Raw genomic sequence first — 66,184 nt, forward strand, 5'->3', positions numbered from 1 at the left:
GGTAGAGTTGCTATATTTGACATAAAAGAAAATAATAATATTATTTCAAGTTCATCAGTTTCAGCTGTAAAAACTGTCACATACACTTCATAGTCTGGATTTAAAAGACTATGATATTAAACTGCTGCAGCGGTCAACTAAAAGTATTTTAGAAAACATATCATAATCCAATACGTACTCTGATGAACTTTTAATGGACGAATATTAAAATTCTTGAGAACTTTCAACAATATTCTACAACCACAATCAACCTACCAATTGGACAGACAGACGGTTACTTAACGATGTATCCAATTTTCGAATTTCTTCTTAAAAAGTTAATTGAAATGTTGATTTTCATCAACAGGACATCAAAAATCTCTGAACTTTAACTAAAAAGCTCCGTTACTCTGTAAGCCAGAATTTAATTTATAAGACGCTGCTCTGATTTTACCTCTAATATGTAAATAAATTGTAATGCCAGTTTGCTTCAAAACAGCATTTTTGCATTCTTTCACAATAATTAAATCCCAAAGGATTTAATTTAAAATTTTTAATAAATTTCTTTAATTTATTTAAATTTATTTAATTTCTAATAAATTTCAAATCATTATAAACACACGATTATAATAAAACATTACAATTGTCTTTTGAAATGCGGAGAATGTGGCAACGCATCAGCTAACTTATTCCTCAACAATTGTAACTGGTCGAATTTGTTTAAAGGGCGCTACCATATCCACATCCAACCTCTGAGATTTAATTATTTTCAGATCTGGGAAAATGGAAAGAAAATTCAATTGAATTCGAACTCTGTAACTGTCCAAAAACTGCAAGGTTTCATCAACAGATGTCTTCGGCTAATTCTAAGAGAGAGTTTGGTGGAAAGAGTGATCTCAAATGAGCGACTATGGCGTGAAACTATGCAGGAGCCCCTCGAGAAAGAAATTCGACAATGAAAACATAAGTGGATTGGACACACGTTACTCAAAAGCACAAATGACGTAGCACATGCGGTAATAACCTGAGGACGACCACGCAATTCTTGGCGTAAAACCATAAACAATGAAACAAATTTATCGATAGGTGAACTGAGATACACCGCTCGAAATAGGCAATATTGGGAAACTTTTATACACTCTTCGTACATGCCATAATAACAATAATAAAAATAATAGTACGTAACTGATAAGTATTTTGATGACGTCAATAAATCATACTTTTAGGATGATATAGAAAAATTAAAATAGTGTTGCAAAAAATTGTGAACTTCAAAAGGGAGTAAGTCAAAAAAAAATAACTGCAAGCCAAATGAAAGCTTAATTACTAATTTATTAAGTAGACATAGTATTTGTACCTTATTAGGAAGTAGGCATAATGTAACACAGCTGTGTGGTTTCAATAATGTCTATAGTGGATATTCTTACGGATATTATAGTGATTCACGAATCGTAAAGATAAGCTGTGTAAACCTTCACCAACTTTGTAAGGCAGTTTAGAGACATCTTTTCCCTTAAGAAAAATCTAATAACGTAAATCTGCCAGACATGTGAACTCCAATTCCGCTATAATTAATAATCCCATATAATTCTGTTTAACTTTCATCGCAACATTTGTAAGTTCCGAACCCGTGACGAATGTGTACATGTCCAAAATCGGGTTTGGAACTATGTAATGTTATATCTGCAAGTTAACTTCATCCAAGTTAATGACTGAGATAAATCTGTACTATTATATTAATCTTAATATTAATCTTAATTGATTTCATTAATATACTGAAACTCTACTTTCGGTAAACACATATTTCAGCCGTACCTTCACTGTGTATAGATATATTGCGTAGAGAAATGACCCACCAAAATCTAACAATACCTTTTAGAGTATTGCAATGAGGATAACAAGCAACATATTCTTTTAATATTAAGTTACTTTTAGAATTAATGTCATAAATCTGGAGCAAACATTTTTAAATCTAGCACTCCCCGAATCAATTTGTCACCGCTCCGATCACAACATGCAGAGCCATCACTTGCTGTTGAGCCTTGTGGAAATATTTGTCCATATTACACAATTATTTCGTAATACAAGCATCATGCCAATCTTGAGTAATGATATACTGTTGTAGTCTCCTTAATGTGGAGTACTACAATGTTGCAATTATAAGGGTGCGTCATTCTTGCTAATTTACCATCAACTATCTGAACAAAGGTCCCAGATATCTGGGACTTATTTTAAATTCTGTGTTCAACTGAAAAACATATGCGGCTGAAATGTCCGAAATGTAATATACGGTATCTATTACCATAAAAAATCCATGGGGTCAAATGAGGCCTCAGTACTTGTAAAGACATATGAATTTATTCGGCCGATCTTATGGTGATTGGTGCATACATAATCCAAACCAGTGCAGTGATTGCTCTGGAATACTTACGCATGATCTGGTCATTCACTACAATATTGACTAAGGTACTGTACCTGCCATTCTTGATCACAAATTCTCTACTCACATTTTTAAGTGAACTTCTTTAGGAAAGCTTAGTATCCTTAACGCCAACAAGACTTAATGAAATAATGATGTATCTCTGGACGCTCGCACAAACATAACACGACAATATTAATTTAACATATTTATGATTTAACATAAATACTAAAACTTAAAATAAAGTCCATTAATCCAGACATAGGGTGTACGTAATAATTTAAGTGCTTAGAAGAAGATTAAAAAATCGTAGTATAGATGGACGTCACTCTGAGTTTTTATAGTAATTTTGATTAAAATTACTTCCCGTTTAGTTTCTCTTTTTTTAATCTGTGAGTAAAGTTAATTATTTTATTAAATAATATTGATGTTATATACAATATAAAAATATATAAATTACACTTAACGACAAGAAATTTTTACAAAATTTAACACAACATTGATATACATACATGACCTTGAAAAAAATTACTTTTCTAAAGTGAACATCTGGACATTTATTTGTGAAACTCTGGGACTTCAATAACGGATTAATATAGCTAGACTTAAAACTTATAAAGATTCAATTAAATACACAATGTATTTTATAAGTAAAATTATTTTGAAAAAACAACTGCTTATTTAGAAATCTAATTAAATTTCCAAATGGTTAACATAGACTTTTGATCTATGAAGTAATTGCGATATAAAAATTATGGTGAAGCTATTTCAGCCAGCACACTTGATTACTTTTACTCTTTCTTAACTCGAGGTATTTCCAAATCCCTTTTTACGCCTTGGCTGGATTATTGTTTATTACTTCATCAGACTAAGCAATAATTGACCTCAGATCTGCAGTGATATATCTTTTTAAGTAATATTTTCTATGGTAAGAGCCGGTAAGGTGTCGGGCCGCAGCTTCACGATATAAAAAAAAGCTGGTTTATCTTCGATTGAGAACCTATCATTTTTTTGAAAATTGAATGTATTTTGTAAATAGTCTGGCTCTTTATATGGAAAGACTATAGATTGATTTCCTTCCATGGTATAATAATATTTATGTACCAGTAGACTCACATGAAAACTATTCGATCAGTTTTGACTTAATTTTTATGAAATATTATCAGACCAAAAGGGAAAATTATGTGTTCCATATATATATAGTTCATCCAAATTATCATGAATGTTTAATTTAAAATAATTTTTTACAAAATTCTCTATTTAAGGCCCAGTGCATACCTGCGGCAAAATGACGCACCTGCACTCAATATGCTCAGTATGATTAAATGCTTATTACAATCGCTTAGCGTGCACCCGCGATTGTTTTCTCAGCTAATTTTGTCGGGGATTTTGGAATGGAAAAGCAATCCCCTGTGAGCATTATTAGGGTTTCTTGGAGTGGCAGAATAAAAAAATTCAGAATGTCACTGTATTTTTTCAAAGACTACTCCTTATTTGTAAACCCAAAAATAATACTCCATATAATGACATATGACTTCACTTCAATGAAAAATGAATTACTGAAATTAAAACCTATTTTGTGGTCAAAAAAATGGGAGACATCGTTTTTGAATAAAGTTTAGTTTTAGCTAAAAGTTGTCGTTTTATTAGTCATACTTCGAACTTACTCAGTGATGTGGGAAGTTTTGTTAAAATTTTATAATCGATGTTAGAAATTTTACTATTCCAAGAAGTCTACTTCGATCACAGGGGAAGAAGCAAATTTTCGAAAAATACGAATATTATTGTACCCACACAGGCACAGACATAACACACGCTACTAATGTGGGGGGTCAAAAAATCATTTCAATCTTCAAGTAAAAAATTTCAATAACAAAAAAACTGTTGTTAAGGATGAACCAAGATGGATGTGATTAGAATTTCATGGATTAGAATTTCATGAATGCTATGAACAGAAAACGTTATTGTTTCTTTATTTTTGTTTGTGATAATTATGCTCTCATCTATTGTTCGCCGTTTAGAGAGAAGCTTTGCTGATAGGAAAGTGTGTGCGCCTTGATCTTGAAAGACCCTGGTTATCGAAGATTGTTTGGGTTTCGTCAATGCTTTGTTTTTGTTATTATGGCACGTTGTTTTATTTGGGTTTTTTAATGTTTTTTTTGCGATTTTGTCATAATTTAAATGATTTATTTTAAATGTTGTTGAAAAACAATATAAAGAAATTAGTTGAAAAAAGACATTAAAAATATATAAAATTTGTGAAAAAGACGCATTTCTAATATATATATTTATATATTTAGCTGTTATATATACATATACATATATGTATTTTTAAAAATTATGCACGCAAGTTAAAAAATTATTTTTCTAACAAACATTAAAGTAAAAGGAAGTGTGTTTTATAGAGATATCAAAAATCTTTATTCAGATAATCTAATATATTGTTTAAAACAGATTTATCTACTATGTATAATAAATTTCAATGACGGTTTTTTAATTAATTAAAGTAATATATTTGATAACATTTTTAATTTTAAGGCTCAAAGAAAGCCATTAAAAAATTTTAATTGCTTTCAACAATTTTTTTAATGAAAATGGCATATGTATAAAACATATGCACTCATATACATACTCAATAAATATTCTAATCGAAACTTATCTTTAAAGCTGTTGATAATTTAAAAATTCTGGTTTCTGAATTTTATAAATAAAACTGCAATTCGCCAGTAAAAACAGTTTTCACAAAACTTTTCTACGAGAAAGTAAGTTTAAATTTGCTGTGAAAGTGAAACCAAAAATATTGTTTAATAAATGTAAACAATTTTATAATAAAATCTGAAATTAACATAATTTTGGCACTGGAATTGAATTAATTGCTTATAAATTAGAATGTTCAGTGGATGCGCTGCGAATTAAAAAAGCATTAAAATGCCTTTGCATATTTCGGGATACATTTGAAAAGGACATTCGTATAGGACAATTTTAATTGTAAAAGTGCAAAAATTTTTAAATTAAAACATATTTTTAAATTGTCTTCCATAAAGAAACTCCTGATCAATATAGCTATCGCAGGAGTGTAAAAAAGTTAGCTAGTTGAAAATCACAACGTATACTCTACTCATTTTCAAACTCACGAACAGGAAAAGTTTTTTCCATTTATAACTTCTTTAAGCCATAAAATGAAAGTAGTGTAGTTACAGTAGTAATATTAATTAGTAGTATTATTAACTAGTACTACTACTATAACTAGTAATATTAATATTACTATTAATAAAAATAATAACCAGTAAAACTAGTTGATTTACTAATTGACCTTACTAATTAACTACCCGTTCAATAACAATAGTGATGGATGTTATGTAGTAGCATAAATAGTCATAATTATAATTATAATAACTATGTCAGTAATGTTATTAGAAAACTTATCCCGCAAACTCATAATTCACTAATGTAAAAATATTGGTAACACATGTTTGACTATAAATATAAGATTATTTGTCTAAAAAAATATAATTTCAGAATTATAAAACTATTTATATTTTTTCCCCTTAGTTATTTAAAAAAATAAATTCATATAATATTCGTTACTCACAAAACAAAAATAAAGTTTTAATAATATTCTTTCATTTCTTTTTCAACAATTTATTTATTATTTAACTTAAAGCATTAAACATGTAAGTGTTTCATTAACTTATACTATACTAATCGTTTTAATAGCAAAAAAATCTATACTCTATACGATATTTTTTAGAATATCTTGATTATTTACATTTATCTCTTGAATTTTTTGACTTGATTTTTTTTTTCTCTCTAAAATATGTATTTACATATGAAATTTTGTTGAAAAAATTATATACAATATTGTATCATGTTACGTATTCTTAGCATATCTTAGCATAACCAAGAGTTTGTATGAATAAAACAAATTACTTTGACTTTGAAAACTATATGAGCATTTAAATAAACATTAACTGTTTTAAACTATAAGCATATAGCCATTATGTAATGAAAAATGCTTTTACTTTTATTATTCTAAATCTTTTTTCAAATTCTGTAGATCTGACTAATTATAATTATGTTGTCTATTTTTTAAATTCCTTTCACTACTAATCAGAAATATCAAATTGTTAATTAAGTACATTAATGAAACTTTATACTGATTACATTATACAACGTAATTAACAACTAAATGAAACGCGTTATTTGCTTGGGTAGCTTATTAATATACGTAGACATATACATATTTAATACTATTAAATCTACATAAAAATATTTTTTTCAAATTCATAAAAAATATTTTATTTCCAATTTGAACTTCTTAATACCATTCAAATGGTCAAGTTCACACAATTTGCGATAAGAATATATAAATTAATTGGATTTCGTGTATATATATATATATATATATACGATATGTATGTAAGTGTATCAATATGAATTCAAATATTTGCAACGTTCTAATGTATGGAATATTAATTTATACGATTCCATTAAAGACCTGTATAAAACCCAAAGCGTATGTTTTGGAAATAAATGAAACATAATAGATTATGTGGTCTGATTCTAGAACTTTTAAAAATAGTTGAGAATTTGTTACAAACGCTTACTATCCATATCGGTATATATTTTATTTATTGTTTTCTTGTAGTGGAATTAATTCATTACATGATGAAAGTAAAACTTAAATAATTACTTAAACATTTTCGATTTTCTCTTCGCTATTATATATTTTTGTAAATTGATGTAAATTAAATTTTAGTTAAAAAATACAACTCTGTGATTATACGCAACATACCCAACAGCCGGTTGTCAATTGATCAAAATTTCAAGAGGGGGAAACAGAGAAAGGAATTTACATATGACAAACGTTGGCTGCACTGCTGAAAGCATACAATTTGCCACAATAACATAGCATGCAAATAGAATGAAGAGCAAACGAAAATAGAATAGAAAAACACCACCAGACAAGTTGGTGTATGAGCGAGTTATAAATTCTCAATGTGCTAAATGTGCTCGATTCTTTTTCCACAAAAACCTCGAAGAGTGAGGACACATTTTGGTTTGATCGCATTATCTGTCGCATTTAACAGTGTTCAAGCAAAAATAAAATAAATTTTTTTGAATAAAACAAAACATATTTAAATAAAATAGTTCAACTAAATATATATTTTAACAAAGGTGTGTGTTTGTGTGTAGGAGTTTTCGCAGCGAATTCACGCAGAATATAATTGTTATATAAATAAATAAGATATACAAAAGTCAATTAAAATTTCCTTAAAATTAATTTGAAAATATTAAAGAAAAGTGCATTTTGTGCTAACAATTCTCCAAAGCAGCATAAAAAATTGTTTTGGGGAAAAATCAATTCAAGGCATTTTAATTAAAAGAAATTTAATATTTTTATTAGTACTCTTTTGCCAAAACTACTACAACTTACAAACCAAATAAAAATGCCGCAAACTTCTACTTTGGCCAATGGACACTCGAATGGATGCAATGGCAAGACCACATCCTATGACATGGAAGACGGACAAATGTTCCTGTTTACTTCTGAGTCTGTGGGCGAAGGACACCCAGGTAAATGCAATAAAATTCATACTATAAATATATGCATATATAAACAATTTTTGGCTCACACTTTTAAAAATTTCTCATTCACTCATTTCAAATCTGTGAAGACTTCAATGGCAAACTAAAAATGTAGATATAGATATGTTAATTATAAAATTTTGAATTATTTAAGTTGCTAGTACATTTTTGACACAGCTACTACTAGTTCCTACTAGTACATCCGCTAGTAAAGCATCCCTCCGCTACGGACATTTTTACATTTTTAGAAAAATGGGAAAATGTGGTTTCAAATTCCAACTTTTAGTCAGTCACTCACGCCAATGTCGACGCCAAATTTATTGCATCACAACTACACGTTGTTTGGCTTTTCCTTTGTTCCTATTCAAATTTTTCACTCTTCGCACATAAGCGCAAAAAAAAACTTTTACGATAAAGCTGCGAAATTCATTAACAAGTGATTGTAAATAATATACGCAAATGTTTCAAACAAAACATTTTGATTGGGTTTTTTTTAATGCCGCAATCACACTTGTGCCAGGTTAAAGCACCATAGAAACATTACAACAAAATGGCGTCTATACCTGTATCACCTTAATAGACTGACGGCGCCGCTGCTTGCGTCCGGTTCAGGTGTCAAAATAAAAACTGATAAAGTATGAAATAACAACAAGAACAGTAAAAATTCTACAGACATACCCACCAGCGACAACAACAACAACAACAGGAAGAAGAAGAATAACACGACTGACAGTCTGCATAGCGACCGACCATATGATTTGGGTTTCTGCTGTTATGGTTTTCGGTTTTCCTGGCCTGTAATTACAATATTTTCAAGAATTTCATTCCTAAACTGCAAATTTCATAGAATGAAATATATTTTTGCACACATGCAATTAAGGTGACCAGTTGCAAATGATTTTGTTGCCGCTCTATTTTAGTTATTTTAGTTGCAAATAATATGCACGCATATCTGAATTAAATAAAAATATTTTTGTTTGTTTACTTACTCATATGTATATCGTTTCAACAAAATATTTTACATATTTTCGGTTTTTATAATTATTTTTTAATTCTTAGAATTTCGAATTAAATACCACCCCTAACTTGTATATACGGGTAGACAGTGCAAATAATTTTTATTATAAAACTATTAATACTATATTATAATTATAACGAAAAAGAAACTTTTTGAATATAACAAGAAACGGTGTAAATAGAGAGGTTTTTTAATAGTAGTGGATTATAATAAAATATTCGTTTACTTACGGTGTTATGGATTGGTAAATCTGGATTCAATATAGATTTAATCTCGATTAGTAAACTTTTGTTGCTCAATCAAACATTTTTAGAGTAATCTAACATTTTTGTAGTAGAGTTAATAGATATTTATATTTTTTATAAATATCAGCTTTTATCTAGAGTGTTGTAAATAAATCTCGAGTGTTTCGCTAGAGATTTACCAATTAAAAATGCATCTCGTAGGACCTCTCATCGAACTATACTTTCGAGTATACTTCGTTTCTGTTAAGAAAATTGTTTACTTTTTTATAATTGACTTTAAAATCAAATTTAAAATGATTTAAATAAGAAAATAATTTAAAATATGGGACTTCCAAATTGTACAATATTACAGAATAGTTTTTTATATCCATCAATGCCGTAGAGAGGTGTGCACCAAATTAATGAATGGTATTAAAAATTTCATTTACTTTGTTTTTGTTTTTTAACCCATTGTAATATTCTTATGCAGTTATTCTATATAATAGGTGCTACCTACAGTTTCAGCTTTATAACTTCTGATTGCTGTTTAAGCATGATATAGACGGTGCTACATGTATGCACTCTTGGTGTGCACTTTGAAACAAGGTGTGATTTTACCGCATACATGTCTGCAGACCAAAATTTGTATGCATACTAAGTTCATATCTCATAAACATATTCATATTAATACTCAACAACAACAATAACAACTTACAATTGCTTAATGACTTTATTTTTCTTTAGAAAGTCTTGTGCTGGTAACTTTAATAAAAATAATGGAACATCGCATCCTATAAAACCTATTGTATTATCTCTGGTATTAATTTCCTAAACTAATCTTTATAAACAAAAGTTACTGATATAAATCTATTAATATCTTTTAGTCAAGATCTCTCGTATGTGACTTAGTTCAATGAAAGTAATAAACAATCGCAAAGACATGTGCAAATAAAATAGGTAGACGTTTTCCAATATCTGCTGGTATCAGCATCCGTGAATTCTTAAAGCTTCATCATAATTATTTTAAACTAATTTGCTGCAAAATAGCAATCAACAATTAAAATAATTACATATCAATTACTTGATATGTAATTTCAAATATAATTTCTATATATATATATATAGATATTTGTCAATTATAGTTTAGCATATGATAATTTATATATGTGTATAGATATATGTCAATAAGTGTATATGTATATTTATACATAAATGTACTTATATATATATATATATATATATATTTGTAATACTTATTATAGCGAATTAATTTTAGGCGCAAGCAATGAAAAACCATACTTAGAAATCAATTAAAATATTGTTTACGCAAATACATTTCAAAACAATAACAAATAATTATTAATAAAAATTATAAACAAATCCTGTAATTGTTATTAAAAGAATTTTTTATGTCAAGAATGACGTATTAAGCTTGTTGTTGTTAGATGAATTCATAAAATAAAAAACAATGGAAAATTCTAATAATTTTAACCTCCACTAATGATAATAATTTGTTTATTTCAAGTTAAAAATGAATACTACTTGAAGTGCAAATTTCCTCATTTATTATTGTGTAATATTACTAATTTCTATATACTATAGCAATAGAAATTTTAGACGTCATACATTTATTTTAATCATTTTTATATACAAAAACGTTCAATTAATACGTTCTTAGCAAAATCTGCTGATTACTTCCTATTTTCAATAGATATATTAATTTAACATTAATTTACATATACATATATATAGTTGAAATAATGCTTCAGTTTCATCTCAATTGTTTAAAACTATATTAAAGTATTTAAAGTTGTGGCATATATTTAAGAATTTTAAATTAGAACTGTCGGCCAGGATTTAAAATCAAAGAAAAGAATGCAAATAAAACTGACTTATATTAAAGTCACAAAGTCTGTAAGTCTGGAAACTACATCTGGTTTTTAAATACAGGCTTTAACACCCACACCGTCTGTCAGTCCAGGAGCTGGTATTAGTGGTAACCTCTAACCAGGTCTTATAAATTCAAGATATATCTAAGAAAGTACGAACCAAACAACAGTTCAAAATCATCTTACTTTATAAAATCTAGCCACATTTCTGAAGCTCATCTCATTTCTATAGATGAGAAACGCCTGTAACTTAAAAGTCAGTTGAAAAACTAATACTTAAAAAAAATATATTTGTTATATAGAAATGATTTCCTTTTATTGAAAAATATTGACTCATAACGTATGGTTTTTAACCTAGAACCTCATATGAAAACTTTCAAACTTATCGCTATTGAAACTTCCGGTATCTAAAAAATGATTTGTTGTAAATTACCGTGTAATTGAAAAATAAAACATTTTGTCATTAATCAATAATTTAATTAAAATGTAAGAAAAAACTTTAGACTGACTAATGCACTTTACAACTAATTTCTAAGAATAAACATATTTCTCATACTTGCGAAATTTTAATATTCAATAGAATTACTTTCAATAGAGTGATATGTTTTTGTATTATATCTTTAGTTTCTTCAAATAACTCATTTTTGTTTACATATCTGGTCACTTTAATAATTCATAAATCTTCAATATATTGGACGGAACCTGAATCATCATCAGCTGTATTGTGTTGCTATTCTTCACATGCCTGCCATGTGCTTTGGGTTTTATTATTTGCCGCTCACATTTCCACGGATCTCATTAAATAATATTTTTAGCTCTCTCTCTCTCTCGCTCTCTTCTTTGCCGTCTTGGTGAGAGTTCAACAAGACATGAATGATTAATATGCCATGTGTTTATTGTAGCGCTACACTGCGCTGTTAGCATGGTTTGTGCTTCACACAAACATGAATGAGACGAAGATATGAATGAAATATTATGTAGTAGATTGTGAGTACTATAGTTTGCCAACACTTGTAACTACTTATTATATGACGATTTATTGACGTATTACCTAAAATTTATAATCAAATAAAAATATGTATAAGATTGGAGGTACAGAGATATATATAAGTATATACTCCATTGCAGCGAGCAGTTCAGTATTTCTTCTGGTAGAACCTTGATCAAGAATTTGAATAATTTCGACGATAGACATTAATTTTTAAGCTATGTGAATATCATATTGCCGGAAATCGAATCCAATTTTAAGTCATTATCTAAAATTCATATATATTTTCTCTTGAAAATTGAAACTAATTTTTTACGAGATATGTAAAAAACAATATTGATAATATCTTCTCTTAACATGTGATGCTGCACTATCACCAATTTTCTTAACTATGCGCTTCCTGGCTGCCGGTACAGCCCTCAACTTATTAGAAACGTTCTCATATCTATTTAACCATTGTTGTGATAGTTTTATTGATTTTGAGAATGTTAAATCTGCACAAAAAATATCTACCTTGTATTGCTTAAACAGAGCGATGGTGTTTTTGGTCCAAAGTCTGTAATCGCCACACGCAACTCGCGGAGACCTTTTTCTTTTTTAAATCTTTAGACAACTTTTTGCAAATGATGCCAACCCACACGTTCGATTGCTACGACGATTTTTCGACTTCTTTCCAGTATTGTGTTAAGAATGATAATACCTTTGAACTGTATGACCTGCTGACAAAGTAAATGTCAAACTTAATATGTAAAATGACTAAGTGAACATAGTTCCATATGACTGACTATAGTGTACTCCAAATGTTATATATCACTGGGTAAGAATTTAAATTCCAAAGTTTTCAGTTTTGCGTTTTACCAATTCAAGTAACTTTGGTTCTAGCCTTCTTTGTTTTGTTTCTCTTTCTCTTTGTTTTTTATTTTCCTCCACATGCTTTGGTAATTGTTTACTCTTTGCTATTTTTTTTTTGTTGTGTACACACAATTGTTTTGCACTGTTGAGACGTTATATGATATATACTCGTATATCTGTGGCTCTCTCTGTAGCGAGGAGACACCACGTGTTTTATAATCAATGCGGTTTGTTTCCTTCAGTCTCAGTTCCGCTAATTTTTCGATTCTGTTTTAAGTTTTAGGGTTGCCACATTGTGTGCGTTCAAACTTAATTCTTACTGAATTGTAAAAAGTACTGTATTACTAAGCATGTAATCCCACTCATGGATTATGAAATTATTGGCTGGAACCTTTTGCCGCAATTCTAATGTGTCCATATCTGTCTATTACGCATCGCTAAGCATTTGCTGATAAGAACGCGGAAATATTAGAAAATTTTATTTAAATAAACTTTACCCCAAATAAATATTTTTATCACTGAAATCTGTAATTTGTAAAATTTGTTCAGTATTTTGTATAATATTATTTTGAACACAAGCAAAGAAATACGTTTTTATTTCAACTTTTTGAGATAGTGTTTCCTATAAACGCATTTCAAAATAAAATTTAATAAGGTTTTCATATTCATAAGCATATTAGTACTTTTGGATATATGCTGACTCCTCCTAACATACCAATTGTATTCCATTGTAGAATACTCAGTGTGTATTCCATTACTCAGAAAATAATGTTTGTTATTTTCTGAGTAACGACTTTACTCCATTCGGGATCGGGTACAAATTTGTATCCGCCAAGGATCATATGATCGACTGCATGGGACGTAAAATAGTAGTTACAGCACATATTACAATGCGCGGCTATATTTGAACTTAAATTGAACTGAATCAGCTATGCAATCTTTGTTTTTCCTAAGGTATACTCGCTCCCATTGATCACACTGCATCAGGCTAAAACCTTGCGTTTATAGCCAGCGTCATAGTAATCCACTGTATTGTAATGAAATGGATGTTTCATTACAAAAGGTATCGATGTATATAACATTGCACGCACAGGGTATTATGGGAATAAAAAATCAGATGATTAAACCAGAGTGTAGGAACTGAAATTGGTTTTAAATAATCCAGCTCCACCTTGATCTTTTCAGCTAAAGATTGAAATAATGCCATTTTTAAATGAACAATAGAACAAAGTGACTCTTTTCTATCCAGTTAGAATACACAAGAAAATTTTTGTTCTTCAACAAAAAAGAGAAGGGGTAACAACCCAAAATATGTGATTTAAGAATTCTATGTAGAAGCACCAGGATACAAATACCACGGCAATTAATAATAAACAGCACCAAGTACTAACAACAATAAACTGTACCGAAAATAAATTCGAGAGCTGGTCCGTTTTCTTAACAGAATAAAAGGTCAATAAGCTTTACAAGGGGTGCAACTTGAGTTCGCAGTACACAAAGATATTTTGAATCTAACACCTTCTTCACTCCAATCAAACCAATATATGACAAGAAGACTAAACTTCTTATATTTATTTGATAAGTCCAAAAACAGAGTTCAATTTCAGTCATAACTGACAGCACAGACAGATAAAGAAGGTAACATCGGCAATCATGCAGCCATATAATCAGATTTTTGGTACATTTGAACTGTTCTGCTTTCATTTCTTTAGTTTTTATTACACATACGAATTTTTCAAGTTAGTATCAATTTTTCAACTGATCCATAAAAGTCCATATCGTAGATATGGTGATCAAGAATGTACTTGATTTACTATAAGTAGTCTTCTTCACTTCTTCAAAGATATTTTGTCTAATTTAATAAAACTATTTAAAAGAGTGTGTGCAGGGCACAAACCCTTCCCACTATTCAACATCTAAGTTTTAGAAGGTTTTTCAATTTTTACTGTTACTGTTGAACGTTCTTAGAACTATATTTCTTGGAACTTGAACGTGCTCTACCTGCCTACATATATACTTTATATGTACACATATGCAGTTGCAATGAATAGTGGCGCAATATTATAAAATATACTTGTCGACTCATTGCTTGTTATTGCAAACAAAAGTTAATAGTTCAACGTTTCTAATTCCTGGTACTGATAATTATAAATATTTTGTTCACCGACTGATCCATTGCCCTAGCATTTATTAGTTCAACGTACGATCACTACTCTATCGCTACGTTCGACACACACAATTATCTTGGCAATATTTTCAACGCTTGTCAATGATAACAAATCGATGCAATATTAAAAACAAAACATGTTTTTAATGCATCTCGTGTAACCCAACTGATTACCGATTACTGATAACAGCAGATACTCGAACTAGTATCAATTCCGTACATATATATATATACATATATATATAGTCTCTACCGCTTTGATGTTTTAATTGTTGTTATTATTATACTATATGTTCCTAGCTAGTGTCAAATTCATTGCTATTTATTATTGATGCAATAACTGTTAAATATAATCTAATATAAAAATTACAGTGTGTATTATTCCACATAAAAAGTTTTTCGTTTCATACTCCGAAATTATGAAAGAAGTCGTGGTTGGTTGTGTCTACGTCATCAAAAATCTGTTGACACGAGGCAATGTGTCTGAAGTGTCCAAGCATTCTCGTCAAGTTCCTATTTCTGTTTTTTGTAACATTAAAACCCAGTCAGTCGAAATTCTATCGCTTTTCGATTGCAGACCGAAAAAATCATATTCGCTAAAAATGCTAATGCCATCGAGATACTTTTACTTTTTTATATAATTTATATATTTTGCAATTTAAAGTCACGTTTAGTTTCTGCTTACCTCAGCTGGCATATAATTGTGCTCCTTGACTTTGATGAAGTCTTTATAACTTTGATTGGGAAAAATTTGTTAAAAATTTAAAATTTAAAAAAATAATTTTTGAAATTAAACTAAAATGGGAAAAAGCTTTTTTTTAAGAATTTAATTTCTCAATAGTAGATTTAGGGCTGAGTCGTAACTAAAGTCTCAATTCTGACTTAAGTCATAAATATTGCTGATTTTATTTAAACTTAACTCCTTTAAAGCTTAATTAACGACTGTGAAATCGACCTTAGTCTATTATTTTATATTTGAAGAAGATCACAACCAAGATAAAAAATACTACATACAGTGAGAAGGCTCCCTTGAGTCTTGAGTCGACCAGTTAGACCAGAACTACTGACCGGTAAAGAGAACTGTCCGTTTGAGTGACAAATAAAAACTGAGGTCTGCTAACATTACAGATTTGAGACAAATGTCCGTTTCACATAATAGAGATATGACTGTACTAATATACTTGCTATAGTGTTCGTTTAGAAAATGTCAGAGATAACTAAATCATATACATATGTAGATGTCCACGCCTGAACACAACTCTAACTCATTCTAACTTAAAAATTTTTTTTTGATATTTTGTGACGGAAACATCTCAATCTTTGTACAGCTTTTAAGGGAGAACTTTTTAACAAAAACTCTATAAATACTTTCTTATTTTTTATAAATACTTTCATTAATTTTTGACGTATGTTACGTAAGTATGTCTACGTATGTTATGTCTGTTGCTTATTTAATCAGCTATAGTTCTTTTCTTTAAAGAGTAGCTTTATCAAAGGTTCAAAACCCTTTTTGGTTTTTATACAAAGAGGCAACAGGCGAATTGACCCCGATCGTCGTTTAAACTTAACCTAACCTAAGATTGCTCTTTGTTACTGGCTTTTATTGGGTTTCATTTCTTTAGCATTTCTTTCACTCCGTCGTTTGCTACGTCGTCGTTTAAGAATTCTCAAAATTTCAAAATACAAATCACTATTCCGATATTATGTTCTGGGCACGCAATTGTGACATCATGGGTCATTCGTTTTAAAAACAGTTTTTTAGTTTGGTGTTCATTGGATATATTCTCTCTGCTTATGATAGTTGAAAATAACATAAAATTTGACTGAAACTAAAAATAAATAAAAGATTTGAATATGGAATAAAAGTTCAAATAATAATGAAATAAGTAAAATAAATTTCCTCTAATATCGTAAAGAATTTAGCCTTTGAATTCTTCACATTTTTCAATTTTTCATCTACAAAAAACTTTTTTCACATATATTTTTAATCTTTACTTTATGGTTCTTTCTTTTTTCTATACATAAATTTGATTTATTTTAAAATATTTATTTTTTTCTTCTATTTTTAGATAAAATGTGCGATCAAATCAGTGATGCCATTTTGGATGCACACTTGAAACAAGATCCCAATGCTAAAGTTGCTTGTGGTAAATATACTAAAATTAAGTGCAATCACCTCTCCGGAAATCTCTTCATAATATTTCAAAATATTTTCTTATTAATCACATGAGGAAGAATCAATATTTAAATAATAGTTTTTATTTAATCAATTTAATTTGAAGCAAATAGCAAATATAGAGTTTTATAGAGTTTTGGCAATAATATATTTTTTTAGTGGATGCAGATAAGATGTAATAATAACAGATAATATTAGTAATACCTTTAAAATTGCTGTAGAATAATCGAATCTTTTATTCGCTGCACAAAATCATATATATGAAACGAGAAAATCAAATATTATGATTATAGAAATGAAAGAATTACGCTTAGTCCAAGTCGATATATTCAACTCATTGTCTTTGTAGTTAGAACCTTGTTCGGAAATGTGTTTCCAAGAAATGTGCATGCGAAAAAGTAATAAGAAAAGAGAAAAGTACTGATTTTGATTTGATGAATTAAGCAAAAACAAATTTCATATCCTTACGCCTACCCTACAACCCATATTTTTTTCTAATTCCATCACAATACAATACATCATAGGTTCCATTAGGCACGAGTTCAGCCCTTTTGGTATTTGTAGTCTCAAAAAGTTATTTGGGAATAATTAAATATAAGAAATACTTTTACGACCACTGGTGATGGTTATTTGGCAATACTCGAAAGAGCTGAATGATTAGCGAAAAATTCAGTTAATTAATAAAATAATGAAAATTTATTGTTTTAATTAATACTATTCGAAATACCTTTCTATTGGAAACGTTAGTTTGTATTAAGAATTTAGTTTCTTTCGTCAAAACCGAGGTAAAAATTCAATTTAGTACAACTTTATGCAACTCTACACGCGTTTCCTATAAACCGTTGATGGTCTCTTTCTTTATGACTGCGCCTAGCTTTGATCTGGGCCAGATGAAAGACTGCTAGGACGATAATTCCTAACCTCCTCCGAAGTTAGAATATGCTCAACAGCTGACATTTTAGCTTTTCTACGAGAGGGGAATTGTCTTCTGTTGGTAAATTAATCATGGTCTCAGTGTTCTGCTCCTCTAAAGCGAAGACCCGGTTGTTATTCTCTATAGCATATTTAAGTATGCTGTTTTTTTTTAACGCCCAATAAGTTGTTACTAAATTTGCAACTATATTTCATTTGCAATAACTAATATTCCAATATAATAAATCATAATTTTTACATTATGATTGGCTACATCCAATTTATTCTACAGCAATTTTTCGTGGGTCCCAAATAGCCATATACATCCATCCTATATACATCGAAGAGATTATTTCTAACAATAGATTATTTCTGTTTAGAACGAATATCTCTGACTTTGAAAGCATTGAGGTTCGGGGTGTTGTCGATCGTTATATTGTCATTAACCTCTCTCTTGGGGGTTTGATGCAAAATCATCATAGATTTTTGTAAAGGATAAAAAAAAACTTAAGATGGTAGCTTTTTTATGTTGAAATGGTTGTGAAGAACGTCAGTTGTAACATATGTATGATACGATTAATGATCGTTTCACATTTGAATTATAAAAGTTATTAATTGTTTGCAATTAATAATATATATATGTTATATATATATATCGAAATGTATTATAATTAATTGTAATTTAATTCTTATATAGAAACTGTTGCAAAAACCGGCATGATATTGCTCTGCGGCGAAATTACTTCCAAAGCAGTTGTGGATTATCAAAAAGTCGTACGAGACACAGTAAAACACATTGGCTACGATGATTCCTCGAAAGGTAAATTCTCATTTTCATTTATTAATCGATAAATAGCAAAAACAAAAGTTTGTTCTAAAAAAATGTTTAAACCGTTAGAATACAGATGAAAGATATAGATATATCTCTCCTTATGTATTTTTGTGGGGTGTTACAGTAACTCATTTAAAATTTTGAATTATTTATTATTATGAAAAATAAAAAATAAACATTAATAACTTTTAAATAACAAATATAAAATCGAATTCATAAACAAAAGGTTTCGATTGGAAAACTTTGAATTTGCTCATTGCTATTGAACAGCAATCGCCCGATATTGCCAACGGTGTACATGTGAATCGTGAGGAAGAAGATGTGGGCGCTGGTGATCAGGTACTTTCAACAACTTTCAACTTAAACGATCGTTTTTTCTATATAGTTTTGTACTTGCTGGGCAATGTTAACTTCTTGTTCTTATTTAAAAATCGATTTCGAAATCTAACCTCATTTTAACGTGATATTTTTTTTCAGCAGCAAAAAAATGAAAAATTTGCATGTCAGCTCATACAAAAAAATAATCCTTTATCCTTTCAAGTATTTCGCATTTAATTTGCAATGGGTTCTGTTGCAGATTAAAGCTATCCTTCATGTGTATGTTTTACATTTTTGAAATTCATTAAAAAGTGTTGTTCTATTTTTTGACCACTGAAATGGGATTTTATATAAAAAGAATAATCTAAAATAATCTAAAATATATATATATATATATATAAACGGTGCATTCATAACAAAAATCATTGAAATATATTTAAAGGTTAACATGTTAGAGATCATGAGATTTAAAAAGAATCGTAACAGATATGTGTTAAATGGTCCTATATTATATATTATAGCAGAGTTGTTATAATATTCCGCCCTTAGAAAATAGTCAATATGAAATAAATCCAATATAAAAAACTAAATAACATTTAAAGTTCCCAACAAAAAAGTTGTCTATGAAACAAACACACTATCGATGAAGAATGAACTCAAAATAATGAAACAATTTTATTATATATTATAGTTTGGAATATGTGTGTTCTACGATCACATAGCCACATGTAAGATAGAAAAACCTTACAACAATTAGTTTATCTCCTTAAATAATAGATATCTGATAATTGATGTTAAATAGCATCCGGAACAACAATGTGTTATGTTTACCAGAGAGTAGCTTACTCTAGTTATTGTCAAGTAAATTAAATGCACACTGAACTGAAAACTTCTACATAATCGTGGGAAGTATTGCCAAGTATTTTAGTGTTATTTTATATTCCCGAAGTTTTGTAATTTCTTCCAGAATTTATTCAGATATTTCTGAGTTATAAGAGATGTACGTATAATACGCGAAGGAATGTTAATGAAATTGCAAATAAAGTGAATTGAAATTATGGAGAAGTAATATGGCGTGCGACTACAAACCAAGTGCTGGATGCACGTTATGCATCGGTAGATAAACGAAAGAAGCACTTCGGTTCCCACCTAATATCGAAATGAAGAAATAAAACTTGCTAAAATACTTGCTTCCACATGTTACAATTAACAATTTAAAACAAGAAATATTGTATATTGAATTTTAGAAGTGAAACTTAATACAGGAACGTCCACAGAATTTTTACATTTATAAACAATTATTGACTGATCTTTCTTAAGAGTTTGCATTAATGTAAACATATCTAGTACACACGATATAGCTATAGTAACTGACTGACTACAGTAACTAGCTTGTAATATATGTACTCTGCTGTAACTAGCTATAGCTGCTGGCTGCTATATTCCATCCATATAACTGAACAACAAGAGTTCAGAGAGTGTCGCCAACTACTACGGTAGCGGGAGACTGTAATTAATTCGTGTGTATTTATATTCTCTGAGCATATTCTCTCAGAGTATTAGTTATAAGCAGGAAAAGCTATTTAACATTAAATGCATGCTCTGGTAAGAAAATACTTATAGTGCGGTTGTAAAAATAATCCATATATAAAATATATATATTGTATTTAACATATATATATATATATATATAAGCAATATGTACTGGGATTTCTGTTGTCTGTTGTGATTGTCTTAAAAATAGAATTTACATATATTATAAATCTCGATCGCAATTGAAAGGATAAATTTGTCTTAAAACGAGTTTACTCACGTTTACTATAATTACTATTCATTAGCAGTAATTAACAGTAATCTGTGTAAAATATAGTTTATTGAAACTTTTTAAGACAATTTTGAAATATCTCTCATAAATATACTAATTCATTTATATAGCGTTAATTATTGTCTAATTTTATTTTATTTGTTTTGCATTTTCTCTTTCTTTTCATAATTCAAACAAATTTAAAACATCATACTAAATCGTATGCATATGAATGAAATAATAATTAAAAAAAGGTTTTGACTATAAAACGTGCAACGTTTTATTAGCATTGGACCAACAATCGCCCGAAATCGCAGCTGGAGTGCATGAAAATCGTGCCGAAGAAGAAATCGGTGCCGGAGATCAGGTTGGGAAGAAGAACACATAAAACTCAAATTAGAATGCTAAGCCCGCAAAATGTTTTTCTAGTACTATAACCATTTTCTTTCTTTCTTTTTTTGTTTTTAATTCAGTTAAATGTAAATTTTAATATTTGTTATTGTACATATTTAGCACTTTTATGTTTGTAAAAATAATAAAAACTTGGCTTGGCTGGCTGCCTCTTTTATGCTATCCACCAACATACACTACTCAATCTTAAAATGCATATTGCATACTGCACATAATTTTGTCAAAATTGCTTAACTCTCTAAGCAAACTTAGCAAGACTAAGTCAAAATTATTTAGAACGGCAAACTGTATATTTTGGAATCCTCAGAAATTCTTAAACTGAATTCCCCAATCTTTCATAGCGCTCTGAGGTTACTGCAAAGTATACGAGTAAGATCAATCTTTTAGATTGATATAATACGCACATTATATTTGTTAATAAACTAGCATAAAAAGGTTGCAGAACATATCCAAAAATATTCTAACGCCGTCTCTCCTAATAGTCGCAAATGAAAAACGTATAATTGTTTGTGATATTTCAGGTGACTTTTTTTCAGTCTCGCAATCATATTGACAATGATACCTTTTGATATTGTAATCTATTAAGTGATGGCGCTAGCAACTTCTTCAATGTTGATGAAAATGTTCTGGAACTTGTTAAATGAAACATTCATTGTAGTTCATTTGATTTAATATATATGATTAAAGTCTTGCTCTCCTGGGTGTTTGTGTATTTAAACAATATGTCACTTCATTTAATTTCTATTTTTCTATTTTTATATATCTTTATGTATAAAAAAATTAACATTTTTAAATTAATCGAAAATAATAATTGTATATATCATAGAAAATTTTTGGTTCTGCGACTTGGTCCAAATTTATCGAATAATTATTTTTTCAAATCGGTGAAATTACAGCAGTTTTAGTATGAAACTTTTACTAATCCGTCTTTGTTTTTTTTTTTTTTTTTATGTAAACATTTGCTTGCATTTATTTGTTGCTTTTATTATTATTATTATTTTTTTATTTATATATTGTTGTTATGCTTTGGTTTTAATTATATTGTATATTTACGTTACACACTAACTGATTATCACGTTTATTGCTTTATTATTAGTAATAACAGAAAATTTAAAATATATTATAATTTATTTTTAAATTATTCAGGGTATTATGTTTGGATATGCCACCGATGAAACAGAAGAATGCATGCCTTTAACTGTTGTTTTGGCTCACAAATTGAATGAAAAAATCGCCGAGCTTCGCCGTTCAGGAGAATTCTGGTGGGCACGTCCTGACTCCAAAACACAAGTAAGTTGGCAATAACATCAAATTTACTAAATAGTTAAACTATAATGAATACAATGGAATTCTAATAAGGTTATACATATCTCTTTTTTATAGACCGTTATTTACTATACGCTTGTTGTTGTAACGCACCTGTAATTCTAAAAGCACGTCGTCTGCTTTTAGAATTACAATTGAGAAGAATTAATAGCATTTAATCGTTTGAGAAAAAACCACCCCCCACATGCTTCTGCAGTTTTTGTAATCCATTAATTTTTTCTTTAAACTTCATAGTGAGATTTAATCTAGATAGCTCAGTCAGTTCCATGTAACTCATAATCCCTCAAATGACCGCCTCCACATTTTAAACTCCTTCAATAAGTGTAAGCGACTATATAAAGTAGAACGTTTACTTGTCTACTAAATCTGAAGTGTGACAGATTGATAAAAATTAATTTTTCATATAAGATAGATTAAGAATTATTCGGCATTTTTCTCTTTATTAGACATTAGACATTGACGTACAAATACTTTGAAATAGTTCGTTTCTACTTTAATTTAACAGATTACGATTACTGCTTTATGTTAAGAAATATTGCAAATAAAGGACGAAAAAAAATTTCAGAAAAAAAAGTCCAATGTATTTTACAGTTCAACTATGGTAGTGAGAGAAAAGAGAAGAGAAGAAAGAAACATGATACTTACATGATATTTAACTGCTGATAGTTGTTGTTGTCGCAATCCGTTGGGACCAGTAACCAGATAGCTTGTGAAGTTACTTTGAGAACGAGTGGCTCCGGGACGTAGACCCGGCCATTCCTGGAACTCCTGCTGATGGTGGTAAACGTCACTTGACCTTTTAGGTAGATGGGAAGGTCTAAAATGTTGTTCGTGCTGTAGTAACTCAGATATCTGGAAAGTAGGTAGTAGAAAAGACTACTTGGACGATAATATAGTAGGGGATGGTGAGTGGGAATAAGGTAGAATAAAGAAGAGGGTGGGTGAGAGTTATTGAACGTAGCCTGGGTGTGATGAGACGTATTCCCTTTTAATCCTCATTTAAACGTAGACACGATTAGTTTTCTTTTAGTTTATTTATTCTTGGTTACATTTATAATAATAACTTGAACAAATGTAATTTTTAACTTGTAGGTAACTTGTGAATATCTTTTCAATCAAGGATCAGCTGTACCAAAACGTGTGCACACCATTGTTGTTTCTATGCAGCATTCAGAAAAAATCACGCTTAACGACTTGCGTTCAGAGGTTATGAATAAAGTCATTAAAGAAGTCATTCCCGCCAAATATTTTGACGCCAATACAATTGTGCATATTAATCCATGCGGACTATTCGTTATTGGTGGTCCAATGGGTGATGCTGGTCTGACTGGTCGTAAGATAATTGTCGACACCTATGGTGGTTGGGGTGCACACGGTGGTGGCGCATTCTCAGGCAAAGATTTTACAAAGGTAGACAGATCCGCCGCCTATGCAGCACGTTGGGTTGCCAAATCATTAGTAAAGGCAGGCTTATGCAAACGTTGTCTCGTACAGGTTTCATATGCCATCGGCATGGCTGAGCCATTATCAATAACTGTGTTCGATTTTGGTACTTCACACAAGACGCAAAAGGAATTGCTTGACATAATTAAGCGCAATTTCGATTTGCGACCAGGCGTAATTGTTAAGTAAGTTAACTAACAAAAATAGCATCACTTTTATTTTATATTCGCATATTCTATGTACAATATTAATCACATAATTATTTTTTACATTATAGAGACCTCAACCTAAGACAGCCAATATATCAGCGCACAAGTACTTATGGACATTTTGGACGCGACGGCTTCTCATGGGAACAGGCCAAGCATTTGGAAATCAATTGACTAGACGCTGACGTACAGCAGCTGTTAAAGCCACCCTGTGCTAAAAAGTGTAAAACTGCGTAATTTTTAGTTTATAATTTAAACAATTTTTCATTAGTTTAAGACAAGTAAAGCCACTAAAATTCTACGTCTGTGGCTTTCTGTTTCTGTTTCTGTTTCTTTTTTATTTTCATTTTTTTTTTGTTCTACTATATACATTATATATTTTTTAACTCTACATTAATTTAGATGTTAGCTGCCAAACAAAAAGAACATTTACTTAAGTGATATGTATGTGTATTTACTACATGCATTATGTCGAAATGTATATAATTTTTAATGTTAAATGTATTATTTGTTAAAAACTGTATTTATTATATTTGCCATGCTGCTACATGTACGAGCACTGCACTTTATGTATAATGCAGTATTGTACTTGCTCGATAACTTAAAGAAAGTATGCGCAAGTTGCGTACATAAATCGCTAGGTTTATGAGACCCTAACAAACAAGTAAACAACATGACAGACATTTAACAATTTTCCGTTTTTCCGTTTTGCCGTATTATCGTATTACCGTTTCATAAATTTTATTGCCTGATTTGATGTAAAATTTTTTTGCAATATTCACTAATTATTATTATATATAAATATGATAAAAAATTTCTACTGTTAACTCTACTTTAAATTCTGTAATAATTTTATAAGTTATTAGAAGAAGAAATGTATCGGGTTTTTAATTAAATGTAAATGTTTTTAATAAGTATATATTTTTTAGTATGTAAATCAAAATATAATAGGTGTTTCTAATGTTCTAAATATTGAATATTGAAAAAAAAATCGGAAATGCAATTTGTAATTAAAAGAAGTCAGAATTCTTTACAGTAGAAGAGTCTTATTGTCCAAATGAATTGTAAACAAAATCGAAATATAACATTAAAGAAACAAAATACGACAAAAAATTAAAACAGTTTTGATTTTGTAATATCGTAGAGAAGAGTTGCTTTACAATATATGTCGCATATTTTATATAAATTAAAATTTAAACAAAAATACATAAAAAATAAATAATTAACTGAATTAAAAAAAAAAGTAAAAATAATGTAAGCTAAGCGAATACCATTTTAATAGTAATATTTAATTTTATTAAATAAAATGTATTTCGAAATTTGCATCGCATCTGTATATGCACGTAATTAGTTAAAAGCGAAATCGGCATACAAAAGTCAATAAGCAAGATACCAACAACGTCAATAACAAAGATTGAATTTTTCAAATGTCAACCCTTCCCATTGATAATATTAAAAACTATAACATAATTAAATGAAATGTAAGTAGCTTCAAAATTAATTATAACATAAAAAAGTTTTAATAAAAATTCAATTAAAAATAATTGCGTTTCTAAATGATCTTAAAATATATTTTTAAATACTGGAGCGGAGGAACCCAACATCGACAGGTCCAGCCAAATTCGAAAATTTTGAAATTGATTAACGTTTTAACCGAACAAGCTAATGCTGCACCAAATGTACGTTTATCAAGTTTCAAGTAGTGCTGTTCATATTATTCGAATATTTTAAAAACCGAAGATATCCGATTAATCGGATAACAACGAAGTCTTCTTGTTGTCTCAAGACCCTGATCATAAAAACATGGCGTTTACTCAATGCATGTAGCTGAACTTACTCCAAAATTCACTTTTGAAGCATCCATAAAAACTGTGATGTCGAAGTCCCACAATCTCGTCTCTTTTTAATTTTTAAATCTTTTACATTTAGGATTAAAGGATCAACAATTTCTCTCTCTAGCAATCCGTTTTTTTTTACTTAAGTACAGGCTTCTCACGGTTATGATTTCACTGTATTTTTATGGTTGTACTATCTAGTATGGCTAAGAAGGAAAAAAAAACATTGAAGAAGTTTATCGTGTTTTCTATTTGTGGTGTTAGTGAGTAAATTCTTTAAATACTTGAGGCGCGCATCGCTACATAGTTGATAAAAAATAACCATCAGGTAATCAGAATAATGCTCGTCACAAATATAGTTCTTTAAAGCATATAATCTAAGAACTTAGAATCATATACCAGCTCACTATTCAAAACAATATTCTACAGCCGCATAAGAGATTGTAATTACACTACAATGTCTAAATTTTGTCTTCAATGTTCCTGTAACTTCATAAAGTTAGAATTAAGAATCCATTAACCTTTTCCTACCATGCGGGGCATTATAGGTTGATTCTAGAGCACCGTATGATCATGTGTTCCATGCATACCCTATGATATTAGTACTATTTGCACGCGATATTCTCTTATACGCGTGATGATGGCATTGCTATCCTTGCATTTCTCGGACAGTCAACTAGTTGTTGATGACCATACTTTCAAATAACGACGATATCAGTTTGAAGTTCCCACTAAGAATTTTCTTTCTTATAAATGCCATTACCGGCTTTGCAGATAACTCGGATGCTGAGTCTGAATGGTGATGAATAGATCTCGCAGAATAAGAGCTTAGCCATCACCACATTAATATTGTTCAGAGAATTAACATATAGTAGCTTGAAAACAGTAAACGCATGACTAAGAAATAGACTGATTATTCATTCAAAATAATACTTTAGTAGTAACTTAATTGTACTGTATCAAGAAATTAAATAGATCCCTATCCGAACAAAATAAAAACATATTAATTTTTTTTTTCCTCCGTAATGTCGACCATTAGACATTACAAATTTATACAATCATATCCAAACATAGTATTTGTTAGTAATCTGGAACCTTCGAATTATAAACAACCTATAAAATAATCCGATAATATATAATTTAATAAGTATCGCCTTATTCACTCTCCACACTCACCAATTAGCAATTAAGCACAGGTGTTTTGATACAGAATTCACCAAACAACTCAAATACTAGAAAAATATTAATTTTCGGGGTTACAACCCCGTCGCGTGCAAGTGAAGTTATAAATAATTTTTTTTCAAATGGCGCGTCTGGCTCATCAATAGATTGAATCGATGATAAAAACTATAAACTCCATGCAATTGAAATCATAACAAAGTACAAAGCTGAGCAGTTAGAAGTGGTCTGTGCTCAGTGCAGATTTGGTGTTTTTAACAGCATGGGGATTTTTTTCCATTTACTACTCTTTCAAATTCTTTGTTTGGGGTTAGGAATGCAATTATACTCAGAGGATCAAGATGAGCCCGACAGCTGCATCAGTCGGAACTTGATACAACGGCTAGGTTTAAATAAAGAACTCTTTGATTTATGCGATTTACAACGGGAGCCGAGTTCAGTGAAACGCCATCGCCGACGTGTTGATACTACTTTCCATGGACATCCTAGGACAAGAGGCGAGGTTTTGGGTACGAAATTCCACATGAGCTTGTATAATTTTGATCAAACAAATTCATTGGTTACACTGATAAACAAAATCGCTGAGGAATATTTAGCTAAATGTCCGCCAGTTATATATTATGATAGTTTCGTGAAAAAATCTGATGGAATGATATTGGAAACGCTTTTTAAGGTAAGTGAAGAGCTGCGTTTTGTGATTACTGAAGAGAGTTTGATCAACACGTAAGCACATGATCTTTTCGAAGCTTTTTTATTGCTTAAAACTGTAGGAACTGCATTACCACGTGTGTGGAAACAACCACATGTTGTGTCCAATCGAAGTGGAAGATACATTTGTTTTTAATTTGTAAAGGCTGTATGCTGAGCACATACGAGAGCATATACATAATATCTAAAGTTCAGTACTGCATGTCTTATCTATTGGTTACGATTTCACATAGACGCTGCAACACTTGCATTGAACTTCGCAACTAAAGTTCTGCACTCTTAAGAAAACCCAAAAAACCCATAATGGTAACACGACAAATATCACCTTGCCATCATTTCTACAAGTTTGAGCTTACAGAATTTTTAAAGCAGCTTAATCTGATGAATACCTAACTTGGGCTTGACTTCTTTGAGAGTTAAATTTTCGTTTTCTTTAGTAAACTACAGAGACTACACTGCTCATGTCCCTACTAGATTTTTCAACAACTAATTGATTTGCCTTTCGCAATATATTTTTTTGTTCTTCTAATCCTCTCTTTCAGACATTACCAATGACATTTTATCATGGAGAAATAGACCCACACTATAAACTTCTAAATCCGCTCCTACAACGACGTTTAGATGTTAACTGCAAAAGTTATATATTATTTATGTCGGATCCATTAATGACTAGGCAAATTATAGGCCCACAAACTGAGAGCCGCGTTGTACTTGTGGCACGTTCATCACAATGGAAACTTAGAGATTTCCTAGCATCTGAAAAATCATCCAATATAGAAAATCTTTTAGTTGTGGGAGAATCTCTAACAGCAGACCCATTGCGTGTGAGTAATCAAATAAAAAAACATTTAAGTTTCTATAAATATATTACACTTTCCACAGGAACGTCCTTATGTTCTCTACACGCACAAATTATACACAGATGGTTTGGGTTCAAATACGCCGATAGTGCTCACTAGCTGGATAAAGGGTGCACTTAGTAGACCACATATCAATCTATTCCCACAAAAATTTAGCAATGGTTTTGCTGGACACCGCTTTCGGGTATCCGCAGTTAATCAACCGCCTTTTATATTTAGTACCAGATTTCTAGATATGGGCGGTATATCGAACACGCGCTGGGATGGTGTCGAGCTTCGCTTACTAAATATTATTTCAAAGAAATTAAATTTCTCTATAGATATAACCGAAACTCCCAAGAAATTAGGAAGTAAAAGGCAAGCTTATATTCATACAAAATTAACCATTATTCTTACTAAGTTTTGATACCTTCCCAGCCTTGTTGATGCTATACAAGAACAAATTGTCAAAAATAATGCTGACATTGGCATGTCTGGAGTTTATATTACAGAAGATCGTTTGCGGGATACAGATATGTCTGTTGGACACTCCCGTGATTGTGCAGCATTTATTACTTTAGCTTCGAAAGCATTACCTAAGTACAATTATTTTTTTTGGTTTCAATATAAAAATAACTTGCTTTGCTCTTTACTTCCCAGGTATCGTGCTATTATGGGTCCCTTTCAATGGCCCGTTTGGGTGGCACTTATTGGTGTATATTTAGGTGCAATTTTTCCTATTGTTTTTACGGATCGGTTAACATTAAGTCATCTCATTGGCAATTGGGGTGAGATGGAAAATATGTTTTGGTACGTCTTCGGCATGTTTACGAATAGTTTAACATTTTCCGGAAAATATTCCTGGGGTTCATCGGAAAAAACTTCTACTCGTCTATTGATTGGCGCTTATTGGTTTTTCACTATTATTATAACTGCTTGTTATACAGGCTCAATTATTGCTTTTGTAACGCTACCGGCATTTCCTGATACAGTAGATTCGGTACTAGACTTGTTGGGTTTGTTTTTCAGAGTTGGCACTTTAGGTACGCGGAAAGTTTTGTAAATTACATTTACTAAAATAACATAAACATATTTTTCGTTTATTTTAAAAAAGATAATGGTGGCTGGGAGAGCTGGTTTCAGAATTCCACACATTTTTCAACAGCGAAACTCTATAGAAAAATGGAATTCGTTGGATCGTTTGAAGAAGGTATAGGTAATGTTACACAAAGCTTCTTTTGGAATTATGCGTTTTTGGGCTCCAAGGCACAATTGGAGTATTTGGTGCAAAAAAATTTTTCGGATGAGTAAGTAAATAATGTGATGTTTTTAGTTAAGTTTAAGTTTTAGAGATATGAAGAGAGATACAGATATAATAGATGTAAAGAGGGAAAGAGATGAAGATAGAAGAAAATACTATTAAGGACATTTTATTTTTTTATTTATGTTTATTTTGAGTAGAAAAAAAAGTAATTCAAAATATTTTGCTGAATTAGATCAACTTATTGAGTTACAACAGGTACCGGTTGAAAAACTTACAGAAGGATAAAATAAAAAATATCTTATGTTTAGTTTTAATCTAAATGAAATGTTATTCAGGCCCTATGAAGTAGATTATAATATCTCATAGTGTAAATATGTGCAGGAAATTTGCGCTATTGTTCTAAAGATACTGGTCGTGTTCTCGAAATAAATACAAATATTGCAAAATTTATATGGTATATAGCAGATGTTAGTTGAAGTAAGATCCCATATGCTAGTAATATTAATATAATATTTGTTTAATGATAATCTATAGTTCTTCTAAACAATGTTCAGCAGTATAAAAATTATTAAATAATGAAGACAATGCTTTCTATTCTTTCTCTCTATTTACAGAAACATATCTCGTCGTTCAGCTTTACATTTGAGTGAGGAATGTTTTGCTCTCTTTCAAGTTGGCTACCTCTTTCCCAGAGATTCTGTATATAAACGTAAAATTGATTCTATGATATTGTTAGCACAACAAAGCGGCCTTTTGGAGAAGATAAGCAATGAGGTCAAATGGGCTATGCAGCGTTCTTCAAGTGGAAAATTATTGCAAGCCAGTTCAGCGAATCCACTACGAGAACGTATACAAGAAGAACGTCAACTAACTACTGCTGATACTGAAGGAATGTTTCTGCTAATGGGAATTGGTTATTTACTCGGTGCCATAGCATTAATTTCGGAAATTGTGGGAGGCATTACAAATAAATGTCGACAAATTATAAAACGCTCAAGAAGGCTTTCGACAAGTTGGTCTTCTAGAAACAGTTCCGCAGTCGATGGAGAAGTTCGTACTAAAGCGGAACAAAAGGCACACGATAAACGAAAAGCTGCACGGCGCAAAGCAATAGAAGATGAGGATAAGAAGAATAGAGGTTTTGGAATGAGAGAATTCAATCTAACCAAAACTACATTGAAAGAGCTCTACGGAAATTACTATAAACAACAACCGAATTACGTTTATAAAAATGGACAATTAATCTTAGAAACTGAAACTATTTCTACCGGATCAACAGATTGTAATTTCGATTGTTCGAACGGCGAAGAAGCAACTAACACGACTTCGTGTGACAAAAAATTAACACTGCACTGCAAGTCTGAGGAAATGGTTCTAGCCAATATTGAAATTCATCAGAGTATCACAGAAAATGATATCAATGATACTTTAGCCGAATTAGATAATTGCTTGAGTGAATATCATGCAAATGATGTAGTTGAAAATGAGCCACTGGAACTACAAAATGAGGATGAAGTTGTTATTCGCAAAATTGATGAACACAGCCTTTTTGGTAGTTTTGTTGAGATGAATTCAGATGAAGCAAAAAAAGAAAACAGCTTGGATTTGTTCGAAGACAAACAAAATTGAAAGATAGAGAAATTACTCAAGACTTGATATTGGAATTTAAAAAGTTGCAAACATTGTACTTGGTGTTTAATAATCTCACAGAACTAAAATAAAACACATGATTTTTAATTGTGAAAATTTATTTATGTTTCAATTCGATCTCTCTCGACTTAAGCATATTTATTCTAAACATCCTCCGATCCCATAAGATACATCCTATTTCTGCGATGTTTTCCAAAACAAAAATATCTGCAAAATATCAATTGTAGCTAATCTGGAACTTTATACCGAATTTTCGCGTTCAGTTCTTCTTAATGGTCGCAATAATAACCTGAGTTTACTTTTACGCCAAAGTATCATGATGTTGATCCAAATCTCGTCCATAATATTAAAACGATCCATATTTTAGTATTTATCTCCTCTTAAAATGTTAAAGATGATAGTAAGAAGACTGCATGCGAATGTGTTCTTGTTGCATTGTTAGCAAACGTAGCACCCACCCAATATCCGCAAACCTTTTTGAAAGCTCAAACTTGACACAAAATATTATTCACTATGCCTAATGAAATGCGTAGAACTACTACTTAGTCTCTCTTGGTCAATTGGCGATCTTCCAAAATCATACCCAAAATTTTTGCTTAGTATATTGTATTTTAATGTTGATAAAGTGAATGCACCTCTCGTTCATTGTCTTCAAGGCGTGAATGACTGCTTTTAAACAAACCAACCCACTTAGAGACCATAATTTTTTAATGTATAGATTCACCTTATTTATTTACTATTACTATTACAGCATTCACTTCCATTGCCTTTAAACCTTTTATATACAAACAAATTAATAACTATTCTATCATTAAAAAATACACTTAAGTGATACTTCAACATAATGGCTTTAATGGCTTTATTCTTATTAAGGATGAGGTACTAAAAAGGCCTCGTAGCCTTAGTTCTGCTGTCTGCAAACATATGATGATCCGATTTGCACGAAATATACTCAAAATACTCAATAGTTAAATATATATCTTATCCAAATATATTATATTTAAGTAATTTAAAAACTCTATTAAAATATTTAAAGTAGGGAGTAAGTAATACAGAGTAGTGATGATTTCAAAAACGGTCGGGTCTATGTCCCGGAGTTACTGATCGAGTCCAAAAAGGACTACACAAACAGATTCTTGCGGTCTACAACAACTGCAATAGAGTACTGATAGTAAATATTTATTTATATGTTATATATTTATTGTTTAATATGGTTAAGAATATATGCACGTTTTCAATTATAATTTAGGATACATATTATCCATTTTGTTTGATATTATCGATTTGTTTGATGTGATAAAAAGAACAGTCAATTATTCAAATAACAATTAAGATAAATTGCTTATGTTTAATATTCATCAAGCGAACATTTTGTTCGCTTGGGGCGAAAATTCTTGAGTAGGAATTTTGGAGTTACAAAGGAAACACACACGGGTCTATATCCCGGAGTCAATCATGGAGTCACTCACGACCAAGTGCCGTACGGCACTTTCAAACGGGACTACACAAGCAAATTCTTGCGGTCTACAACAACAGCAATAAAGTATTGATAGTAAATAGTTATTTATATGTTATATATTCATTAAGAATTTAAGAATATATGCAAGTCTTCAACATTTTGTTCGCTTGGGGCGAAAATTATTGAGTAGAGACACGCAATATGTGTGTTTGCAAGCAAATATCGATGAGTGGTATGTGAATCTTCCTGCTCCTCAAACAAAACAGCAGTTCATTCTTTAAAACTAATAAGTAAAACATAATTATATATAATTTTTTCTAGTGTATATTTTTCAAATATATATATCATTATCATGTATTTCACGTAATATAATATATATATTCATACACACATGTACATATATATATATATAGATATATATATATATATATATGCATATGTATACGTATATAAAGGGTATAGCATTCATAATATTATTAATTACAAAATTTTATTTGAATATAACTAAAAATAAGATTATTTTATGAATTTTTTTCAGTATTATTTAAATTAAAACTAGAATACTACATCACAGAAATTTTCAAGAGAAAAAACAATAATATTTTTTTATACATATAAGTGAAAATATATATATGATATATGTATAAAATACCTTAAAAATTGATAGACAACTTTATAACGCTTAAAAATGATGTTAAAATTCAAATTAAAACTAAAACAATTGAACAAAATAACTTAAAATTAAATTAAAGTAATTTTGTGCTTTCACATTCATTAAAATAATGTATCTTTCGCACCATATCTGAACACTTGAATTATTGAATTATTACTACTTTTGAGCATAGTTGCTTACTTTAGATATATAGATATAAATATAGATATAGATATAGATAATATGTATATGTATATGTATATGTATATGTATATATTGTATTGTAGTTTACGGCTTATAGTTTATAAGATTAATTATATTATATAGTTGTGTAATTATATTTATTGTTTAAAGCAGAAATGGCTAAAAACAAAATCTGTATATCAATTATAAAATTTCTTTAAAAATATAAATATATTTAAGATATGTTTTATATATATAGCAACATTAAATTAAATAATTATATTTAGTTTTCTTAAACGTAATCACAAAAAAGATGGCGCTAACGCAAATAAGTATTTGTTCAGATTTGCTAAATACGTTATTGTGTGTGTATAAATGCATCTACATATTTATCAATAGATACTGATTCCCATCTATGTTTATTGCTTTCTTGTTTCACTGGATCAGTTATATCCTAGGAAATATCACGTTTTCGGACACCGCACATAGCGCAGCACTGCATAACCCAAGCCGCGAAATACCAGAAAAAACATCATCAGTATAAGCGTGTTTAGCCAAAGTGGAGATGTTGAGTTCTGAGCTTTAAGAATTTCTTCATATGGAATGAATGCGATTGTATTATTCTTACATATACCATAGCTACTCGGATTACCGCAACTGAAATTTGAAAAAAAAAAACAACCATTAAAGGTTAATTAAAATCGTATATAAAGATATATACCAGATATGTATCAGACATTAAAAGTACTGAATTAATAAATTATATGTAATGATATACGGGATTATTCCGCCGAGCTATTAATGTTTCCAGGACGTCTGATAAATGCTGTTCAAATTGATATTTTTTAAACAGAGAACATTTAGTCCTTCGAATAAATACCAAAGTGTCACGAATAGATGATGTCATGATATCAGACAGTGATAGAAAATCAAAGCCAGTCACTAAATATATGACTGGACGTTTCAACCACATCCAAGCAGAGCTGGCATTAGATAATCTATATCTCTATTCTATAGCTTCTTCTCTATATTATATTTCCTAAGAAACTATAAGGACGAACCGGATTAACTGTTTCGTTTTTTTTTTTTTTGCTAGAGGCTTTGCTAGGGGCTTAATAGTAGACTAAATCGAATTGACGAATATATTCCACAAATAAAAAACTGAAATATATAAATAAGTAAAAATAGAATATATGCAGGTGCATGATGTTAGGTATTCAAGCACATTTATTGATTGTCCAGAACAATCAGGTAATACTCTCACTAGTTCACAATTAGGCATATACTTTGAAAGTATTATAAGCACACCTTTGCTAAATTTAACGGTGATCGTTCGAATCATTACAGTTGTGTTGAATAAAATGAAATATCATAGGAAAGAGACTTCATTAAACATTTGACTTCCTTTACCAAACATGTACAAATTGCGGGACCTATTTTTACACATTGTAATTTAATATATATTGAATATACTTTCTTACCTAATCGCTGGTCCTTCACGAAACTCTAGGATTTGCATATTCTGATATGCATAGTGGATCATGGATGTATAACGTATCCAGCTAAGTCCTTCTGGTATTCTTGATGATAGATAACCACCAAATAATTGAGTAGCTAAGGTGTACAACGCACTAAGTGTTATACTAACATTCATGTCCATGCAGCAGGCACCTATGAAGAAACCGACACTTTGTGCGACAATTGTATTGAGCAACAGGAAGACCAACATCAGTAGAAAAAGTTTCAAGCTACAGAGATTGAGAAGATCAATATTTTTAAATAAAAAATCAAATAGATTAAAGTTTTTACCTTGTACATCCCAGCATTGGATATGATATCATGAGGTAGACCGTAGGTAGTGTTACAACCAGCGGTAACTCTCCAAACATTTTCGCTAAATAATATGCGGATAGCCTATAAGCGCCGGAACGTCTCTCTTTGCTTATGACTTCACGTTCAGAGGGGACTAAAAAAATTTTAATTCAATGAAAAAAAAAAATATATGTTAGTTTCAATATGTATATATATTCAAAACAAAGTGTTTTTTTAGTATATCAGATTGTGGATATGATATGGTTATGGGTGTTGAACGCCATGGGTTACCTATTTAAGATTATTTAGATTCTATTTTTGAATTAATTTTTAAAACAAAGCAAACGGAATGAGTTCTACAGATTAATATACATAGTGAATGTATTAGTTAATTTAATATTAGTTAATGTTTTTTGCCATTATTAATAAAAAGATATTATAATTCAATACCGTCAATGATTTATCTCATTCTAACTATAATATAGTCAATGCTTACATGAATTTAATGCACCGAATAACGCAAAGAGCATCCAATAAGTTTGAGAAAAGAACATCCACCCCTGTAGATCATGCAGAAACTCTTCAGTACGCGGTATTTGGAACCAGATCGCACCTGCCATCAATGCTAGACCCACTGTTTGAAACCAATTCAATTTTGAGAGCATGCGCGGTTTAGCTTCCTTGAAATTACGACTCGACAACACACGAAACTGTGTGTGGAATCGCGTTGGATAATCAAGCCAATCGTCAGCATCTTCGTAGTGTTGACAATCACTCGAAGCTGAACTGAAGTTTGATTGCGAATCTGTGCCACACCAGAGCTGTTGCGCTGCTTCCTCGCAGGAGTTGTGATGATCTCCCATCATCAACATTGCATCATGACTTATATGATGATTATTGTGATTATTATGGATGTCCTTGTAGTAGTTATTGATGATATCATTGATCAGAGCATCATGTTGATGGGTTTTATCGTTCACTAAAACACCAGTTGCTGTTGTGGCAATTGTTGTTGTACTGAATCCATCAGTTCCATTTGTTGCCGTTACTGTGAGGCCATTTTCGTTGTTGTGATGATTGTTCTGATGATCGTGTAAAGTATGTAGCTGCGATTGATTGTGATGATTATTAGTGTTGAGTGTAATGCAATTGCGATTTAGAAAATTACAATGAGATTCTTTTGCGGCTTGAAAAAGTTTTTCACGAATATCCGGATATGATTTCAGCTGTTCCACTAAAAAATAAGAAAAAAAAGTGAATGTAATATTTAATTTGAACTTTATATAAAATAAATTTTATTCATAGTATCTTCCCATCACACCCATCTTTATCATCAAGTTTTGTGTGTAGAAATTAACTTACACACAAAATCGGCTGGGTTATAATGCGGCTTAATGGCAACGCCAACATCTTCAAAGTATCTATAAATATTGTTAACTTCGCCAAAGTAGGCCGTACGCCCATTGTAAAGCAACAACAACTTATCGAACATATGAAACATTTGCGATGACGGCTGATGCACGGTTATCACAACGGTTTTCTGCTCTTGCATCGCATAGCGCTTCAGCACTTTCATGAGGGAAATAGCCGAATGACTGTCAAGGCCGGATGTTGGCTCCTAAAAACGTAAATAAAAACAAAACAAAAAGAAAAAAATAAAAAAATAAGCAACTAAGAGTATTTAAAGAGACTTGAGAGCGTGGACAAAGTAGAAAAGTAGAATGTATGGTGCTCTTAAATGTGCTAATAAAAGCACAGTCAGCTCTACTCTTAAAAATGCTAATGTAACCATTAGCTCTTACATTGCCTACTCTTACACAATGTCAGTGCCTGCAATACTCATGGTTGAAATTGTTACTTACATCCAATAGCATTAGACATGGATTGGTTAGTAGTTCACATGCAATGTTGGCTCGCTTCTTTTCACCACCGGAAAGGCCGCGATTTAGATAATCCCCGAATTTCGTTTGTTGACAAAAATTTAATTCCAGCGTTTCCAATAAGCAATCAACCAGTTTCATTTTTTCTTCCCTTGGAATTTTCTCTGGCAAGCGCAATAGCGCTGTATACATGACGGTCTCTCTGAGCGTTAGGCCCGAAAAGAAAATTTCCTCTTGCAGCACATAGCAGATTTTACGACGCCATTTCTTTGAGAGCGGTTCGCGGTTAAGATAAATGCTACCACCATCAGTGCGTCGTTGGCCACTTAGACAGTCAAGTAGTGTTGTTTTCCCACTGCCTGATGGGCCCATTATAGCCAAAACTTCGCCTGGACTGTTCATGAAGAAAGACACAGAATAAGTAGTCTTATTTGGAAAATAATCTTTTTTTAATACTAACCTTACTACACCACTTACGTCCGAGAGTATTTTACGGTCATTATGGAGCACGTTTAGGTTCTGAAATGTTAGCTGCAACGTGCGGTGCTGCTCAGATATGAACGGAAATGTCACTACTGTATGATCGCTTCTGGAATCAAAAGACAAGACTTTATGAATAACACTGAGCAAATAAGTAGTATTATTAAAAACGATTATTGTAAAATTTTATTGCTACAATTACTTAAATAAATATATAAACAAAGAAAAAGTGTAAGATATAAGTGAGGAAATATTTCTTCGAGCATAAATTGCTATACTACTTGAAAATAGTTAACTTGTATAAATGAATGAACTTATTTTTTTGGATGAAACAGCCTGCACTTAAACTTTGAGATAAAACAGCCTGCATATTCATCCCATATTCTTTTCTATCTGCCAATTGTTTGAATAGAAGGTTAACTATTAACATACCAAATCAATTTAATAAAAGAAAAAGAAAATGCACACATCAATTCCTTTTTCTAATACAATATTTGACACGATTTGGAGGAATTCTCTTAATTCGTACAACTTGTTGAAATTTTCCAATCACTTCACTGCACTATAATAACAATTAATCGAATTAATTGAAACAAAAGCAATGCCAGGACGTATTTTATTAAATTATTAGGAATTCAAATAAAATAATACCGCAATCTGAGTTCATTTAACTGGTCACAATTTTATGTTGAAGCTATTTGAGGCAGTGCACTTAAGCACTTTCACCCTTTCTTATCTCGAGGTATTTTCAAAATCCCTCTTTACGCCTTGACTGGATTATTGTTTATCACTTCATCAGACTAAGCAATAATTGACCTCAAATCCGCATACCTCCCCGAGGAGCCTGTAACTATTCTGAGATTTGATAATGCGGTGTTCGTAAGTCTGTCAGTTTTCGCAAATAATTTTAGGGCTCCATCTTTTATGTATTTTTTGATCGGATTAATCTTGAAGTTCATGTGGATGTCATTTGTCCTGGTCAAAGTCTATACGATTAAATTTTATAAACAAAAATAGTGCTGTATTGTAGCAATATAGTGAAGCAATGAAGCAGTTATATTGCACTATTTTCCGTTTGTTGCTATAAAAAGAGTATTCAGGGTTGAGAGTATCAGTTGGTGTATAGAACAGAGTTTAATATATTGGATTAATATTATCTACTTTCAAGCGTCGGTTCGCAATTTTAAAATAAAACTTTTATGTGCTTTCTTAATTTTAAAAGAAATTAATTTATGTAACCTGACCCTTGACATGTGTTTCTAAATAAAATAATTTCTTCAAGATTTGTGTATTCAAATATATATGTAACTTCATGAAGAAATTACCAAAATATAAATTAAAATTGCCGTAGTTATTTTCAATAATTAATTGGAAAACCACGACTTATGGAGATACTGTACCATTCTTGGAACTTGTGACAAGAATGTGTATTAGGAGACTTACACTATTTCTCAAAATCATTTACATAAGGGAAGAAAATGATTTATGTTCTTCTTTGAACTCACATATATTCTTTGGATGCCAAAGGGATAAGTATTCCAGAATACCAAAGGTATGAGCCCACACTATTGTTTGGACTCATTTTTGTACAAATGAGTATTCCAGAATACCAAAGGTATGAGTCCACACCATTGTTTGGACTCATTTTTGTACAAGATATGCTAAAAACTCTTTGCTATTCTTTGAATTAGGGTTTTTCCCTTTTTAATAAGCGTACATTTTCAAATTAAAATAAAACGTACACACAACTGAAGAATTCATTTCTTATTAATTGGTAAATAAATTTATGATATTATTGATATAAAGTGATTTTGAGCAAGTGGATGCCGAAAGATCATTCTTGGAATGCAAGTTTAACCCATATTCAACAAATAATGCGTTTTATGTTGACTTCTAACATTAAAATCAATAATGTAAAGTATCTCACACCTTGAATTATAACATGTGACATCATCTTGTTAAAGCCAAATGAAGATCCAAGAACTTTTAAAAATAGCATAGCTCAATAACCGGTGTTATCGATGCTGAGACTTGAATTTTTGTTTTTTTTTTTTGAAGAACAATAGTCGGCATTATTTCTACCAGGTATTATTTATAAACCGTATTAAACAGCATATTTAATAGATAGTGATGAAATTTCATTCATACCTAATGTAAAAATTTGGCATATAAAGCCACGGTAAAACTGTAATTATCTTCCAACAATTCAACCTCCCATATACTAAAATCATTCTATCCTATAAATCTATTCCGAGCAAATTTATTTAAGATGAGGCTTAATACCTTCTTGCAGTGTAGACATTGCATGGAGGATGCCGAAGAGGAATCACGAAGAGAATACACCTTCTGTTACAGTGTCCTACTGTCGCAAGACTTACACTCTCCTACTTAGGGTCGCACTTCTTCAATTCAGAAAAAGAGCTAAATTCTTAAGGGTATCACAATAGATCTCATGGTCTAAGTGCGAATTCGGATGGCCCCAGTAACCTAACCTAACCTACTGAAATCATGACACAAAGGATACTAGTGCGGTTTCAGTTTTTGCACTAAGATCTTATCCCTGAATTAGTGTCTTCTTTTAGTTTCTGTTCCATATATATTTTTTCTTGAATAAAATACAAATTTATAATATATTACAGTAAAGTAAAGGTACTTAATAATTATTTGCACATATTGGTAACGTTCTCTCTTCGGTTCAATAATATCTTGTATTATTGATTGATTGTCAATAATAAAGAAGATCTATATAGACTATACAATTATTATATTTCCTGTTTTAAAAGAAACTCATATAATTATAATAAAATTAAGACTTGTAATAGAATAACTTGATCTAGGGAAATTACTAGTCAAAACTTGAAGATCTCACTCTAACTAAGTGATTTTTACTTGAAAATCAGTAGATCATTACATAAAGATGATAGATACATATATATCTGTTTCACTTTGTAGAAGAGATAATATGCCTACATTTGTATTAAAAACACAAAAAGTATTCAAAATATATATTTCAACGATCAACTAACTAGCACAATTCTTTGGGAGCAATAACAGCAGAACAGAACAATTGCTTGAGCAGAAAAAACAAAGAGATAACATCTTGAAAAATGTGTTCGCTTGACTTAACTCTAAAAGTTACTTAGTTAGCCGTTCTGTCTGTCTCGCTATCGGTTCTTGCTGTCACTCGACCGTCTGTCTCTCTGTACGCTCGATCTCTGCTTAATTCGATGTCTGCAAGTCAATGCGTTCTATATAGTCACCTCGAAAATTGTGTGCATGGAGCACACATGTGCCTAGGCATTGTGGTGATCCGCCAACACAGACCACGGAAATACTTGACATTTATTTTTATAAATATGTGCACTGACAAAAATATAGATTCCAAAAAAGAAAAGATCATTCATATAATAACAATAATAATAAAGACAGTGCGTTTGCATCAAAGCCCCTTCTCCATACGTAGGAAAGAGCGCGCGTTTCGTATACTTTAGCTGATCATACGGTCCATTTCGGTTCGGTTTAGTTCGGCACTTCATTATACTCAGCGACACTCTGACGTTGTACTGCGTTTATTGTTTGCTATACTCATTGTTGTTGTGCTTTTGTTGGTGATCTTGTACCTTTTATCATGACCGGAATGCTTTGGGTTGGCACTTGCGGTACGGTACGCCGTGCTGCAGTATAGTTCATTGTACTCTTTATTTATTTTGTTTTGTAATTTTTAATATTTTAGTTTTATTTTTATTTATTTTTATGTGGATAGATTTAAATTTTTTATTTTATATTAAGATTATGAAGAAAATACGTTTGTGTGCATATCTACAGCCTCAATGTGGCATTTAGGTTGCAATTTGAGTGCAAAGAGGAGATAGAGTTCATTTTCTTGAACTAAAATTTCGATAATTTTTGTGATATTTCTTATGTGACATCACTTAAATCGAAGATATGTTATAGTATGTATTATTGATTATACATAGCAAAGATGTGATATTGTTCTATGCCTCTTTAGATAAATTGGGATCAGAAGATTAATTGTAGAGTTACTTGTGACCGAGAGTCATGAATTTATACTAAATTAAGATCTTCTAACTTAACTGAAATATCATTGTTTTTATCAATCATAGTTAAACACCTGTAAAGTAGAATTTTTCATTTTCTTTGCAAGGGATTGAATTTTTTCCTAAACAAACTCTATATATTAAGACATTGTAAAATTTATAGCAGACTGCTTAGACTTACAGGTCCATGGTGATACAAGATAGAGCAAGATCCTACGCAAAATTTTAGTAGTATTGGTTGTGTGTTCCTATATCCCAAATTTCGGAAACCACAAGGATATTTGGCGCGTTTATGACAATGCTGGACATAAGCATAAGAATTGTCTGCTTCGTTCTTACTTTCCTGATTTGGCTATATAAATGGCTTTTGCACATCTATTAGGTGGATTTATAAATACCCCGCCTAAGTAATAAAAACGCGATAGCTTTTAACTAATACGATTTATCAAGTCCTCCAAAATACACCTCACTTTTTCATTCCACTTCACCATCCACTTCAGCAAATCTCTTTCCCTGGAGAGATCTTTTCAAGTTTGAAAACAGGTTATTACCTGGTAGCCAAATCTGAAAAATACGGTGGGTGAGGAAGCAATTCGTACCAGAATTCATTTCATTTTGCCATGGCGTGTGAGCGGGTGCGTTATCCTGCAAAATCAAAATTTTTTTTTGACAAATGTAGTTGTTTTTTCTTGACTTCCTCAATGAATGAGCCAATAATACACATTAGTATTATTAACTGATGTTATTGTTTTTTCTTTTTCCAAATAGTCTTTGCAAATTATTCAAATTTGACTTCCCAAAATACGGACGCCAAAACTTTTCCAGCTGATGGTTGGATTTGTGTTCGTTTGGAAAAATGACCCCCGAGCTTTAGCCATTCTCTGACTCAGGTGTGAAGTCATGGATCTATGCTTCATCAATTGTTCCTACTCGACATTTTCAAACAATGTTTTGAATGACAAAATCATTTTCGTTTCAGCCGAAACGCAATACCCATTACCCATCTTTCCGAAAACTTTTTAATACCCAAATATTCATGTAAATTATTCCATACACGTTGATATGATATGTTTGTCCTCTCTGCTACCTCAAGCAATTTAATTTTTGGATCATCCAACACAATATCGTGGGTTTTTCAATGTTTTTTTTTTAGTTGTGACCTCTTTTGGGCGACCCGGAACGCTATTAATAAAATATCGGACCCTATAAGGCATAAACATGCAGTAGTACGAAACGAATTAATCGTTACTCTCCCTCTCTCACATTTAGTTTCTTAGTTTCTCAATTTGTTAATTAGTTCCAATTTTATTAGTAAGCTATACGGAGTACAATTTTATAGTTGCATCCGTCGATCGTGTGCTGAATGCTACGATAATGATTACAGTGAAAGAAACATACAGAATATCGAACACATACGAGAGGTTTTATGCAGACATACTAAAACTGTCTCTTCGAGATGTTATACGAGATGAACAAAATCTACTCTCCCGTGCAGTATGAGGTTCAACTAAGATCATTATTGTGAAAAAACAACACGATAAGCAGTTATTGCTCTTAAATCCTTCTAGTTTCAGTGTGTGCTACCGGAGGACAAATATATGTAAACATTCCCTGACATGACATGACGTAGGCTTCAAATTATCTGCGTATTTATATATCACATACCAGACTATCAAAGATTATCATTACCATATGTATATAGTAGGTCTGTTCTTGATATACTCTAGTATAACAAAAGTAAGGAAGATAACATTAAAAATGCAACCGTTTGTGTTCAACATTTCCTGAGTACTTTGAAAAGCGAAAGAGGCAATAAATTTTAATTATATAGAGGTTATAAAAAGAATGTCTTCCATCTATTCAACTTAAGTTGACTGGCACTGGTTCATTCGAATTCTAAGTGTTAATTATCAAATGGATTATTTAAGTTGGGTTAAATTAAAAGGAATTGAATTGAGTTTATTCGATTAAAGTTGAGTGACCCAAAGTCAGGGTTTACGTGATATTTGGCATGGTTCCGTAAGTGTGCCATTCGATTTATGCTTTCACAAAAAATGTTAAAAAATTTGTTAAGACAAGTAATGAAAATTACTAAAAAAAAATGGTTGAAATAAAATTAAAAAAAATTAGGTAAGTATAAAAAAACGAGTGAAAATCACAAGCAAAACAAAAGACAAAAAATTTTGAAGATTTTATAAAAAAAAATAGGAAAAAACAAAAAAGAAATTGGAAATCAAGCTTAAACTAGTAACGAGTAGCGAGTAGCGAGTAAACCTCTTGCGGTTACGTGAAAGTTTGATTTGGACTTATGTACACAGAATTCAAGATTAAACCGAAGAAAGAAGACCGAACAATATTTTATTTGTAAGATTGTATAATTTTTTACTTCATTTTTGAGCAGTTCTTTGCATATGGTCTTGTGGCATTGGTTGCAGGGTAATGAACTGGAAATTATGAAAGTTGCAGCCAGCTTTGTTAAATACTTTTGCGGTGCAAATGCTACTGCACAGTTGACCTACCTGAGAACTTCCATTGATTATTTATCTGTGTCTTTCACAGATAAAATGAGCCTTTTAACAGTCAAGAGAAGTTTTAATGGACGCGAGTTAAAAATAAGACAAGAGGGAAATCGATGATAGGGCCATAGAACTCAAATCAGTGCCAAATGTCACCTATAGTCATAATACAATACGTTGTAAAAAGGTGACGTTTTGTGGTGTATAGTTTCAAAAAAGAAGACAAACATTAAAATTACAATATGTTATGCGAAGTAATACCCTTAACTAAATCAGTACTGCTCTAAAAATATCTGCCATCTCTCTTTTATTCTACGATACGTCAAGTGTGCCAGTCCATAAGGAATCAATTAAAATATAGTTTTGCGAACCAACTCTTCTTATATGAAGAGTTTTAAAAATAAGGAGTTGATATTTGATATAGAGTCTCCACTGGTCAGATTTCATTTAAGTAAAAAACTAAAATTTGATTTGATGTAGACCGATGGAGAAGCAATTTTCAACACTGAAAGCTTTAAAAATTCCGATGCCGGCCCATGCTTAGCATACACAAGAAGCGTTCGAAAAAAGTTAGCTAATTAGTGGAATATATATCCCTTTTCAATTGACGTTTGACTCTCTTTTTTGGCTTTAACAACCTTGAAGAATAGCAACAAACCACAAGTGAATTCTGTTCAATAAATTATTTTTAATCGAACCGTAATCGCATATTGCCCACCTAAGCAATGAATTGGCCTTTATAGGAGCCATTTGGGGAAGTGTTCTCCAGATTAAAAAACATTCATCTATATTTTATTGCAATTATAGTTTCAGTGTTTATTGCAAACGTAGGGTACTGACATTCTAGCTAAAACATAGTAAGATTTATAATTATAAAACGGTGAAATTACTTAATAATATATATAAAAAACCATTCTAATTTAGTGTAAAAAAGTAGACACAAGGACTTAAGATCCATTTCATAATCAATAAAATAATAATATCTAATATTAAGTTGAGTAGCAAACAGACTAAAAAAACTATAGACAGTCAACGGCATTATTGACAAAAAAGATTTTTATATTCTTTTATGCGGAAAAGTCTTTAAAACAGCACCATAGAGCGCCAAGTTTCCCAAGGTTATTGAGGTGTACTCGAGGTTTACTTCGAATGTTAAAATCATTGTGGACTTATTCATAGACACACTACTGATTTTAAATGACTACTCTACCGGCGTTAAGTATAAGCCACGCCACAGTTTCATTTCTGTAAATGACGTAGCATCGTATTCAACCTAGTCCACTTGCAACCAAGTCTTCGTCCAAGGCATTTTTACCCTATTCTGAAAAAGTAAATCTTTGTTCATGGTTCTATTCAGAATGCCCTTCATGGGAACATTTCGATTTTCTTCAGTTTTAAAGAATACTGATTTGAACCGCAATACTAGTAAATGCCAGTAAATGCAGCAAACAGTGCATTTTATATACTTAACATTACTTAATTACTTACTTAGTTCGCTATTAAAGACGTGAGTCGTCTTTGGCCGCGTCCAGTAGCCTCCGATCAGTGGCTTGCTGTCGCTAGTTGGTAGTATATGTAGCGCGGTATATCTCATACATACTCGTGCCATCTAACTCGATACTCGTTACAAACGCGTAATGGACCATAGGTTTGCCGAAGAATTTTCTCGAATGATCCTAACGCCTTGTCATCACTGTTGGTAATTATCCAAGCCTCCGAACCACTTAGCAGGACAGGCATGATAACAGACTTATAAAGCGTGATTTTTATTTATCGAGAGAGGGCTTTATTTCTCAATTACCAGCTCAATCCGAAGTAACATCTGTTGGCAAGAGTGTTTCTTTTTTGAAGTTTTTCACAACTTCTGATGTGTGTCGATTTGCTTTTCTTGGGTGGATTTGCCAGGTCTAAAGCCACAATGATAAGATCCAATCAGTTAATTGTCGATTGTCTTCAATCTTTCACATAGTACGTTGCACTAGATTTTGCTTTGGTTCAGTTTACATTATTTAGCGAAAATAATTGCATTACTTGCTCGATTAAAACGTTCAATTCTCTTATAATGAAATAATTATCTACAGAAAAAGACCCTGTATTTTCTATTTCATTGGTTTTGACTTTTTTCTTGAAATCACTTAGTCACCATCGCCGCAACTAGTATTTTTAAAAAAATATAAATTGTGATTACTTTTTAACTACCTTTCTTAATCAATTTGCAAATTGATTACTTTATATTCTCGACTACTCATTTTTACTACTTTTCATAGTTTTTCTCACATTATTCCAGTCATAAATTATGACCCAAATACTCGTATTGAACTACAGACATGATTGCCGATCGCAAGCGACGGCGAGCCTTAGTCTAACTAATTGCGTTACTAATTTCATATGCTGGAATTATGGATTTATCTTCACGAGACGCTATTATTATATTTGAAAATGAATTCGTAAACAAACATTTATCAACTGCTAAAATAGTTACTCAGTATTTGATCGCACACTGCAACGTTGACAGATACAGACGTTTGGGATGGTTCTAAAAATCGCTGCCAATCCTGGGCACACTCGACAAATCGTGTGTAAGAAGTTTCATTGCTTTTACCATAAAAGTACTTGCATACTGCACGTCTAACTATACGGAGTAGCCAATACTCATACTTATGTTCGCTATACTTATGTTGGCAGCGGAAAACAGGGAGAGTGGCAGGCAGATAGGGAGACCGGCAGGCAGGCATTTCAGTTTGCAAATAGGCCACCAGATGTTTTCGCCAGAAAGTGTTTTAAAAAATTCTTGGAAAAATGAGTAAAAGAAGAAATATGAGAAAAGTTAATCTTTGAGCAATAAACTTTAATGGTGAAAAGAACTCAAAGCTCAACGAGTGCTTGAACTGACAAGTCCAGAATAACAGATATGCAACTAACTTTATGACCCAGTTATGCATGAATTATAGTGAAACCAAGAACGGCGTTTACATGTCTGAATATTGAGGTGTACTGCATCACTTGAGAGCGTGGGCTGTATAAGCTCTATAGTCTGTTTAGTTTGTTTAGTCCGTATAGTCTGTACAGTCTGTACAGTCTGTGTTGGCTTGAATGTTTGTTGGATATTTTGGAATATGTAATAAGAACTAAGAACAATTTAATCACACCTTTGAATTTTTACACGTGTTGAAGGATAATATTTTTATTTCACTTTGAGGAGTCATTCATCGATATAAAGGATCGGATTGAATTGTACTGGCTAGCTATTTAAAATACCATATGTTGTTGCTTTGGTCCAGATTTTCTAGTGAACCATGAAGTTCGACATTATCTAACTCAATGAGAGTAACTCATATTTAATAATTAAAATCTCAATGGTATTAAAATTAGGAAAACAATCTTATCTGTCGGTTTGTTTGTCATTTATGTTTAAGTTGTTTTTTTTTGATATTATTTAGTCAGTCAGTCAATTTGTTTGTCTTTCTTTCCATAGCTGTTTGTATTATTAAAAGGTTATTAACATTAACAAAAACGCAAAATTACGTGAAAGTTGGGCAATATACAGCCAATGAAATTTTTGAAATTCTTATCTCGTTTTTGAATACATTCACCGATTAAACAAAAATAAATCTCAAAAAGTATGTATAAGCACTAAAAAAAATTAATAAAAAAATAAAAAAAAAAAGTATAAATAAATAAAAATACAAAATAAAAAAATTATAAAAACAAAAAAGGTCTTTGACTTTAATTGAATTGAATAAATTTTCTTAAAATTATTTTAATAAAGCCTTTTTGGATGAACATTATTATGTACTAGCAAATAAAACAGAAGAAATATCACTACGATATATACGAGTTTATAGAAGGAAGACAAAGAATTTGAGATGATTTTTTTAGTACCATTATCCCAAAATTTGTCACGAAGTAAAAATTATATTATAGCTAATAAATGGATGGACTAAATAACTGGCACAATTAATGGTGTTACTGATTCTATTACAATTTTTGTCACCTCTGTCTTTTGTGCTGTCGAAAACGGAATGGAAACGCTACCCTGCTTGGGAGGTGAGCACCTTAACCTTAAATGGTTTAGAAAAGTCTAAAGGGATTATCTATGAACTAACTGTGGTAAACAAAAAAAAAATTTAAATATGTATATAGAACAAGTTTCGTCTGTCATGAGAAAGGATGATAGCGAGATAAAAATAGCTAAAAAGATTGAACTTCATATGTCGAACCATTCCCGAGTTATGAAAAGGAGAAATAGGCAATCGTCGCATTTATTTGAGAAACCATAACTCAAATTAGAAGAAAATATGAGTGAATATATGTATATGCATCGCATATATAAAATCAGTACATATACATATCAATCATTTAATAATTTCAAAAAATCATTATTATCGCATATCACTTGGCAGGAAACAGGAATCAATGAGTAGAAATAGGAAAGAAGCTTCAAAGTTTTGCTAAAACAAAACATTTAAAAAAAATTTTGACGTATTAGAGATCCAAAATAGCCTCTTGTATTTCCCTTTCCTCAAAACAAACAAAAAAAAAAAATAAATAAATAAACAAAAAAAAAACACCAAATATACATACGAAAATTTTTTCCTTATATGTAGACATAAATAATAAATAGATGTATATATATATATATACATACGTATATATGTTTTTAATTCAATAATATCATTTCTGCAAACAATTGATCATTTTTATGAGCTTTGATCCGTAAGACATTTCCGCAAACAAACAAAATTTCAAAAAATTCCGAAAATAGCAAAGAATTGGGTCAACTTAACCCAAAATAAATAAAAATATCTAAATTCAAAGTGCAATTGATCATGGCCAAAGCATTTAAATCACAAAACACGAGAATATAGAATACAATTTAAAGTTTTTTTATAAGTTTTAAGCGTAATCGTTTAGATACATAATAACGATGTCATATTATATAAAAATTCATAAATGACATCATAATTAGAAAACTTTTTTATAAAAATAAAAAATCGGTCACTTCGATAAGCCTGGTTTTCAGAGGTCAAGAATTTATCTTACTATCCGTATTCTTAGTCAACAAAATGTTTGCAATGTGTGTACATAAAGAAAGCCCTGGGTGCTTGTACAAGGCTTTGTAAGGTATGGAGCTCTAATACCTATGATGATAATAGAACAAATGTTCTATTATCATGGAACAAATGTTCTATTATCATCATTAAAATTATAATATTATAACCAACCATATCCATCATCATAACTTTCTTTATGTTTCTTTGAAAACTTTTAAAGCCTTCTTAAATTAGTCAGAGATCCTAAGGCATATAGAGTTTGGGGCCGTTCAAAAGTTAAAAAATTAATGAATACACTAGTTTAAATTTTATCGGTTTTTATCGTTTTTATAGTTAGCTTTATAGAAATCCTATATAAATGCATTGATAACGGCCACGTAATTAATTTTTGATTCTTGAATCTATTCTGTAATTAGTAACGATTAAGCAGAGGGACATTTTTTAAATAGTGTATTATTTAACTATTGGACAATTAGCCCCTTTAAAAACAAAATTATTATAAAAGAATTTTTAGTCATTAAAATAATAAATTATTAGAAAATTATATGAAAAAATTTATCCACATTTAAAGAGACTTTGCTGTGACGTAAAGTCGTCGAATCATGCCTCAAAGTCGATTCAATATTGTTGTGTTTTTAATCACCTTATGAACTATTTGAGTGAAATAATAAATCCATAATTTAATTCAATATATTATTACAGCACTGAGAGCAAATACTAATATTTAATTCAACACCGAACACACCGATGTCACGGACAGGCGGAACTTGGACTGCACTTCACTGCCAATAATCAAACAAGAGTGCAGCTTTCAATGCTATCCCATCCACAGCATTAACAAAGACTAATTTGCTATGTTCACATCCACAATAACTAGGAAGCATAACTCCCACAAGTAATTACCACATTGACGGATAAGTTCGTCTGTTCCTCGTTATGGAAATAAAGTGCACATTTCGAAGGCATGTGAGAAATACATTTGATTCGTGTGGATTTTTATGAGTTTGTGGATGTGAAATTGTGACTATAAATTGGTTTCTTTTATTTACTCATCCATAACAAATGCTGGTGTGACTAAGGTTTGCACAGCGCAATAACAAAATTTCACACAATAGCTCTCTTCTTTCAATGAAGAATTGATCTTAATCTGAAAAAATTTGATAATCCCACCAGATATTCAAATATTCATTGTATAAATGATACTATTTTGAAGGTTATTAACCCTACAATCTATCAACCCAACCGAGTTGCAATTGAAACAAATACTCAGATAGGCATTTATATATTGTATTTCTGTCACAATATGCAGGCATCACATAAAGTCTCTCTGACGCTAAAGATGTATCTATAAGATTCAGGTTGAATATAATGTGGAATTGTTAAAATTTAACAATAAAATCCAAAGGAAAGCCAAAAACTGTGAACCTATACAAAATTGTTGAGAAACATTGCCGTCCATAACAAGACTGACTGCAACTGCAACTGCAACTGCAACTGCAACTGCAAATGCAAATGCCAATCAACAAGTAGTGAACAAGGTGATAACCGTAATTGAGATACGTACATACGACATATGCCGCAATTTGCTCTGTGATAATTTGCATTTGAAAGTGACTGCCACAATTCTGCGCATATGCAGAGTTACAGTTTTAAAGATCATTAAATAAGCACCTAAAACCCACGACTACCATCAATACCAAACCAATACATAAACAATAAACTTCATCAGACTAAGCCGGGCCAGCCCAGTCCAGTCCAGTTCAGTTTAGTTCAGTGAGACCAGGCCACGGCAGATCACGTCAGGCTAATCAAACGTATCTTAATTATTTTTTCCGACTCTTACCGAGTTGCATGTATGCACGCGTAGTTTTGTGCTGTTATATGTAAAACATGTTCAGGAAGTATCTTCGATTAAAACTGGGTCAAACATGGAAGCATGGACACATGACAAGCATCAAGAGTATAGTAGTATGGCAGTATGGCAGTAAGGCAATATGACAGTATAACAGTATGCCAGCACAGTACCATAGCATTTTGTTTGTGAACGAGTACATAAATTTATATAAATATATTTACTTAGCGTAAGTTTATGAAGAGTTTTCTAGTTTGTGGTAGAAAAGTTTTCTTCTCTTTCCTATTCATAAAAGCGGCAATAATATTGGCTTGAGAAATAATTCTTTTATGTAGCGAAAGTTTATACATATATTATTTGCAGAGTTTCTTTTCTTCCACATATAAAGTTTTATTTTCTGCGCCCTAAAACCGCTGTTAATAGGTGCTTCACCTTACTGCTCCAATAGAATTTCCATGAAGTTAGTTTTGTTGGCGATTTATCGTCATTGAATAATCTTTATTTAATAATTACACAACTCAACGGAATTTTATAGAAGACAATCACAATTGATTAAAAAATTGTTCATTTCAAAATACTCTCACTATTAAAGATACATTTTTGCATACCTGCTATGACTTCTTAATGAAAATCCATGCACCCATTATGGCTGCCCTAAGGGTTGTTTTCATATTTCTTTTAATCGAATATGGAACCCCATTAAAAAAGAATTGAAAATCTTCAGCTTTTTACATAAACCACCCTTATTTTTCTAATGGTAGGTATTAATACACCCTACAAAAAAATAATCCTTAAATTGTTATTTAAGGGTTAATTCTAAGAGAATGCGATACTTTCAGAAGAATCTCATTATGAGTAAATACATAGACATAGACATTTTCTTCCACCATGAAACTAAATATTTTATCAATAAACTAAATTCTTAAAGAAAATATAATAATCTACTAAAATGGAATTTATCTGATTTTTCTAGAATAAATGTAAGGAAAGTTTCAATGATAAGCAATATGTGATGCTCAGTTTTCATATTTGTATCGTCTTCATATTCAAAACGAAACCACTTAATATAACTAAAGAGTTTAACAGCTCGGATTGAATCATTCATTTAATTTGTTCAAGAGTTCAACTTGCCGTAAATCCCTTTAAACACTGGTTAATTATCTATCATCCTTTGCACTAAATAATAAACTAAAATATACACCATATAAAATCAACTGTCAATGAGAGACAATATTAAGGATATTATAATACTATATGGAAATATACTTAAATAAGTGGACTTTTTATGAGATAAGTGGCTATATCCATACTCTGAATGATTGTTACGAGTCATTGGATGTTATCTTCATATCAATAAACAAGTGACAAGCTATTGTCTACAAGTACATCAAAGGCTATTTTTAAAAGGACAAAATGGACTACAAACCGTTGAACTATTTAAGATGTTAAAATTGTTTTTGAGTTAAGGCGAATTTTTGTTCGCACAGTTCTATTCAATATTTATAAAATCACTTTTAACTATAATCTGATCAACCAGATTTCTTCATCATAATATACGTAAGATCCACTTGGATTCAACTCAAAATAAGAATCTTTGTAATTGTTAAATCCCCATCGTTGTTAGATGTCGATTCAAACCAATATCTAATCACAGCCAAAGTATGGGTGCGGCTTATCACAGCTAATACCATAAATTTCAGTGTCCAAAGTTAGCACCAGATGGCTAATTCACAAAATTATGATCAACTAATGTAATAAGCTTATGGAGAGCATATGATTCTGCTCGTATGCAGAATAAGATCAAACAGAAGTATGTCCAGCAATTAGAATCTCAGTACCGCCTGTTCGGTTATGAAGAAAGTATTAGATGAAATGATCCTTTCCGGCAATAGCATTGATCGACAACTGTTTAGTCGGTTATGAAGTAATATTTGATAGCCCCATAAATACTTATAGAGGAGTTGGATAAGTAGAGAGATTAATAGGTGGATGCAGAGAAATATAGAGTTACACAAAAAAAAACTGTAAAGTTTGTGGTGTAAAGGTATTTATGGAAATACCATTAAATCTATTCATGCCCTACGTTTTCTTTCATATATCAAAATGTGTGTGGATGAAATCTACTTCCCCAATTTAAATTCTCTTTTAACACATCATTTCTGATTTATTTTCCTTTCACTTTGTTTCACAGTGCAAAGCAGCAATTAAAAAAATAATGCCAATGAATGGCATTTTCACCCAGTACCAGCGATTGCCTATGATTTTAATGCGCATTCAATACGCTTTACAGCAATTATTGTCGTTGTTCGTTGTTGTTATTCGCTGTTCGCTGCTCGCTGTCCATTGTTATTGCTTCACCATGATTGTTCATTACAACTGATAACAAGCAAACAACAAATTCAAAACAAAACAAGAAACAACAACAATAACCAATAACAATAATAAATATAAAAACAAAAACAAAAACAAAACGAAACAAAAGAAAGAAAAGCAAAAAAAATTTAAAACAAGTGAAATGTAGGAAAAATTTACAAATTTCACCCACCGCAATTAAAACAACAACAAAAAATAAACAAGAAAAAAATTAGAAATTTTTAATAACAACAAAAAAAAATTAAATTTTCACAGAGGAGATGTTCCACTGTTTTTTTTTGTAATTAGGAACAACAACAACAATGACAAAAACGGTAATAAAAATTACTATTTGTTGTTGTTGTTGTTGTTGTTGTTGTTGGAGGTGTTACCAACCTAAAGTCACAAGTGGAAGTGACAATATTTAAGAGAAAAATCAAATAAATTTAACATGAAAAACTAAAGTATGGCGATTGCCTATGTGTAGGCGCTTAGGAAAATATGTGTGTATGCAGATGTAAGGCGATATGTGTGTGAGTTATTGCGTATATCTTAGAAGCTTAACAGATGTAGTAAACACAAAAAAGACGAGGAAATGTATTAAGTGATCATTGACATCACAATGACGGTGACGTGCTTCCTAATCTCCGTAGATAAAAAGACAATTTCAAACTTGATACATGTCAAACCTAACTCTTTACTCACTTCTTAAACAACAACAAACAAATGAGCAAGTTTTTGCCAAGAAATAGGCTAATTACAATTTTAATTATGGTTTTATCATTTAAGAGGCAAGGTGAGCCGTCAAGAAGCCACGTAGAGATAATAAAAGTATCAACTGACACAAGTTGGACATTTCCAACATTGGCTACATGGGGATTTTATTTATTTATATTTTTTTTTGATAAATTAGTTGATTGTTTTGAAATGTTGTTGAGATTACTTCAAATACTAATTACGATTTCAAAAGTAAAGGATACAACCGTAAAAAAGGATGTGAGCTATATGTGCATATTCTTGATGAAGCTAATCATCAGTAGGTTTAAGTAGGTTTAAAATTAAAAAAAGGTTATTAAATTATGGGCAGGATATCTCTAATATTATTGGTAGCTTTCACACAAAGTTAGTTACAAAAAGAAGCACAATATTTGGACTCATAAACTGAACGAAAAAACATTAATGGACTCAATTTCTATATGTAAACCGCTGTTCAAAGGGACCGAATTCCAACCGATTTTTATCGCATAACATTTATGCGTACGTGGATTTAATAAAATAAAAGAGAAGCTCCACATGCGGTAACAAACCTGCTATTGTCGGTAGAAGAAACAATTGATATAAATCTCTTTTGTTAAAAATTAATACGATTTTAACAATTGATTTAATTGAAATGTCAGAAAAAAAAGTCGGAATCGATTAAATGGATAGGTATTAAGTCATAACATTGTTACGTCAGATTATATGTTTTGATCTCTGCAAACATATAAGTGGTATCAAAATTTATTCCCAAAAATAGTTGGAAAAAATATTTGAGTTCATATTCGAAAAAATGATAGAAGGTGGTCGGAAATATAGCTAATATTTGTGTTATTAAAATTGTTCCCAAACTGTCTTCAATTTTAAATAGAAAACGATGAATACTTTTTGCCAAATCTAATATATAATATAATATTTCCACATATTGAATATATCTTCTCTGAATTACACTTCACACAGAGTAATCGAGAATTTACTGGATCTTTGAGGTCTCCTGGATCTTCGAGGTCCTCATCTCGAGGCATGTAAAGGTTATATTAAAACTTTAGCAAAATTATACTTATACTATTACAGTTCACACAGAGTAATCGAGAATTTACTGGATCTTTGAGGTGTCCTGGATCTTCTAGGTTCTCACTTAACACCTTAGTAAAAATAATGCAGAATGAGTAGTAGAATAACTTAATTTTCTTCATAGAACCGAAGACTATGAAGGAGAACGGAAGTGAACGGAAGGGAGATCTTGTAATAAAATCAAATAAAAAAAAAATCATACAAATTTATTTATTTTTTCTTTTTCTCAAGATTCGCAAATAATTTGCTATTATTACAAAGTCTGAATTAAGGCAGCATGTTAAAGCAGTTGAAAGCAATTCAGCTAATACACCAACAGATGGACGGACAGACAGACATACAGCCATACAGCCAAACAGCCAAACAGCCAAATAAAGACATATAATGCATAACCACTTTTGTATATTGACAATATATAAACAAAACCAAAAACAACTCGACAAAAATGAATATGTGAAAAAGTTTAAAAAAGCTATGATGATAAAATAAACATTGTTGCATTGCCGCTGTCGCAGTCGCAGTCGCAGTTTCAGTCGCAATCGCAGCCGCCGCAGCAACAGCAACAGCCATAGCAACAGTGGTCATTGAACCTGGTAACGCACATGAGAAAAAACATGGAACAAAAATTGTAAAAAAATAAAGAGGCAGCAGCACCACCAGTAACAATATCGACAATAACAAAAAAGCGTTAAATGTTGTTGATTGGCGAAAGTGAAGACTGATCGCTTGCGGCTAAAAGCAACGGCTTTGACAAAGCCAAGAAGCACGCTTCAAACACTTTTTTAACAAAAAAAAAAAAAACAAAAACAAAAAAAACGAATAAAAACATGCTTATGAGGCTTATATATTTATTTCTTTGCTTATTCTTCTTTTCATTAAATATACGTTTGTGTGTGTGTGTGTGTGTGTGTGTGTGTGTACGTCATGCATTTATGTAAATAACTCCTCATGTCAGAGGAGATCACATCATAAAACGCTACAAAGCTGGGGTGATGCAGAGGCAGCAGAGGCAGCAATAACAGAAAACAAACGCAATTTGTTCGAAATGTGGGTATGTAGGTTTCTTAAACTGTGTAAAAACGTCAATTCATCTGTCTTGCACGACCAACAAAAAATTGTTAGTGTCACTACAGTCAATAACGTTGGCTTTATTAGTTTCTTACGTGCTTCTGATCTTCTGAGCATCTGAGCTTCTGAAAGGATTTCAAACAATTAAGACGTTTTGAATTTATTTTGAATTTTGAATTTATTTCTAATTTTTTTAATATATAAATGCTTTTTATTGGATAAAAGTTGGATTAGTATTTTAACCATGAGAATTATAAAATGGATAAAATAGAGATTAATTTATGTTATTAAATTTTTATCACAATCAAGTTCTCATACTTAGGACTGATTTTTATAAAATCCAACTAAGAAGACTAACAGACAAATATTTAAAAAAAACGACATTTTCTAAAATGATCACTGAAAATTTTTTAAAAGATTTAAACTTAAACCATTACAAATATGTTAGGCATCGATATTAATGATATTTAATAGCCTAAATTAATTTAAATTTAATTTAATAAACTAAATTAGTTAAGGATTTACTAAAATGAATTAACTTTAAACCATCACGAAAATGTTAGGCATCGAAATTAACGATATTTAATAGCCTAAGATAAACTAGATTTGTTAGGGACATACTAATATGAATTAAAATCTTAAACCATCACTAATATATTTATGATATTTAATAGACTAAGATAAATTAAATTAGCTAAGTACATACTAAACTGATAACGAAGAATATCATATGCCAAGGAAAAATCTACCCATTAGTCCCAAAACCTTTAACATTAAATTATGATTCGATATCATAATATAAATAAAAAAAATCTTCGATATTTTTCGATAACCTTTAGATATTGTGATGAATGTACTCAGTAATTGTTTATATAATATAATACAGTAACAATTTATAAAAAAGATCGCTCATTTCTCTTGTGCTTCTGTATGGCGCAGAAATATGGACGTTATCACAGAATGATGAAGCAGCACTGGGAGTGTTCGAGAGAAAAGTTCTTCGTATGATCATTGGTCGTCTACGAGTTGGCGACGACTACCGTATACGACTGAAACTTAAAGCAGCCATGCGTATAAAGCAACCATTAAAAAGCGTTTTCCATTGAATCTATGCTATATTATTTGTTAGCTTCCATCAAAACAAAACCATACTAAAAAGGGTTCATCTAGCATTCACGTTAACTAGCATTTTCTTACTAGTTCTCACTTTTTGTTGATATTAATTTGTATTCCAGTATAACACAAAATGTCAAGTAACAAGTTTTTTGATTCTATATTCTGAATTTATGGATTTATGTGTTAGAAATATATCCGGATACCTGAACACTCTGTGTTGTAGAATTGTCGTTAGAAATAAAAACTCAAACTAAATTCAAAACTTCTAAGCAATAAGTACTTTAAAAAATTAATATCATGTTTGGCATAGATTTTATGAGATCATAATCCAAGATCATGATAAACTTAAGAAGCATAATCTGTTTGAACGCGGAAGTGGTGATACTATAAACAATTATGAGAGAAGAGAAGAAAGAAGAAGAAACACAACTTTCGGAAACAAAAATGCTCAAACATCAATAAGATTGCAACAATTAAAAGGAAACGTCGGAATATCTTGTACGATAACACAATAGGCCAATAAATCTAAGCGAATCCGTAGAATCGCCGGTATAGCCTTTATCGACATGTGCAACATAGTCCGTTAAATAGTTCCTCAATATTTTCTCTTATAAGAAATATATATTTTTCATAGTAATCGATATTTGACATATATATTAAGTATTATTATTATGATCATCTCTCAACAAACAATCATGCGTGCTTTGATATTTAATACACTTATTTATTTAAGCTGCAATCGTAGTGCTCTAAAAATGCCGACCGTACTTCATACATATTTTTATGTATATAACTGCTACGCACTCTACTCATTTCTATATAAGTATGTACGTATGTCTGTATGTATGTATGTATTTCTTTTTAATGCATGATGCTTTTTAACTTAAATTGTTTTGATGTTTTTTCAAAGAACTTTGCAATGTAGCAATGCTAGTTATTGTTGTTGTGTCACTGATTATTATTATTATTATTATTTGTTGTTGTTGTTGTTGTTGTTGTTGTTGTTGTTGTTGTTGTTGTGGTTTATGAGTAATCCTAAGTGTCTCGAACATTTAAATTTAATGCCTGTATATTTACTCTACGTATAAGCTGGTGTTGTTGCTGTTGCTGTTGCTTCTGCTGCTGTCACTGCTGCTGCCACTGCTGCTAATGTTAGGTTTCTATAATTTTGTGTAAAATAGATGAACTCTCTGAGTGGCATTGTTTGTTGTTGTGTTATTGCTTGCTTGCTTGTTCATTTGCAACTGGATTGGTCAGTAATGAATGCGTTAGCTTATTTAGGCAAGCAGCCAGCTGCAGTTGTAGTCATAACTGAGGATGCCTCAAAATGACTGAATTATACCATTTTTACGTTTGGCTAGTTTATGTTTTACGAGTATGTTTTCTTTTAATGTTAGTATGGTTTTTTGCTTTTTGGTTTTTCAGATCTTTTAAGCTTTGGCCAGATTACTTTCATGATTTTTTTTGTTTTTTTCCAGTATTCATAATAAATTTGTTTGTTCAGCAACAATTTCATTATTGCCGTTATTGTTGTTATTTTCATTGTATTTGTTGCTGTTGTTGTTTTAATTTTTTACAACTGACGGCAGTTGACTTGATTCATTTTGTTAGTATTAATGTATGGTATTTTTATAGGTCAAAAAAAAAAAATATTACGCATGAAAAAAATAATTGTAATAAAAAAAACCTAAATAAACAAATAAATTAGTTGGAGAACCGAAGACCAAAGAGGAGAAGACGTAGTTTTGATGTGGTATTTGCGACTAAAAATGCAGATGCAACAGCTCTGATAATTGGTAAATAAAAATAAAAAAAATTTTTCCCCGGTTTTGGAATTTTGGAATGTTTTTGCCTTTAAAGTTTAGAAATAAAAATGACGAAATATATTCAGAATTAAAATTAATGCCAATAAAAAAGATGGAGTCAGATTTTGCGAAAAGCTTTTTAAATATCTATGCATAAATATGTACATATATGCATATTTTATCCACAGACACAATTTTTTGTTGGAATCATTGATGGTTAACCAATGTTTAACCAATGTTTCACCAATAATTAGTCAGATATAAAGTACTTTCTTACTGCAACTGCAACAGTTATTTCGCTTTTGTTTTAATTAAATACCTATTCTATAGTTATCGGGTCTGCAATCGCAAAGGCAAATAACTGTAATCCAACATATTAAGAGAAACTTATAATTCAGACACACACACAAGCTTCACCTATTTAAATCAACTTATTGGCCTACGGACCGTAGCAAACCACCTGAGCACATTGCTTCACTGTTATTGAAGGCATAGGAAATATAACAATTTAGATGATGCTATTCAAAAAAAACTGAAGAGCTATAGACCGATAAGATACGATTACACTTAAACGGGTAAAATATGATCTCGAAAAGTAATAATTACAATGAACAGGGAAACAAATATATCTGAGCGAGGTCTAAGTGCAGTGATAGTGATGATAGCATGATGATAAGGCATTTAAAAACTTCCTCTCCGCACAAAAAAAAGCATAAAAAGGCGCTTAATATATGACTATGTCTTGTATACTCTTTGTGGTTTATTTCATTGGATGTAGTGTACAACCTTTGTTAAGCACTAACTACATGTATGAGCAAAGTAAACTATTGCCATGCGGTATTGGTCCTATTAAGTATGAATCTATACCAACAAGAGAAATAACAGTCGGCTGCTTCAAGTAAGACGTGACCTGCTCAGCACTACGGTATCGGTGCTATCTATCTATCTATGGCTGAAAAAAAAATTGTATTTCACCTCATGTACCAATCGTTGACTCGTTGAAATCATTGAGAATTTTTTGATATCAAAGGTAACAAAAAGTACTTCACCTAGACCAAGATCGAGCAATTACACTGAATGTAAGATGTTTTTTCCTCCAGGTATCTGAGTGAAATTCATTCTTTCTGTTAAGACCCATTCTGTGCGTGTTTGCAATTAAATCAGCGTATCAGTTTTGTCTTTTTGCAGTTTATGCAATTTTATATTCCTTATCATTTTAATTTATTTCAACATTTCGCCAGGTTACGTAGTTATTAAGTAAAGTTTTCGTTTTACGATACTAAAATTCCTTCACAATTTTCTTTTTTTGTAAAATTTCAATGCCAACATCGAACAGAATTTTACTTTGTTATCAGCCATTCCGGAATGTGAATAAATATTTTGCACGTTTTGGAAATGTCAAAAAACTTTTGAAAATTATTTACCTGTAAATGCACTCACGCGTACTCATTGTATAGATACATTGATATAACTACTTATCTGAATAGTTATGGTTTATGCTTATCGAATTGCGTATATCATATTAATGTTTGCGGCAAAGTATCTATCAAAGTATCTATAAGCCAAGCAACATTTTGTTTACTGTCTCTCTGTCTGTCTGTCTGTCTGTCTGTCTGTTTGTAGCGAGACTGTGTGTGAGTTTATGGGTCTGTGAGACTATGAGACTATGCGTTTGCGGATTGTGGTCTGTCTTCTACTCGGGTACCCGTATCTCATTGTAATGGGAATCGCGTGCACGTTTAATTTACAACTTACACTTTACGAATTTAAGCTGAGTTTATGCCTAGTTGTATAATTTGACGATATTCATTTTCAAACTTGGTAATATTTTTGTTATGAGTCGGTTTAATGCGTCGGCTTCGGAGCTCCGTAAATGGCGTACAAAATCATTACATAAACTTTTATGCCACAAATATTAATGACAGATATAGACTTCAGTTAATACAAAGGCAAATTTTTTTTACTTATTTCAGTGCGAAGTGTTTTCCTTATTCGCTTTTCAGAGTGACAAACTCAGTTGTTTTTTTATCGAGTTTCTGGTTGATCAATGTGGCATTTGATTTTTGAATTTAAAAAATCACATTTTATTAAATCTATTCATACTTTTCAGCTTCTTACAAATATTTTCCATTTTTTTCAAAATCAAACACGGAATATAGCCTTCCTTTTCTTTCTTGTGCTTTAACGACTGCGGTGCTCCAGATGATCATCTCTGCTCCAAGTTAATAATGCAATTATTAATTTTTTAATTTATTATACATTTGCTATAGTTTTTAAGGAACTTTTTTATGGATCTAAGTTACTAAATGTATGGAACAGATCAAGCCTATATGAGACAGAGAGAGAGAGAGCATCTCTGGATTTTCACATGTATGCACAAGCCGATGTGGTTTTGGTCCTCTATGTTTAATCAGTTCGACTTGTTTACCATTGGATATCGATAACTTTTGAAAGCTTTTCTTTTCGATTTATTTTATTTCACATATATATTTTTTCTTAAATGTTTCTTTCTTTTCCCGATGAATTTCCCTTTTAGGATCCAGTAAGCTGTTTATATATACTTTTTCTTTCGTGCTTGCGTTCTGTGAATTTTATATTGCTCGGTATGTAACATTTTTACATTCAGTCGATAGTTTGCATTCAGCTATAACATATAATGTGAAACAACATCTGCTAGATGAATAGCTAGTCGCGCTGTGTAGCAAACAAATATGTAATGAAAAAACTCCCAAATGGGTCCGCCATTTTCTTTTTCATTCTCATTTTCATGATCGTATAATCAGTCCATATCCGAGGCTTACTGTTCATTTTTTTTTAATAATATTTTTACACGAGGAATTCTAGTCCAACCTTGCTTAGAAGGGACTACTAATTTCCAGTACGAATAGTTAAGAAATTTTATCTCAATTCATCAAAAAAGTAATATTCTTTTCGGTCACTCATACGCTCTGTGAAGCTTTTAACCCCAGCTAGGTTATATTCAAAATCAAAAACTTACATGTATTTGTGGAATTATTTATATTTATTTAAACAGTACTAGATATTATACTAATTGTATGTATACACACATATTTATCCAAATTATTATATGAAAAACAAAAAAATGTTAGTTCTTGAATAATTTGAGAGCGATGGTCACCTTGAAAGTTCACATTCAACTCACAAGAATTCCCTTTGAGAAGTGCTCAGGTTGCATGCCAGCATTGCAGTTTGCTTGGTGAAGGCAGTCACTTAATGTCTCGTAAAATCTAAAATAAATTTTGAAAGCCAATACTTGAGCATTTTTGAGGCAATTAGGCAAGGCGTAACCTGAACTCGTGCATGCAACAATAAACCGCAACCAGCATCGCAGCAAATGAACTGAAGTTGCCATGACAATGAACTTTTGCATATGCAATTGCTTGGCTTGCAAATAAAAATGTTTTAAGAATTCAAAAAATTCAAACAATATTATATTTAACTTTAAAAAAATTAAAAATTTATTTTAAATGTTAAGACCAACATAGATATACTAACAAGTCAAGCCGAACAGCCAATTTTAGTGAAGTAATATTATAAGTCTATTTGAGTACCCATTGATATTAGAAATGCATTATTTAAATTAAAATTATATCGTATCTTTAACTATATTCTCGCCATTCGAATCATTTTCCAGCAATATTATATAAAATAAATTGTGATTCCTACCATTCCAATTTGGGTATTATGCTCTTTATAGGGAGGCCCTGGAGTTGGCCAAAATTGCCGCCGATCATACGCTGTGCAGTATACCTGCAGCCTGCATATCGTTGAGGCTTCTAATCTTTTATTAAATTACTTAACACAGAAAGAATTTGACAAATGTTTGCATAATATCAGCAATATATCCAGATTCTTCAAGTATACCGAATGATTAATTGAAACACTTCAATTGGCCAGCTCGTCTGCCATACAGTTGCCGATAATATCTCTATGACCGGGAACACAAAGTAGAAAAATGTTAAACTGAGTCGGTAACTTATTCAGAAATGTGTAGCACTAAAAAACCGTCCTGGCTATAACTCGAACTAAACTCGTCTGTCTGGTAGTACGTAAATATTCCTATTAAATATATTATCCAAGACAAGCTGTAGCTTCTATATTAATGATGATATTTATTTGAAAAGCACTGCAATGATCAGGAAACCTATAGAATTATTATGAGTAGAATTATTTAGCCTTTTCGTGAAAACTCAACGAGGGTCACTTGTCGTTGAAAATTGTTTTAATGTTTCTCGAACTATTCTCCTTTATGATTAAAACACTTTTGCATGCGTTCGAACCATTTTTCATATTTTTTGCAATCCTTTTTTAGATACCTCCAAAACATCGTTGTTCACCGATTTTCCACCGACAAAAATTGTTATTTGCGCATTTTATTTTTGAAGTTCAAGAACAAGAAAAAATCATTGGGCCCCAAATCAGGTCTGTATGGCAGATGACTAATCAATTCGATTTTTTGAATGTTCAAATAGTCAGTTGTTAAACGAGATGTATGAGCACTCGCGTTGTCTTGAAGGAGATAGAGAATAATCCGACAGCGCTTGTTTATTTTCAATATTTAACTGAAGACTTCCGGTTAACAAATGGTTGTATACTATTCAAAATTGACCACTTTACGTTTTACTAATGGCACAGTTGCCACATGATGAGTTTCCCGAAAAAACAACCAACCATTTGTTTTGAAGTACTTCGAGCAACAACAACTTTTGTTGGATTTGGTTCATTTTGAAACCTCCATACTATCGACTCCTGTTCACGTTCCGGCTCATACGCATATATCTATGATTCGTTACTCGTACAATCTTATATACATCTCTTAAAGCGTATATATACGCCATTGTACTTCTTAAGCATTTATATGCACCAATCGACATGAGCACCTTTCTGAGATCCATCTTTCTTCAAATGATGGGGGATAGGAACCAACAAGAACAAATCTTTCTCACAGCTAAATGATCGTGCAACATTTTATATATCTGGTGGAATTAATGCCTCAATCTCACAGTATATGACTTAACGGTCTTGCATTACACAAATCAGTTTTTGCAGGTCATCAATGTTTTCTGGCAGAACAACTGATTTTGGAAGACATTCACGAATTTCAGTGAGGTCAGTGAGCGAACTACGGCCAGGATTGAAACCATTGTACGAGTACCAGCGTTTCACAGTGGCAAAGGATGGAGTTGATCGATGTACTCTTGTCTTAATAATCCACGTCGAAAATCAAAAGTTGTAATAAATCATCGTACGAAATTTTTTAGCGTTAAATAACACAAATACTCGTAACGCTCTTTTGACAAAAATTCTAAGGTAGGCTACGTTTAATAATGTCAAACTTTCATATGGAAACATCAACTGACACCTGACAGCAATCAGTGCTGCCAAGGCTCAAAACACAGATAGTGTTATAGTGACCCTCGTAATATTTATTCCAATTCTGAATAACCCAAGTAAATTCAACACTAAATACATCAATCATTCTTTCTCAGAATGATATTATGAACACATAATATAGTTATTCTTCCTCGTATAATAAATAAATAATATCCAAATTAGTTACAAAACAGAAAGCTTTAAATTAACATAAGCTGATAAAGTTACTTCCATTTATGTTCTTTCAATAAACACAAAAAATAATGAGTTTTTAGGAGTTAATGAGTACTTTCCTATTAGTTTATTAATTTTTCAGTCTATCTATGGCTATGTCTCTGTGTGTGTGTGTTAGTCTATTAGTCTGTTGTAAGTCATTCATAGAGAACACAAGCTATCGCACGTAAATTCACTTTATGCTGCATAAATTGCAAAAAATTAGCATATACGCCCCATTAGCGCAGCATAACATAAATTAAGTCAAATGCACGTACGACTAACTTCCCTGCCAATGGCAAGCAAATGCTGAACGAATCGTACAAAGCAACAAAAACAACAAGAACAACAAAAACTGCAAGAAGACTGGAAAGAAAATAAATGCTAAATATGGAGTTGTAAACAATAAAAATCATCATAAAAAAAATT

General features: G+C 31.1%; 3 protein-coding genes across 5 annotated transcripts; 2 read left to right on the forward strand and 1 right to left on the reverse strand.

Annotated features, from left to right (window-relative positions):
- The first annotated feature begins 5,130 nt into the window (after positions 1–5,130).
- LOC119687462 (S-adenosylmethionine synthase) lies at positions 5,131–25,268 on the forward strand. Of its 3 annotated transcripts, none has more exons than XM_038101786.1 (8): positions 5,131–5,160; positions 7,806–7,975; positions 17,195–17,272; positions 18,911–19,033; positions 19,272–19,384; positions 22,725–22,868; positions 23,997–24,532; positions 24,625–25,268. In XM_038101786.1, exons 2-8 carry the CDS (start codon positions 7,849–7,851, stop codon positions 24,728–24,730), a joined length of 1,227 nt encoding a protein of 408 aa, XP_037957714.1. In that variant the 5' UTR covers positions 5,131–5,160; positions 7,806–7,848; the 3' UTR covers positions 24,731–25,268. The 3 variants fall into 3 exon arrangements, with proteins under 3 accessions (XP_037957714.1, XP_037957712.1, XP_037957713.1); XM_038101784.1 differs by lacking the exon at positions 5,131–5,160 and adding an exon at positions 7,325–7,576; XM_038101785.1 differs by lacking the exons at positions 5,131–5,160; positions 19,272–19,384 and adding exons at positions 7,325–7,576; positions 21,422–21,534.
- A 2,618-nt stretch (positions 25,269–27,886) lies between these two features.
- Positions 27,887–32,082, forward strand: LOC119688211 (ionotropic receptor 21a). The gene is made up of 7 exons (XM_038102894.1): positions 27,887–28,243; positions 28,821–29,102; positions 29,161–29,495; positions 29,556–29,717; positions 29,778–30,160; positions 30,232–30,424; positions 30,996–32,082. The coding sequence occupies exons 1-7, from the start codon at positions 27,887–27,889 to the stop codon at positions 32,008–32,010; spliced, it is 2,727 nt and encodes a 908-aa protein (XP_037958822.1). The 3' UTR covers positions 32,011–32,082.
- Positions 32,083–34,589: 2,507 nt separating this feature from the next.
- LOC119687460 (ABC transporter G family member 21) lies at positions 34,590–38,564 on the reverse strand. The gene is made up of 7 exons (XM_038101782.1): positions 38,478–38,564; positions 38,000–38,411; positions 37,500–37,755; positions 36,634–37,371; positions 36,135–36,291; positions 35,807–36,073; positions 34,590–34,982 (listed from the first exon to the last, which is right to left on the reverse strand). Exons 2-7 carry the CDS (start codon positions 38,387–38,389, stop codon positions 34,790–34,792), a joined length of 2,001 nt encoding a protein of 666 aa, XP_037957710.1. The 5' UTR covers positions 38,390–38,411; positions 38,478–38,564; the 3' UTR covers positions 34,590–34,789.
- Positions 38,565–66,184: the final 27,620 nt, after the last annotated feature.

This window comes from Teleopsis dalmanni, chromosome X (assembly GCF_002237135.1).
Source record: "Teleopsis dalmanni isolate 2A chromosome X, ASM223713v2, whole genome shotgun sequence".
NCBI lineage: Eukaryota > Metazoa > Arthropoda > Insecta > Diptera > Diopsidae > Teleopsis > Teleopsis dalmanni.

Bases quoted from the DNA above. Each gene is read 5' to 3' on its own strand.
- LOC119687460 (XM_038101782.1), bottom strand. From the start codon at position 38,389: ATGGGCCCATCAGGCAGTGGGAAAACAACACTACTTGACTGTCTAAGT. The intron at 36,292-36,633 runs GTAAGCATTGAC...AAATTTTTTTAG, and splicing joins ATTCGGTGCATTAAATTCAT to TCCCCTCTGAACGTGAAGTC. The intron at 34,983-35,806 runs GTAAGAAAGTAT...TTCAAATTTCAG, and splicing joins CGTGAAGGACCAGCGATTAG to TTGCGGTAATCCGAGTAGCT.
- LOC119687462 (XM_038101786.1), top strand. From the start codon at position 7,849: ATGCCGCAAACTTCTACTTTGGCCAATGGACACTCGAATGGATGCAAT. The intron at 22,869-23,996 runs GTAAGTTGGCAA...TTTAACTTGTAG, and splicing joins GTCCTGACTCCAAAACACAA to GTAACTTGTGAATATCTTTT. The intron at 24,533-24,624 runs GTAAGTTAACTA...TTTACATTATAG, and splicing joins CGACCAGGCGTAATTGTTAA to AGACCTCAACCTAAGACAGC.
- LOC119688211 (XM_038102894.1), top strand. From the start codon at position 27,887: ATGCAATTATACTCAGAGGATCAAGATGAGCCCGACAGCTGCATCAGT. The intron at 29,103-29,160 runs GTGAGTAATCAA...CACTTTCCACAG, and splicing joins TAACAGCAGACCCATTGCGT to GAACGTCCTTATGTTCTCTA. The intron at 30,161-30,231 runs GTACGCGGAAAG...ATTTTAAAAAAG, and splicing joins TTTCAGAGTTGGCACTTTAG to ATAATGGTGGCTGGGAGAGC.